Here is a 68740-nt window from a genome sequence, read left to right on the forward strand (position 1 = left end):
GACCCACGCTCAGCTAGAGGGGCACCCAAGTCCACCCAGGGGGGGAACACGGCGTCCACCCTCCCAGGAAGGCGAGAGAGCGCTGTCCGGCTCTGTGCCCAGCTTGGGGTGTGCAGGACCCCAATGGGGCTGGGGGGGGGTTAATCACCACGGCACGGCTGCCAGGCAGAGGTGGGGGCCCGTCTGGCCCTTGGGCTTCCCTCCCAAGCCTGTGGGAGGGCTGGCTGGCTGGGTGGGGGAGAAGCTGTAATCGTTGGTCCCCACGTGGCGCCCTGAGACCCTCACTCACGCCAGGGGGCGGGCCGACCCCAGCCGCTCGGCGCAGCCCTGCAGGGTCTCCTGCGCCACCCCCTCCACGGCTGCCAGGCCCCATCCGGCCGGCCGGGCCCCTGTGCAGCCGCCACCGCGCTGGGACTACGGCAGCCCTGCCCTGGGCGGAGCGGGCAGACTGGGACGCCAGACCGGCGCGGTGGGGGTGTCGACGACACTAGGAGTGGCCCGCGGCCCTGAACCCTCCGTGCGCCCAGGTGGGCGCAGACCCGGCTGCAGCCTGCGGCGCCGCTCAGGACACGGGCCGCACGAACGGCCCCGCCCCAAACGGTGCCAGCCGCGCCCTGGCCGCCGGCCCGGGGCACCCCTAGAAAGCGACCAAAGCCCCCGAGGGACGCAGCCCCCGAGAGCGCCCGCCCCAGAGGGCGCGGCCTCGCGCGAGCCGGGACCCCCGCGGCCTCCCCGCGTTCCGCGGCCCCCGCCCGGGCGGCACTGCGGCAGGCGCGGGCTGCGCGCGGAGGCGGGGCGGGCGGGGCCCAGGGGGCGGCGCGGGGCGCGTTGCCATGGCGGCCGGGCGCGCGTAGCGGGAGCGGCAGGCGCGCGGAGCGGACCCGGCGCCGAGCAGACCCCGCCGGCCCGAGGCGCAGGGCGAGACCCGGCGCGGAACGCGGGCGACGGAGCGCCCCCCGCCCCGCGCGCGGAGGCCCGGGGGGGGGCCGAGCCGCGGCGCCGCCGGCGCGTTGGCAGGATGCAGGCCATGGACCCGGCCTCGGCGAATTTTTATCAGGAGGACGGCAAGGACCTGGACTTCTACGACTTTGAGCCGCTGCCCACCTTGGCGGAGGACGAGGTGAGCCCCGGCCCCGTTGGGGGACCGCGCCGTCTCCGCAGAGTGTCGGGCGCCGGGCGGGCCTTGGCGGCAGGGGGCCCTCGGCCGTTCTCAGCAGCCCTCCCCATGCCCGTAACATTTTCTCCTGGAGGGGACAGGGCCCCGGAGAGCCGCGTGGGACAGCCGTGGGGTGGGCGGCCACGGCAGGAGGTGGCCCCTGCGGGGTGGGCTCCTGGCGATAAATGCCGGGCGGGCATCGCCAGGGGGAGGGGCTGAGCACGGCTTTCTTCCCTGGGGGTCGGGGGTGGTGGGGTGGCCTCGGCGGGAGGCGCCTCTAGCCCAGCCCAGGCGGCCAGACTGGGCAGGGGCTGGGAGTGGGCAGAAGCCCCCAGGACCGAGGCTGCTTCCCGCCCACCGAGGGCAGCAGGGGCTTTCGCCGGGCCAGAGGGCTCCTCACGGGGGCCTCGGGTCAGTGACTGGGCCGGTTTGCCTGAGGCTCTGGCAGAGGGTCCCGTCCTCACCGACGGGGTTCATCTCTGTAGCTCTGGCTGCCCCACCGGGCCCCACAGGCTGTGCCTAGAGGCCAAACGAGCAGGCCCGGGCCTCCACGGGAGAGGCGGCCTCCAGAGGGTGCGGCTGCCCCCTCCAAGACCCAAGGCCACAGGGCCTGGCGGAGGGCCTTCCAAGCCTCCACCAGGCTGGCCAGGTCTCGGGGCTCCTGAGCTGTGCTGAGCGCCGGCAGTGAGCTGCTGTCAGGGGGATGAATGGGCTCTGAACAGCGTGGTGCTGACGAAGCCCCTCCACATGCCCATCTGGCCACAGTCAGAGTGGCCAGAGCCCGTCTGGAGTGGAGAAGGGGGTCAGGAGGACTGAGGGTGCAGCGCCCGGGGCCCTCTGCCCACCCCACTGCCCACCCCGCACGCTTTCCGGGAGAGCTGGCCTAGAGCTCATGGTGCACAGGCGTGGTCCTTCCAGGCCGCAGAGTCTGTGTCTGGAAGCCCGCTCCGGCCGGTCTGGGGGCCACGGAGGCAGTGCACCCCCGCCCCCACCCCCACAGTGGCCTGGTTTGGGGAGAGAGAAGGCTGCAGAGATGAGAGACAAGGGGGCAAACAGCCCTTGGCACAGCTCCACGGCTTTGATGCCAGAAGAAAGCCCAGGCTTCAAAGTCCTCCCCAGAGGACGAGCTTCAGTGTCCGTTAGGAGACTCACCTTGTAAACTGCCGTCCAAGCAGACGCAGTGTGTGGTTCTCCATACAGGCCCTCTTTGGACCAGCTGCCCCACACTTAGAGGGCCTCCTCTGTGCCCAGTGCCCGGGACAGTGGCTGGTGCCAAGTAACAGAACAGGCAGAGCCAGGATCTGGACCCCTCCTGTGTGATCTCGGTGGGGGCGTTCCTCGTGCCCATATGGGTTGGAGCAGCCCCCAGCTCTGCAAAGTGCCTGCAGTCAGGGGTCTCCCTCATCCTGTGCCCCCAAGTGAGGTGAAATGCCACTGCCTTAGCGTCATCCAGCAGGAAAGTTCAGGTGGGCTTTTCAAGCCTCACACCCCCTCTGGAGATAGAGGTGCTGTTGCTGGGCACGCTCCCATGAGACAGCAGGTCCCTCCAGGCTGCAGCCTGGAGCCAGCCTAATGTCCAGTGCCTGAGAACATAGGGTCCAGACGTCGTGTGTCCTGCACGCACTGGCCTGGTTGGTGCTGGAGCTTCTACATCTCCGTCAGGGACGCGGGACTCTGTCTGCTACAGGGTTACGGACTCAGGTTGTGTCTGCAGAGCCATCCTGAGCAGGTTGGGGGAGGTGGGGGTAAGTCTACAGCATCATCTCAGGTGGGCCGTGCTGAAGGAGCCCCTGGAGAGAACCAGGATGGGGAGGACACCGGACAGCTGTGCAGAGGACAGTGGGTGCCAGACGAGGACATGTACAGACCGCACAAGACGTGGGGATTCATGTTATACAGCAAATAATAACAGTGACAGAACTGAGAGGCCCAGAATTGGAGCCCCTGCAATGTGCCTGCCCAGGGCGACCCCAGAGAAAACACAAGAAGCTGGTGGACATATGAAAAATGGAAAGATGTTTGAGTTCATTGCAATCCAGGAGCACAAAGCATGCCCACCATGAATACCTTCCCACGAGCACTGGGTCACTGAGAACCAAAAAGCTGGATGGGGCACAAGTTGGTGGGGACCAGCACAGTGGCAGCCCCCGGGTGGAGAACGGCTCCGCATCTGACAGTGACGTGGACGATGGCCGCACTGTGTGGGTGCAGGCCCCGGAGGCACATGCCCTGGTACGTGAGGCACATGCCTGAGCTCTCTGAGCCAGAGACTCTCAGGCTCCCCAGTGAGTGGATCTGCACAGCCCCGCAGGGCCCGGAGGTCACAGCTGGGCCAGTCCTGGCCACCTACAGGCAGAGGACAGGCCCGGTTGAGCCAGCAGCTGCAGGAGGCAGATGCCAGGCCATGGAGAGGCAGACAGTGCCTCTGGCCTTCAGGGCCTTCCAGGGCAACCACAAGGGCAGACTTAGAGACGAGGTGGTGCACAGGTTTGGCATCAGGGCAGGGTGTCTCCTGGTCCCCAGGCTCCCCAGAGGGCTAGGGAACGTTCCTATCCCTCCTGAGTGCAGGGCGCACCTCCCAGCATCTTGGGTCCGGCCCTGGGCTGGGCTTCGGGCCTGAACGTGGATGGACACCCTGTCGCCTAGAGGAGCAGGAGGCTGGGCGGTGCCCTGTGATGAATTCGGATGCCCACTGTGCCCTCCCAGGGGAGGGGCGCATGACGTCTGTGCCCAAGTGGCTCCCAGCCACAGGCAGTTGGAGAGCTTCGCATAGCGGGATGGCTCTGGGCCGCGTTGGGGGCACTTCGGGCAAGCAGGCACCCCCGCTGGGCATGTGCAGAGCTGCCTGGGCCTGGGGTCTGGCAGCCTGGAAGAACCTGCCAGTGGGACTGTCAGCAGATGTTCTCAGCAGTGATCACGTTGTGTGTCGACAGCTGCTTTGAGAGTGTGCCGAGGTTAAAAAATTAAATGACAAGAGCACATTTGAAATGTGAAGCGATCCGGGGGTCCTGTGGGCCCCCATGTAACCCTGGCTCATGGTCTGTCCCTGAGCGGGAGGCGTCCTGCAGACACAGAAGCTCCTGAGCAGGCACTTTGCAGTCACCACACAAGATTTCCCAGGTGGGAGGCTGGTCCTGCCTTCTGGGACCCACGGGCTGGCTAAAGACGGGCTCCCCTGGGGAGCTGCCCGCTCGGAGGGGCACATCTGCCTGCTTCCCAGACTCCCTCTCCCAGCCAGGATGGGGAATGGAGTTTGTCTGAGCAACGCCTTCCCACCCTGTGAGGAACATGACTTCAGCGTCCCCTTCCTCAGACCAACTCCACAGCCCCCCAGGCAGCTCCGTGCTGGGGAGCTGCAAGGGACAGGGTGTGAGGCCCCATGGGCCGGGCTGGATCTTGAAGAGCCTTCTGGGCCTGCCCGAAGGGCTAGCTCTGTGGTCGGGAGATGGACACACCAGAGGCTGGTCGGCGATGACGGGGCCTCTTGGGAGCCTCGGCAGCTTTACTGTCCACAGCACGCCACTCCCTCTGGCTGTCTGCCACAGCCTCCTGTGATCCAGCCTTGGACACCCTGCAGCCTGCTGAGGCGTCTCTTGGCCGTGGAACAGTAGCTGGCAGTGAGGCTCAGAGCCCATGGGGTCCCCAGGCAGCCCCTTCTGGAAACGGGCATGGACGTGCAGGACTTCTGGCATGCCTCCCACCCACTAGGGTGGCCGTGGGGGCATCACTGGAGTTCTAGTGGGGGCCGGGGACTGAGAGGGCTGGAGCGGCTGGCACATGCCACCAGATGTCTCCCCGCCATCCCTGGCCCATTAACCAAGGCTCATCCAAGGTGCCCACCTGCCCTGCTTGGGCTGTGGGTTCAGGCAAGGGAGGGTGGTTCTTCCCCTGGACCAGAGCAGCATACCCAAGGGGCTGGTGCCCAGGGTCCAGGCTCTGTGGGCACTCAGCAGGACCCCCTCCCCTTGGTGTGCCAGGAGAACCAGCAGCATCCCCCAGCTCTGTCTGGAATGGTGCATCACTGAATCCCGCCTTCCTGTGGCAACAGCGGGTGTCAGAGGGGCTGAGATCACCCTGTCCGTGAGTGGGCCCTCAGCCACACGCAGTAAGCAACGACTCAGGACCGTGGAATGCACCCCACAAAGTCACAAAGCGTGCCCCCATCTGGGTGCTCCCACCCCACGCTGGGGGCGTCCCCGCTTACGGGCCTCTCCCCGCTGGGCAGGGGCTCAGGGAGGGGCCTGGACCTGAGCAGGAGGTCATGCTGGGCCGTGAGATGCCCTGCGGGCATGCCTGACCTGAGCTCCCTCCTCCTGGCAGCTCACCCAGTCAACAGGTGCACGATCCGGCAGGCTCGCTGTGAATGTGGGCTGCAGCCAGCAGGTGCCAGCAAGGCCCCACAGCGGGACTGGCTCAGGCCCACGTCGTAGGCAGCTCCGTTCTCCTGAATAACATGAACCACGGGGTCTCTGGGCTATCTGTTAGTGTGTGCCCACACACATGTGTGCACTGTAGGTGTGTGGTAGTGTGTGTGCACTCTGTGCATGTGCATGTGCTCACAGGGCACATCTTTACCCAGGCCCTGCAGGCACCGCTGCTCCCCTGAGCCTTGGGGAGTCCTGGGGTAGTGCAGAGAGGCCCCCAGGTTGAGCCAAATCAGGACCTTTGGGGGTGATCCTCTGGAAACAACAGGGAGACCTGGAAGCTGCAGCATCGGGGTCCCTGCCACCCACCACCCACCACCCACCACCCGCCTGATGTGTGCTCTGCCTGGCGCTCTGGGAGCTCCTTTGAAGACTGTCCACCTTCCTGCAAGGGATGCACACATTTCCGGGCTCTGGCCAGGAGCACTCTTCTGGGAGCTGCGTTTGAACCGGCGTCCTGTGAGCTGCCCTCCCCTCATCCGACTACCTGCCCCCCTGCAAAAAGAGCCGGAAGGGCCTGGGAGCGCTTGGCCTGGTTGGAGCTCCTTTGCTGAGCTCAGAGGAGGAAGCCCGCAGTGGGATGTGCCCGGTCTCCTGGAGCAGGGCAGACCAGGCCCCGGCCCCTTGTGTGCCCCCACCTTGCTGAACCCTGGAGGCCTGGCCAAGGTGGACACGGGAGAGCCCTGACTCTCTCCCCATTGTAGTTTCAGCCCTTCACACCTTTGCCAGTGGCTGTGGGAATGCCTTGCAGTGCAGGAGGGGGATTCTGGGGCAGGAGTTGGGAAGGGCTTCGTGGGACCCTGCAGCTCGGCTGTGCCTTAAGCACAGCCCTATGTGCTGGTGGGAGACAGAAGCTGGACCAGGGGCTCATTCTATCTGCACCAACTCCCAGTTGTCCCCCCATGCCCTCCAAGTCCCCATGCCCAGGTCCTTTCCCGAACCCACATGCATGCCTCTCCCAGGCCCAGCCTGGCTCCCTTGGCACCTCTCGCCCCTCTGTAGGCCAGTATGCATGAGCGCACAAACACACAGATGACCAGGGCATCGAGCAGTGGGCCAGAGAAGGACCCTGAGGTCTAAGGTGTCTGTGTGTGTGAGTGGGTGTGTGTAGTGTGCTGCGTGTATGTGGGTGAGTGTGCATGGTGGGTTTGTGATTGCACAAGTGTCATTCAGGTGGAAGTATGGATATGTGTGCAAGTGCACGTGCATGAGACTAGTATGTGTGTGGGTATGCGAGGGTGTGTGCCCTCTGCGTGGCTGCATGTATGCTCTGTGTGAAAATGTGGGCACATGGATGTGATGTGTGTGTGCTTCATGTTAGTAAATGTGGGAGCTGTGCACGTGTGTGTCCCTGCAGGCATGTAGAGGGGGTGTGTGTGTGTGTGACTACATCAGGGCGCTGTGTGGGTGTCGGCGCACACTTGTGTGCCCGTGTGAGTGAGTGTCAAAGACAATCCCAGCAGGTCCCCCGTGTGAACTGCCTGGAGCTGCATCCAGGCGGCTGTGCAGCCACCGTGTCACAGGTGTGTTAGTGTGTCCCGTCCCTGGCTCTGCTCACTACCACGGGCTCCCGCAGCCACTCACGACCTGAAAGTGTGACAGCCCGCCGCGTGCCCGCAAGCTCATGTGGCCAGCCTGTGGGGCCAGGGGGTCAGAGCCACAGCGGGTCCCAGGGAGGCGCAGCTTCCAGAACAAGAACTTGCCCCCAGCTGTGTGGTCCGCCCACCGGGGGCTCAGTGGCTTCCGACATCCAGGGAACAGTGGGACTTTCTGCGGGTTTTTTAAAGACTGTGCCTCTAAGCCCATTCCTGATGTCACTGAAACACTGCACATGGCATCTGCGTCCCCAGACTGCCCTCCGTGGTGCCAGGCACTCCTGGGGTTGTGGAGGGGGCCTGACCCCACACCTGTCTCAGCCGGGCCTGTCTTGGCAGGAGAATGTGTCCCTGGCCGACATCCTCTCCCTGCGGGACAGTGGCCTCAGCGAGCAGGAGGCCTGGGCCGTGTGCCTGGAGTGCAGCCTGTCCCTGAGGAGCGTCGCCCACGCGGCCATCTTTCTGACGCTGTGCATCACCCCCGACACCCTGGCCTTCAACACCAGCGGGAACGTGTGCTTCATGGAGCAGCTCAGCGGTGAGGCGCGGCGGGCGGGGCAAACAGGGTCATGGACGGGCCCCGGGGACCCAGCTATCGGACGGAGCACGGGCTTCTGGGAGGTCCTGATGGGGTCTCCAGTGGGCTGATGAGGGGCAGAACCTCAGAGCTGGAGCTGCTGGTGGGGCCGTCACACCGCCCCACCGCCCCCAGAGAGGCCAGGGACCGCCAGCCCCGATGGCTCAGCGAGGATCCTGGCGCCGTGGCCTGCTCCCCGGGCCGGGTCCTGCTGGCCCTGCGGTGAGGGACAGGGCCCGAGCAGGAGACCACCTTCCTGCCCACTGCGGGTTCCCGCAGCCCCCCTGTGCCAGGGACAGCATGTGTGTCCTTCCTAACCTGCCACTCGCTCTGCTTCTCTGGATGCAGACAAATCCCTCTCTCTCCTTTGGGGACCCACTTTCCCATGTTTCCCTTTTTTGACCTGCTGTTTCCTCAGGGGCTTGGGCACCAGTGGGCGGGCTGGGAGGACCGAGCCGGGCCGTGGGCTGCGTGTCCGCAGGGCCCTGGTGGCCGCCTCCTCGTTTGTGGGTTGTCTCTTCGTGTGGGGTGTGTGATCAGACGCCTTCTCTGTTCCCTCCCAGACGACCCCGAGGGTGCCTTTGTCCCTCCGGAGTTCGACGTGACCGGGAACACCTTTGAGGTAAGTGGCAGCAGGTGACCCAACCTTGACCAGGTGGGTGGTGAACATGTGGGATTCCTGCAAGAAAGGGTGCTGCAGTGAGGGCCTCCCAATGCAGGTCATGGGCTGGGGGCAGAGCAGCCACTGCCCAGCACAAGGTGCCCCCACAGGGGCTGCCTGTAGGGCACAGTCCCCTGTGGCCAACTCGGGGTCCCCGTGGGGTGGCTCGAGCTCCAGCTTGGAGTTCAGAGGCGCCTGTCATTACAGTTGTAGAACATGTTTTCCAGAGTGTGAATTTACTATATTTAACACATTAAATGTGCTTGAAGTTACCAGTGTTGGCTGGCAGGGAACTGTGGTCTCTCCAAGGGGATCAGCAGATGGGTGGCTGCTGTGCTCCAGAGAGAATCATTCACCAGCACGCACGGCCGCACGCCAGCTCTCCCCAGACACCACACAGCCTCCGAGAGGCCCCTGCTCAGCCCCAGGGCTCCCTGAGCACCTGCCAGTGGGAGCGGGGCTGAGGCCATGCCCCAGTGCAGACCCCGTGTCCATCTGCCTCGGGTGGGTCCACACTTTCTTTAAGGCCGTGGTTCTCGAACTTTCTGATTCTTGGGACCCCTCTACACACCTAGAAGTGACTGAGTGCTGAGGTTCTGTCCACATAGGTCACATCTACAGTGTCTGCTGTTCATAGATTGAAAACAAGACGTGTGTAAGATATTTGCCCGTCAGTTCGTCTAAAACAATAAATCCAGTGCATGTTAGCACACATAACATTTTCATGAAATACAGTATTTTCCCCAAAAAGCAGCGGTAATGGCAGTGTGCCACATATTTGTGAGTCTAACAGGTGGCTCCGCGGGGATGCCAGGCTTCCTGGGCAGCTTTTGTTCGGCTGTCACATGAGGCTGCTGGGGTCTGCCCCGTGTGCCTGCCAGAGTGCTGTGCCAGGAGGGACACCCCACAGCCCCCGAGAGGATCGTGCCCGCCCTGGGACACACCGCGAGAAAAGCTGCGCGAGGCCGTCCTCTGATGAGACCGTCTTCTGGGGCTAACACGGCCCAGGGTGCAGAGCTGGCCTTCCCCTTAGCGATTCTGTGCCTTACGAGACCCCCTTCGGCACATTCGCTGAACCTTCTACCGCGACTTGGAAGGCTTTGTTCTTCACATTTCATCTGGGAAGCTGATCTTTCCTATAGTGTGAGGTGAGGATCCAATCTCACCTTTTCCACACCGATAGCCACTTTTTCCAGCTCAGTTACCAGCTAGTCAGGTGCACAGACCCTGTGCCATGTGCCACGGCTGCAGACAGGCCTGCTCCCTGGCACACCCGGTGCCCGGGAGGTCCGCCCACCCCTGCGCTGAGCCGCATGGGGCACAGGCCCCCCCTTCTCGTCAGGGAGAGCGCCGGCTCCGCTCCTTTTCAGAAGAGTTCTGACTGCTCTCAGCCCTTTATTCTTCCACATCAATTTCAGAATTAGTTCATCAATTCCACGGGATGCTCAGTTGGCATTTCGACTGGAATGGCACCAAATCTATAGATCGATTTGGGAGAATTCACATCTTTGTAATATATGGTCTTCTCTATAAATTCTTTATACTCTTCATTTACCTGGGTCTTATTTGATGTCTGATTCTTGGGACCCCTCTACACGCCTAGAAGTGACTGAGTCCTGAGGTTCTGTCCACATAGGTCACATCTACAGTGTCTGCTGTTCATAGATTGATTCACACTTGAATTTCTGCCGCAGGACTCTGGGATGTCCTTCGTTAGCTCGTCCTCCAGAATTCTGTGTTTTCTGCATCTCCTCTGACTCGATGGTCCTGGTGATGACTGCGTTTCCCTGCCCGTCGCCAGCTGACAGAAGTGCCACGCACTTTACTGTCTCGATCTTATATCCAGCCATCTCCCTAAATTCTTTCATTATTTCTAGTAGCTTATAGGTTCTTTCAGTCTTTCTGTTTAACTGATCACATCACCAGCGAAGGGCAGCAGTGCCCTCCGTCAGCTTGCTGAGTGTCAGCCAGGGGCAGTGAGACGCCCGCTGGAGTGGCATGTGGGCCGGCCTGTCTCCAGGGGACACGGTGGCTCCCCCGACCTGAAGGGGACGTTCTCTGCCCTTTGCCCTCCGGGACGTCGTTGGCTATAGCTGCATGATGTCCCCTCTGTGCCAGTGAGCCTTCCATCGTGAATGCACATTGTTTTTTATGAAATGCTCCTGCATTCTTTGGAATGATCATTAAAATGTTAATCCTTACATACATTTTTTCTAATATTTAATCATCCTTTCTTACTAAGAAAAACCTAAGCTGGCCAAGTGTCTTGCACTCTTCATACACCACCGTGTCCGCACTTCCATGTATTTCCCACAAAAGCCTGGTGGATTCCAGCAGCCTTGTTCTTTCGGGTGCCCACCATGGGGCTTGTCCCAATCCTGTGTCGGCGCCTCCCCTCTGTGCCCTGCTCTGCTCATGTGAGCACAGGCAGCGCTGTTCCTTGATGGCCTGGCCAGACTCACTTAGGAAGCCATCTGTTTCCTTTGAGGGAACAATTGTAATTGCAGCTCAATTTTTAGTAGCTAAAGGATTAATCTGTTTTGTATTTCTCCTTGAGCCAGCTTTTTTGGTAAACTGTATATTTCTAAATTGTATCCATTTTTATCCATGTTTCTGACATCATAGACATACAGCTACAGGCTCTCCTGGCCTGAGGGGCGCCCCTTGGGGGGCCAGCTCCCTGGGCAGGCCAGGATCTATGCCACGCGGTACCCTGAACATTCATCCTGCACAATGTTTGTCCATTTCCAAATACACAAAACTTTCAATTTTAACTTTTAACTGAATCAAGCTGTGGTCAAAGAATGTCATGGTGGATGGACAGATGGACAGATGGATGGAAAGATGGATGAACGGACATATGGATGGTGGGTGGGTGGAGGGATGGACAGATGGATGATTGGATAGATGGATGCCAGTGTGTCTGAAGGGAAGCAGGGAGTGGAGAGAAGACACCCTGCCTTGCTGGTGTGGCACCCCACCAGGTTTTATTCTCACAGCCATGATTTTCTGGGGACCTCATTACAGCACTCACGCCTCAGAGCCTTAGTGGGTCCTGCAGGTGTGGTCTCACAGCTTTCCTTTCCTTCCATCCCAAGCATCAGCACCCAGCAGGGCCCCCAAAACAAGGTGTCTGCCCTGAGTCTGTGCAGCAGTTTGACTTAAGTGTCTGTCCTAAGTGTTTAACTTAAGGAAGCTCTGGATGTAGGCTGTGTGGGGATGCAGGAAGGGCACCTGGGGTGGTCAGTGTGTGAGGGGGAGCAGGCTGCCCTCTGCATGGGGACCAGGGCTGGGGGCTGCAGTGTCTTCTGTGAAAGGTGGGACAGCAGCAGAGGCTGCAGATTCAGGGGCCGTCAGTGTGGGTGCACCGTGTCCCCGGGGGCTGGAGCAGGCAGGAGGGCGCCGTGGGGCAGTGTGAGCAGCAGGCACGGGGTGGCATTGTCTGTGGATGACGAGTCTGTGGGCCTGAACTCTAGAGGCTTCAGTGGAAATGACAGAATAAGAAACTTCAGAGGCCAGCAGAAAACAAATACATCTCCCAAAATAAATTGGTTTCCTTTGTGTTAGTAACTGCCAGCTGGAGATGAAATGGAAAATGTTCTATTTATAATAGCACAACAGTTACAGAAATTCTAGGAGTAAATACAGCAGGAGGGATTGGAAACACAGTGAACCATTTTTCTAAAGATGAGAAAACAAGACATGAGAAAATTAGGGACAGACCCTGTCCCTACACCTAAGTATATTTTTCCAGCTTTTTAAGACATATACTGTTGTGTAAGTTTAAGGCATACAATCAAATGATTTGATAAACTTATACCTTGCAAAATGATTTCTACTACAAGTAGGGTTAGTCAACACCTCCTTCACATAATTACCGTTTCTTTTTGGTTGCGAGAACATTTAAGATCTACTCCCAGAGCAGCTTTCAAGTACATAATACAATATTGTTAACTGCAGTCACCGTGGTGTGTATCAGATGTCAAGAACTTACTCATCTTGTAACCAAAAGCCCTTTGACTAACGTTTCCCCATTTCCTCGCCCCAGCCCCTGGTAACCTCCATTCTACTCTGTGATTCTGTGAGTTCAGCTTTTTTAGAGTCCACATATAAGTGAGATCACAGTATTTGTCTTTCTCTGGCTCATGCCAATCAGCATAATGCCTTCAGCACCATCCTTCTTTCATGTGGCTGAATAGTGTTCCGATGTACCTCTCTTCCACGTTTCATATCCATTCATCCATCAACAGCACCTGGTTGTTTCCACATCTTGACATCTGTGAATCAGGCTGCAGTGAGGTGCAGGTGTCTCTCTGAGATCCTGATTTCGCCTCCTTCAGATTCATACCCAGACGTGGGATTCCTGATCACATGGTAGTCAACATTTTTAATTTTCTGAGGAACCCCCACACTGCACTCCACAGTGGCTGTACCAGTTTACACCCCCACCAACAGTGCATGAGGTTCCCTTTCTCCACATCTTTGCCAGCACTTGTTGTCCCTTGTCTTTTTTAGAACAGCTGTTTTGACAGGTGTGAGGTGTATGGCATTATGGTTTTGATGTGCATCTCCCAATGGTGTTGAACATCTTTTCATGTACTATTTATTGTCTGTATGTATGTCTTCTTTGAAAAAATGTCTGTTCAGTTTCTCTGCCCATTTTTTAATCAGATTAGTTTTTTTGCTATTGAGTTCCTTATATATTTTGGATATTAACCCCTTATGAGATAGTTTGCAAATAATTTCTCCCATTCTGTAGGTTGTCTTTTCATTTTTTAAACTGTTTCACTGAGCAGAAGCTTTTTAGGTTTATGTAGTTCCACTTACTTGTTTTTTCTTTTGCGTATGCTTTTGGTGTCATAGCCAATCATCATCGCCTAGATCAATGTCAAAGGGCAATTTTCCCTTTTGTTTTCATCTAGGATTTTTATGGTTTGGGGTTTATGCTTAAGTTGTTACTCCATTTCAAGTTAATTTTTGTGAATGGTGTAAGATAGGGGTCCAGTTTCTTTCTTCTGCATGTGACTGTCCAGTTTTCCCAGCACTGTTTATTAAGGAAACTGTCCTTTTCCCATTGAGTATTATTGGCTCCCTCATCAAATATTAGTACATGCAGGGGTTTGTTTCTGGGTTCTAGCCTTTCCATGGACTCATGTGTCTGTTTCTGTGCCAGTACCATATTATTTTGATTATTGTAGCTTTGTAGTATAGTTTGAAATCAGGACATATGATGCCTCCAGCTTTATTCTTCTTTCTCAAGATTACTTTGACTATTTGGGGTGTTTGGTGGTTACATATGAATTTTAGGGTTGTTTTTTCCCACTTCTGTGCCTAATGCCTCAGTAATTTTGATAGAAATTGTATTTAGTCTACAGAAGGCTTTGGGTAATATGGACTTTTAACAATATTAATTATTCTGAACTATGAACATGGGATATCATTCCATTTATTTGTGTCTTCAATTTCTTTCATCAAAATCTTGTACTTTTCAGTGTATAGGTCATTCAGCTCCTTTCTTGGTTAAATTTATTCCTAATTATTTTATTGTTTTTTATGTTATGGTGAATGGGATTGTTTTCATTTCTTTTTCAGCTACTTCATTGTTAATGTATAGAAATGCAACTGATTCCTGTATGCTGATTTTTGTATCCTGAAATTTTACTGAATTCAATGATTAGTTCTAACAGATTTTTTGGTGGATCTAGTATTTTCTATAAATAAGATTATATCATCTGCAAATAGAAACTATTTTACTTCTTCCCTTCCAGTTTGGATGCCTTTTATTTCTTTTTCTTGCCTAATTGCTGTGGCTGACTTCTGGTACTGTGTTGAGTAGGAGCAGTGACAATGGGCAGTCTTGTCTTGTTCCTGACCTTAGAAGAAGAGCTTTGAACCTTTCACCACTGAGTACAGTGTTAGCCATGGGCTTGTCATATACAGCCTTTATTATGTTGAGGTATGTTCCTTTCATACCCAATTTGTTGAGTTTTTATCATGAAAAGATGTATTTTATCAAGTGCTTTTTCTGTGTCTATTGAGATGATCATGTAATTTTTATCTTTCATTGTATTAATGTGGTGGCTCACATTTATTGATGTGTTAAACCATCCTTGCATCCTAGGGATAAATCGCATTTGACCATAGTGTATGGTCCTTTTAATGTACTCTTGAATTTGGTTTGTTAATATTTTGTTGAGATTTTTATATCTTTATTCATCAAGAATACTACTCTATGATTTTCTTTTCTTATAGTATCCTTACCTGGCTTTGGTATCGGGGTAATGTTGGCCTTGTAAAATTCGTTTGGAGTTGTTCCCTTCTCTTCAGTTTTTTGGAAGAATTTGAGAAAGATTGGTATTAATTCTTAAATATTTGGTAGAATTCACCAGGTAAACCACCTAGTCCTCAGTTTTTATTTTTTGGAAGCTTTATTATTACTGATTCAATCTCCTTACTGCTAAAAGTATGTTCAGATTATCTATTTCTTCATGATTCAGTGTTGGTAGGTTGTATATTTCTAGGAATTTATCCATTTTTTTCTAGATTATCCAATTTGTTGGCATATAATTGCACATAGTAGTCTCTTATGATCCTTTGTATTTCTGTGATATCAGTTGTAATATCCCTGCTTTTATTTCTGATTTCATTCATTCGAGTCCTCTCTTTTTTCCTAGTTAGTTCAGCTAGAGGATCCACAGCCAGGCCTGAGGTCTGTCTGCCCACTACCTGACACACAGAGGGGGGAGACTTCTGCAAAGCCCCCTATTGCAAGGTGCTGGATCTTACAGCTCCTGCTTTCGTCCATGGATGGATGCCAAACTGTTGAGGGAGGATAGAATCTAGGTCCTCTTATGCAGCCATCTTGTTGACATCCTAAGTATTTTATTTTGTAAGACATGGGTCCTTCCCAAATTCTGCAATAAAATCCTAACCACTTTTTGGCTTGTTTTTTGAATGGGAATGGGGGAACTTATGTTTGCTTTTTAAAACCTAAGAAATGTGAAAGTAATCAGACTTTTTGAAAAAAAATGAAGAGCAACTTGTTCTTGGGAGAGAAAATACATGCTGAAGCTACTGTAACTAAAATGGCATCTTCCAGGCAGACGGTAAGACACACAGAGCAGTGCAAGGGGAGAAGGGGCGGCCAGCACCTGGACCCCAGGGAGGGCACGGCAGTACAGGTGCAGTTCAGCCAGCAGAGGGTGGCACCTTCTTCGGTGCTGCCGGCATCCGCCTTCCTCAGAAGGAGACAAGCCCGGATGGCTACAGTGGGTCAGCACACAGGCAGATTTCAGCCGGGTCAGAGCTATACATTTAAAAATTACAAAGGTATTGGACAAAGAAGAAGGCTGTTTTTATCCGTCTTCGGGGAGGGAGGGCCTCCAAAGAAGCTGCTAAAGAAAAAAATGATCCAGTTTCATAAATTAAAATCATACTCTTTGAATGTCAAAAGACACATGAACAGAGTTAACAGAGTAAGTGACAGACGGAGAGGACATGTGTGTGACACACAGGTCAGGGTCAACCCCCTGATGCGCCAAGAGTGAACCCCAAACAGGTGACAGCTCAGTGGAGAAATTAGCTAAGTCCATGAATGGGCATAAAGAGGAAAAATTAAAACAGCGGATGAAGATGAACAGATTCTCCATCTCATTCATAATTACAGAAATGCAAATTACCAGGAGACACATTTCCCCTAAGAGACTGGTAAAGCTGCAGAGGCGGCAGGCGTGGGGGTGGGGGCAACACGGACTCACACGCACAGCCAGGCAGGCCTAAGTCCTCCAGTCACGGAGGAGGGAAGTCTGTCAGCAGCTGTCAAAACTGTAAGTGGGTGCAACCCGGAAACCCCACTTGCTGGGACTGGGCCTCATGAGCGTTACACAGATGCATAATGGCCTCCGCTCAAGGATGTCCACTGAAGCATCTGTTACAAAACATGGGAAACGCCCTGAGTGGTGAGGGTAAGCACAGAGGGGACAGACCGCTGCGTGTCCAGCACCTGAGACCCTGGCAGGTTGGGAGCAGGGCATTTCAGCCGGGTGACCGACAACTCCTGCCCACCTTGGGCAGCAAGGGTCTGGAGCAGGGGACTCGCCCGGGAAGGTGCTCGGGGCCAGGAGCTGTGTGACCTGCCTCTTGGGGGTCTCCTCCCAGCCTGGCTGGGTGGCCCTGGGCAGGGTCCTGAGCCTCTCTGGGTTCAGCTCCCCGTCAGTAAAGTGGAGATGATAAGGTCCCAGCAACACTGTTGTGAGATGAGGCAGAAGGCAGTGAGGTCAGCCGACGCCCAGCCACGGGGAGCAACAGTGGCCCTTGCCAGCCCCCAGGCCAGGGCCACGGCCTCGGATATGGCCCGCCCCGGCATGCACGATGTGAGGAGCCCACGTTCCCAACGTGTGTGGATTGGAAAACCCGCCTTTCCTCCTGCTCAAATCCAGTTTCAGAAGAGCACACCACAGAAGAAAAGGCCCTGCCCTTGGAGGCGCGGCGGCCTTTGGGAGAGGGGCTCCAGGTGTCCGCATGCCCAGATGCAGGGCTGAGTGAGCGGCAAGGGCCAGCACAGACACAGACAGGAGTGGGGCAGCTGCATTGGTGCCGGGAGACTCTCTGTGGTGGGGAAGGTGCCACCTTCATGTTCTTGTGTGGTGTGGTCCCCAACAATGCAGGTTCCTGGCCAGAGGAGCAGTGACTGTGGGGATGGGTGCATCCCATCCGAAGCCGTGCTCTGTGGCACTAATGGGCTCTTTGGTGCTGCAGGCTCACATCTACTCCCTGGGGGCCACGCTGAAGGCGGCCCTCGAGTATGTGGCTGAGCCAGAGCAGGAGCCCAGGCTGAGCCGAGACCTGGAGGTGCTGCTGGGCCAGATGCAGGCAGAGGACCCTGGGGACCGTCCCGACCTCGAGGTACACTCACCCCTCGCCTCAGCTAATGCTTGTGTGCACACGCACACACCCAGCACACACGCAGGGCCCTCCTGCCCCACCACCACCATCTCCATCACACTGCCACTCATCTATGATTTGGTGACATTGCATTTTGTTTAAGTAAAAAATTGACTTTTTTATTATATGTTTTTGTTATGAAGACGTTTAGCTTGTAACTCATGGGGCAAACAGAATCTCCTGGTTTTCTGTAACCCCAGGATGCACCACTTTTTACACCAGAAAATAGACACAGTGGGAGAGTGGGGGGCTCTCGCAGGGCAGGGCTGCCTCCACGGACAGCTCCCATGTCTGAGCTGCACATACGTGCGTCTGCAGAGCATCATCGCACTGTGCGAAGAGAAGACACGGCTCACATCCTGCCATCTGTGCCGGAGCCTCTCAGCCGTCGGGAGGCGGGTGCTCTCCATCGAGTCCTTCGGAGCGCTTCAGGGTAAGCATGTGCACACGTATGTGCAGGCCTGCACATACAGGCATACACATATGGACTGCACATGCACACATAAGTGTGCACAGTGTTAACGCAGATCACACACGCTCATGGCAGTGTACTCACACTGCATGCACATGCACAGAGATGTGATCACATGTGTGCCCCACATGTACACACATCCTCCTTCACACACACATGAACATGCATGTGTGAACTCATACACACCTACTTCGACTACACACGTGCACACTCACATAAAAACACAGATGCACACACACCATGGACACGCTGTCCCACATGCATGCAAACACATATGCAGACGTGCACACAAACTGACAGTGTGAGTCTGGCAGATGCTTGCGCAGTTGGAGGTGACACTCAAGGTCACGCTGGGAAGTGGCTGATGGGGACAGTCATTGCTTAGTCTCTGAGCCCTTCACAGGCTTGTCTGCACTTCATTTTCATTTGCCATCACCTCGCAGCGTCTGGTAGGCCCGCCATGCCCACCGTTGGGGACAGTCTGGGGTTTTCATGCTCACGTGGGACTCTGGCAACTGCTCTGCGCTGTGCCGGCAACAAGGCCCCCAGAGGAGGCAGCAGAGAAGCCCTCCCACCCAGCATGCCCCCACCTCCCACAAGTCAATGTTTGTGAAGCCACAGCCCCAGGCGACCACCACGGCCCTAACAGCTAACAGGCGGGTGCTAAAGCGGAGGGCCACCGCAGGAGGGGCCCTGGGTCTCCAGAGCCGCTCACATAGGGACACGTGTGTGGAAGACTGTGCCGGGACGGGGTGGACTGCAGCCAGATTCCATCTGCTCTGGAGAACGGCACGCATCGCTGTGCTAGACGTCGCGGTGGGGGCCGTGTGGAGAGCATTCGCTGGGCTTAGGAAGCCCCCGTGGGGAGCTGAGGCTGGCTGCAGCGTGCCACTGAGGAGGCAGTGGGGGGTTTCTGGGCCGGTCCCGAGGGCTGGGCTCCTGGGAGGCCCTGTGCTCGGGGTCTTTGCTGGTGGGTGGAGGGCCGGGGCTCTGCAGGAGTGGGGTTCAGGGGTGGCACGGGCAGGACAGCCCCTGCCTGGGCTCGCAGCCCTCAGTAACCATGCCTTCTTCTACCCAGAGGTCAGCGAGAACACATGGAGGGGGAGCCTTGCTCCAAGAAGCGGGGGCCCCAAGAGGCAGCCCGGTGCCCGCGCCATTGGCCCAGAGTTCCCGCCCACCCTGGAGCACCCCCCAGCCCCAGCCCCCAGGGCTCTTCTGTCAGCCCCCATGGAAAATAGAGAAAGCACCCTGGACGCACAGCGCCCCCCAGGCGACCCGGACAGAGGCTTCCTGGAGGGGGGCCGCCTGAGGAAAGTGCAGACCTTCCCCAGGCTCCCGCCTGAGGACCCCGAGACCAGAGCGCTCTGCCTCAAGCTGGCCAGCACGAAAAGCCAGCAGCCTGCACCCAAACCCACCCCTCCAGACCCCAGGAAGGAACTTCCGGAGGGGACAGAATGCCTCTGCAGCTTCAAGGCACAGCCCAAGGCCGGACCGAGGCTGGAGCTGCAGCCTAAGCCTCAGCAGGCCGGGGCCAGAGGCACGAGCCACAGCGAAGACCGGGGAGCGGGGGCGTCAGGCCAGGGCCCTGCCAAGGAAAGCCCCCCGCTCCCTTCTGAGGCCCCTCAAAACGCAGACCCCAGGATCCCCAGGGCTGACAAGGGGATCCCAGAGGGAGCTGGGGAGCTGGAGAACACAGCCACAGAGCAGGTGAGTGCCCGTGAGTTGGGGGAGGGGGGCGGGCCTGCACCCACACACGGGCCTGAAGGCTCAAATTCTTGTTTAACGCTGGTCATTTACTACAAGGAAGGCAGCCTCAGCCTTCACACCTGCTTAATGATTTGCAAGTTTTAAGCAAGCTGCCCTGTTTGCAAGGAAGTTGTGAATAGTTTGTGGGGGCAGAGCTTGCTGTCACCCCAGGCGTGACCCCCAGGTTAGAGCCCCTCCCCTCAGCCTCCTTGGAAGTGGACCATTGTCCCAAAGAGCACCCCAACCCCAGCCCCCACCCAACCCAGGCCCCACCACCACCCTGCCCCCCATACCCACTGAACGAGGCACATGGTGCCTTGGGGTCAGTGGCTCCAGCAGGCCAGTTCTGGGCTCTGCCTCCCCAGTGCTGGTGCAGGGCAGCTGCAGCGGAGTCCTCTTCTGATTGTTCTAAAAGACAGAAGCTAATGCTGGGCTGAAGTGGTTCACCTGTCAACCTTCAGATGAGAAAGCCCCAGGAAAGGTCCTCATCAATGCTGGGATTTTGTGCAGCTGCCAGGACAGGGTGTCCTGGACTTGGTGCAGTGCCCCCATCAGCTGTAAGGGACAGAGGACTCTGTTAGGACCGGTGCTCTGGGAGGTCTGGGGTGTGTTCCGCATGACCACCAGCGCTGAGCAGATGGCAGCTGTCGGTCCTGGGCCAAGACTGGTGAGCCTGCTGTCCCACTTGGCTCCCAGCAAGTCACTCCCTGAACTCTGTCCCTGTGAGCTCCTCAGGGCAAAGCCATCAGGGGGCCGGTGGCCCACCTATGTGGGCTTGTCCACGCTTCAGCCGGCGTCAGAGTGGCAGTGTGTGGGCGGGCCACCTCGTGTTTGTCCAGGGCCCACCAATGGACACTGGGGTCGTCCCCACGCAAGCCTTTTGGATAATGCTGTTGCAAGCGTGGGTGTGCAGATACCAACTTGAGCCCCTGCTTTTAGTGTTTTGGATGCACAACCAGAGTGGAATCGCTGTCTTGCATGGTAATTCTGTTAAACTCTTTGAGGAGCCTCCCTGCCACTCCCGCAGCTGCACCGCATCACATCCGAGTGGCTATGCACTGGGTCCCCAAGCCTCACAGGCCCCACACCTGCTGCTGGACATGCAATGCTGCCCAGCCACTTGGCCGGGAATGTGCTAGTGCCTACAGGGGTCCTCACCATCGCCATCGCTGTAAATCCCTCCTGAGACGTGCGTGGAGCCCGCCTGCCCCTGTGACTGACCCACGGCTCCTTCCCCAGGGCATCTCCCTGCAGGACCTCCTGTCCAAGCTGGGTCGGCCCTTCAAGGAGTACGAGCTGTGGGCTCTGTCCCATGCCTGCCTCAGCTCTCTGCGCAAGCACAGCCAGCACCCAGGTGACCCTTCCGAGCCGGCGCCGAGGGGCCACGTGGCCTCCACCGGCTGTGCTGGGGCTGGGTGGAAGTGTCCGTGCTGAGCTGGGGCCCTGGGAGTGCTGAGCTTCGGTCCCAGGGACTTGAGGCCTGGGGAGCAGCAGGGGGCAGGTGCTTGAAATGTAGGCTTTAGAGCAGGCGGCCCTGCTGTAAGGAGGGCAGGGGCTGCGTGGCTGGCCCACAGTCCTCAACAGGGCCGCACTGTCCCGAGGAGGTGGCAATTGGCTGAGGGACCTGGGACATTACTCTGTCGTGGACCCCAAACCCCAACGTTGCCCGATGGTTAGACGGGTCTATAGCCCCTCTAGCAGTAGGGTGCCATGGGGAGGGTGCCAGGAGGAAGGCGCCACAGAGGGCCAATGAGGAGGAGTGCCGCCTGGCTGCCCGGAGCCTGTGGTCACGGCCCCCAGCCCCCTCCAGGACCCCTCCCCAGGGCAGTGCTGGGCGGTGGGCTGGTGCTCCCCACCCTCTCCTTCCCTCACCTACAGTCCCTCTCCAGCTGTAGTGGCAGCCCTAGGGGGTGGGAGGCTGGCTCAGGGCTGCTCCCCGTGCCTGTCCACCTGGCAGCCTGCCTGGGCCTCTGGGGAGGGGTGGAGACTGAGCCAGTGGGCTGTGCCCAGTGGGCCTGCTGTCTGGGCAGCCCCTGGTGGCCCGGGGCCACAGGGTGGCCCGCCCTAGAGCAACGTCCACGCAGCGAGTGTGGTGCCCTGGCCCCCCTTCCGCTGCAGCCTACCTTTGTCTGGACTCAGTGCTGGTGGCCGAGGACGGAGCTGTGATCTTCGGGCCACCTCCAGCCAATGGTGCGTATGCGGGGTCACCCGGGCCAGCCTCCAGCGCCCACAGTGAGGCAGGAAGGAGCTCAGCCAGGTTCTTCTCTCTTAGGAGTCTGCAACTCCTTCTTCCTGGCTCCTGAGGCGGCAGAGCAAAGGCTGGTCACTGAAAAGGTGACTGGGGCCCCCGACCCTTCCCAGACCCTTCCTCACCCCTTCCCCAGCCCCCTGCCCCCACCCTCAGTGCTGCCCACCCCCTTCTGTCCAGAGCACCGGAGGGGTGGGGGAGAGGCATGAGCAGACGTCATGATTCAGGGGGAGTCAGGAAGGCCCCGAAGGCAGCGTCCGTGCCCAGGGCCCCAGATCAGCTGGCCTGGGCTGCACCCACCTGGCAGGCGCACCCCTCACGGGTGATGAGGTCGGCTCTGGTGATGTCATCCAAAGAGGACTTCGGCGTAGACAGCTCCAGGAAGCACGTCCTGGCTCAGGAGAGCCCATGGCTAAATTTCCAGGAATAGTTACAAGGCACTTACTAAAAATTAAAATGTACACACTTACAATTAAGTAAATTCTATTCAAAACCAAGGTAGAAGTGCTTCTGAGAAGGTGGGGGAAATGCAACTTCTCTGCTCCTCTAAGGACATCTAGAAACCCCTCACACCATTCCCAAGACAGGCGTGGGGTGACTTCTGTGCAGAGGGCAGAGGGCAGCCTGACCGGGGGCCTTGGCCCAGGGAACACACTTTCTTTCTGCCCCATACATGGAGACTGAAGAAGCTGCAACTGGGAAATGCCGGTCGACACAGACAGAAGCCGAAGCCTGCGCTCCCGAGCCAGCTTGAAAGAAGGCCTGCAAAGACCCCACATGTGGTGTCAGAGAAGGCTGAGCGTCCCCATCAGCCCACAGCAAGGACCCTTTCCATGAGGTCAGCAAGCGCACGTGGGAAGCCTGGACACCACCCCACCCACCAATAACAAATGCCCCTCCCAGGTGGGGCAGTGTCAGAGGCAGCCTCCTGGACAACTGGGGCTCCCACCATCCCCCAGCAGCAGGAAGGCTCCCCACCCTGCCCCCACCATGGTGTCAGAGGAGGCAGGCAGGGGGCAGTGAGGAGCACTCTTACGCCCCTCCACCCCCACCACCAGCGAGAGGCTGTCAGTAGAGGTCCAGCAAGAAGCTGAAACTCCCACACCTGCCCAGCAATGAGTTGGAGCCCCCTCCTTGGTGTCCACTGGGGCCAGTGGGGAACCTGGACTTTGGGCCCCACCGGCAATAATGACATGGTTCCTTCTTGCCAGCATGGTGCAAGAGAAAGCTGGAGGAAACAGAAGGTCTTATAACATGAAAGTGTCCAGGTTTCAGTCAAAAAAATCACTTGCCATACCAAGACCCAGGAAGATCTCAAACCAAATGAAAAAAGAGAATCAGTAGATGCCAGCATTGACACTGTGGGACACAGCCAATGCGAGGCCAAGAGGAAAATTCATAGCACTGAATGTGTATGTTAGAAAAGAGGTAACATATCAAGTCAATATCTAAGTTCTACCTCAAGAATCTAAAAAAAGAAGGGCAAAAAAAATCCAAAGCAGAAGGAAGGAAATAGTGAAGATGAGAGCAGAAGTCAATGAAAATAGAAATAATAGAGAAAACCAATTAAATGAAGAGCCGGTTCTTGGTCTTGGAAAAGACCAATAAAATTAACAAACTTCTAGCAAAACTGATAAAGCAAAAAAGAGAAGACACAAATTACCAATATCAGGCATGATGCAGGATACCCCTACAGACTCTGCAGACATCAAAGGAATAATGGAATTCTACAAACAATCTACACACACAAACTCAACAACTTTGATGAAATGGACCAATTCTTCAAAAAAACAAACTACCATAACTCACCCAATATGAAATAGGTATTTGAATACCTTCAAAACACACATCTGATAAAGGGCTTGTATCTCAAGTATAGAAAGAACTCTTAAAAGTCAACAGTAAGGTAAGAAAGCAATCAACCCAGGTAACAGTGGGCAGAAGATCCTAACAGACACCCCCACAGGACGTGTCATATGGGCTTGTGAGCTACGGAAGATGATCGACATCCTGTGGTATTTGGGAAATGCAAATTAAAGCCAGGAGACCCCACTGCACACTCATTAGAGTGGCTAAAATGCAGAACACTGGCACCAAGTGCTGGTGAGGATGCAGGACACCAGGGGCTCGGCTCACTGCCGGTGGGAGGGCGGAGTGACTCGGCCCTTTGTTATGCAGTTTGGTGGCTTCTTATAAAACTACCATACAACCAGACACTGCAGTCCCAATACTTATCCTAGAGAAATGAAACTCAGAATCCTGCACGTGAACGTTTATAGCAGCTTCATTCACCACAGCCCCAAGCCGGAAACAAACCGGGTGTCCTTCAGCAGCCAGACAAGCTGGGGTCACCCATACCGCAGGTGCTCAGCAGGAAGAGGAACAGGGCGCTGATAAGGCAACACCCTGGATGGACCTGCAGACGGTCAGGCTGAGGGAAAAAGCCAATCAATTCCCTGGACAGGAAACCACAAAATTGCAGAAGTGAAGAACAGATTAGAGTTGCCAGGGGTTGCAGTGGAAGGGTTACAAGGGAACAGGAGGCTTGCTGGGGCCAGAACCTGCATCTCCGCCACGTCAGCATGCGCGTCCTGGCTGTGGCGCTGGCCCAGCCTTGTAGGATTTCCTGCTGTGGGAAGCTGGGCAGGAACATGAGGCCTCTGTGTGTCTAAGGGCTGCGTGTGAAAGTACAGTTGTCTCCCCGCTCTCCTCCCCGTCCCTGTCCGCTGCACCTCCTTGCAGCCTGACGTCGGCCATGTGGCAGCGTTCACACCGCAGAGACAGCAAATGCTAAACCCAGGGCTTGGTTTATGTTGGCCCATTGTCTGCACCTAATGGAGGAAACGTCAGAAACGCAGTTGACCCACCAGTGTGCGCGGCCGTGGCTGCGGGCCACTGTGTCCTGCCGCTGTGATCTGGTTCAGCAGAGCCGCACCGGAGCGAGCGAAGCCCCAGTGCACATCTCCCCTTTCACTTCCGTCCTGCTTACTGACATGAACAAAAATACCAGACAGAAACAGGCACATCAGAGCCACAGGTCTGGGCCAGTGAGAGCGTCCAGTGAGAATCAGTTGACTGTATGAAACTTTAATAAAGAGCACCATCCCGTCCTTCCTCCTAAACTGTGCTGTGCATCCTTGACCTCCGTGAGACTCGCAGCGAACCGCGTGTGCACAGGCACGCTTTCTTGCGCAGAGAGCCTGTCGTTACCGCTCAGCAGCACAGCACACTTGGCCTCAGACCTACCTCCGCCCTGAGCTGCAGCTGCCACATTCCTGAGGAGTTTGCAAGGTGGGACGGTCCAGCTGCTCCCTCTGGAGTGTTCGAGCCCCGCAGACACTTGTAGACATGCAGACCCCCTGGCCATGCCCCTGGGGACGCGGCATGTAGGGTCTGCAGTGGGGCCTCCGGGCTCTGAGGAAGTGCCTGGCGGGGTTCCCACAGCAGTGGTTCTGTGGGCATGCGCCCCAGGTGCCCTTGGGGGTGCCTGGAGCGGGGGCAGCTCTGAGTATGCCAGCATCTCCTCCTCCACCCAGGCCTCCGTGTACTGTGTGGCTGCGGTCCTGTGGATGGCAGCCAAGTTCACCATCCCCCAAGGTCGCAAGCTGGCCCTGCCTCGCAGGCTCAAGGCCCTCCTGCTGGACATGGCGAGATGCAGCGCCCAGGAGCGGCCGTCTGCAGCTGAGGTCATCAAGGTAACCGTGTGGCAAGTGGGCAACCAGGCAGGGCCATGCTGGGCAGGGAGGGCAGGGGCTTCAGGTCTGCTCTCCCGGCCACCCCCACGTCTCCAGCACACCCACCCATCTGGAGGAAAGGTGTCCTGGGGCCAGCCCGGACCCGTGCCTCAGGCCCTGCCAGAAGGGAGCAGAGCGTCCCCCACGCCCCATATCCCCACACCTCCTGTGGGGTCCACCCAGCTCCCGTCCCCATCTGCTCCCTCCAGGCTGGGCAGGAGAGGGCGGGAGGCCAGCAGGCTGCATCCTGGTCCCCTCCCAGGGGGACCTGCCCTGTGGCTTGCTGCTGCTTCAGTGGTCAGGAGGCCATGGGACCTTCTAGCAGGGAGGACAAGTGCAGACAGGTGCAGGGACAGCTTTGGGGCAGGGACCTGGGGTGGCCTGGGCAAGCGCTGCATCTCTGGGCCTCTGGCCTGCTCTGCCGAGCGAGGTGCCCCAGGCCGGGACCAGGTGGATGGGAGCTGCAATGGTGAGACCCCGCCCAGGCCCTGCTGCACAGGACAGGGCTCCGTCCATCCCAGATGCCCTCAGGTGACAGGCAGGCTAGAGGAGGGCCCGGTGAGTGGAGGCCTTTGAGGGCCAGTCAATGTAGGCGCACTGCTGACCAGTGCCCTGGGCATGGGACACTGCGCCCATCCCTCCTGATGGCCACACCTCAGAGGGACAGGACAGGCCCCTGGACAATTCCTGGGCTGTGGGAGACACACACGTACATCTCAAAGGGGCAGAGGGACATGCAGGCCTGAGCCCTTAGTACACCCCTAAGACAGGGAGGTCAGCACACCTGCCAGGTGTTGGCTGGAATGCGCAGTAAATTCTGCTGGTGATGGCCCAAGGGACTCCCCATCCTGGGACTTTGGCCACCAGCAGCCGTGCTAGGCCGGTCAGGCTGGGGAGGCACCATTCTCTTCCAGGGGCTCAGCCATGGCTTTTGCCAGCTGTGGGCCTGTGCAGATGGTGTAGGTATCTAAGGCCCCTTACTTGGTGTCTTTAAAAGAAGAACCTTTGTCCTCTGTTCAATACTGACCAAAAGCCTAGATGAAAAATAGAACATTGTCATCAGTGACATTTTTGTCCCCAAATATCAGGCTGAGCTTGCAGAGCATCAGTGCCTGGGAGGCTGCGTTTCGGGCCACTGAGCGCCAGTCTTGATGAGGGTGCCAGCATGTCCCCTGCAGGGGCACAGGGGGGGCAGGCATCTGGCTGAAGGCCCTGGCACACAGCAGAGCCACAGCCGACCTGACCCTGCAGGCAGCCACCGCCTGGTTGTCAGGCCATAAAGGGCTCCAGCCAGCCAGGGACAAATCATGTTAACTGTAATCACTTACAGAAGTTTTCTCATTTTCTAGGGTGCAGCCTTGGGGTCCATGCTGTGTGTGTATGTGACTGATTCTGACCCTAATTCTGCTGCTGTTCAATAACACACCTCTCTTGTAGTTTTTAAGGGACAGGCTGGAAAGGTCACGTGGCCCAGCACCGTGCAGGTGCCTGTCGGCGAGGCAGGGGCCTGGGGAGAGGCTGCGGCCATTCTCTTTAGTTTCTATTCCCAGCTGAGGACGGCTGCTAGAAGCACGGAACGCCAAGGCAGCAGCTGTGCCCAAGAAGGGGCGCCCTCGGACAAGTCCCTCCTCCCTGCCGCCGCGCACTGACGGGCCCTGTCCAGCGTGGCACTCCTCTGCAGCGCTGGAGAGGTGCCCGAGCTGCCACGTGCCTCTGTGTCAGGACGTGTGGCCTATGTCCCTGCTTTCAGATATGCAACACTTACCTCCTCCAGCGAGGCATGGACAGCAGAGAGATTCTAGCTCACCTGAGGTCATCCACCTGCAAGGTGAGCCCGCGGCTTCCGAACAGGAGCCTGGGGACGAGGACCTTGTTTCACTGTGGATGTAGTTTGGGGAGCAGGTAGACAGAGCTTTCGACATGACCTTCTTCTTAGCTTTGCCTCCCGCAGCCCCCTGGGTCTCTGTGAACTGCCAGGTGGGTGTAGGTGCTTCTCACACGGTGCTTCTCACACAGTACAGGGGGAGGGGCATTCCTGGGATCCCACAGAGTGACCCTCAGGTAGCCAGCATTGCTTATAAACATGCCTGTCAGCTTCCCGGTCATGCTGACCAGGCCTGGCCGCATCAGGGCCAGTGGTCGTATGCAGACACATCCCCCCAGCAACGCTTAGGAGTCGGGTTCTGGCTACTGGGGTCTCAGCAGTGCCATAATCTTCCCATGCCCTGGAAACCTGCCGAAACCTGTTGAGCTGGGAGGCAGAGGGCCCCCGAAGGCCCCTGTTCCAGAGCCTGTGAGCCAGCATGTGGCCCCAGCTGCTGGGGCACGGGGGCCGCTGACAGCACCTGCCCCTCACCTCTGGGGTTCCACTGGGGCCACCATGTCCTCCTGCCACAGATTCTCCAGGAGGAGGAGACCATCCATCTGCAAAGTGCTTTCTCTGCAGACCTGAGCCCCAGCGTGGCACCCGATAGCTGGCCTGGCACAGGTGGGCCGCAGGGACCGGCCAGCCCTGCCCATGGGCCCCTGAGCTACACCTGACTGGCCTGATGTTCAGCTCCTGCCCCTGTCTGGACCCTCCACTCTGATCCTCTCTGCCATCTGACCCCAGTCTCCGACCACACAGCCCTCCACGCACTATGTTCTCCCACCCCGCACCCTCCAGAGCCCCCACGTCAAGTTGCGGGCACCCACCTAGCCTGCAGGGCCACTAAGACCCTCCTCCATGGGCCGGCAGCCTCTGGCCTCTGCCATCTCTCCAGCTGCCCCAGCACCCGCCACCCACCCTCCCAGCTCGGCCCCCAGGCCTCCGGTGAAGTCCCCTTGGAGACACGGAGGAGGGCCTGCACCCTGTGTTGGGTTGGGGGTCCACCGCAGTCTTACGGGGCAGTCTCTCTGGAGAGTGTGTGTGCCGGCCCCCAACCCGCACTCCCCCACATTTGTCCCCAGGCGTTGTGCGGGTCAGCAACACCAGGCTCCTCGCCCTCCGGGGACCCACCTCCTGCCACAACGGGGCCGCGCTGCTGCCTGCAGCACTCGCCTCCCAGGCCTCACACTTTAAGCCCACTGTCCTCACGCCGGATGCAGGTGTCCCCAGGTGAGGACCTGCCACCCTGGGAGCTGGTGGGGACCAGTGCCCCTCCTGAGGGTCCCTCCTTCTCTCCCACTGGCAGGGACATGCTGGCCCTATCCTCAGGTCTCCAGGAGAGGAGAGGCCAGCTGCTCGGGGAGGGCAGCAGGAAGCAGCCCCTTGAGGCCCACGGAGGGGCCAGCAGCCTGAGGACACCCGAGCAGCTGGCGCCCAGCCCAGAACCCTTCAGAGAGTCAGGGCCCAGAGACTCGGTCCAGGGGCGCCCCTCCCCGCCACCCCTTGCCCCAGCCAGCCCTCCAGAGGTGCCAGCCCCGGAGCAAGCCTCAGACCAGCTGGTCGCGCCTGGAGGCTCTGCAGGAGGCCCCGGAACCCGCCCTCCAGGGCCCGGCGCAGCCCACCACGGCCTGAGTCGCCCGGCCGAGCCACCCAGGAGCACAGCCCCCGAGGGCCAGGGCCAAGGGCCTGAGGGCGCCCTGTCAGCCCCTCGAGGGTCCTCCCTGGCCTCTGCTGGTCCAGACAGCCCCAGGGCTGCCCCTGTCCGGGGGCAGGATGACCAGGCCCCCAACAGTCACCCTGAGCAGCCCCAGCCAGTGGACGGCAAGCTCTGCCCCTCCAGTGCAGACACCTTGCCCCCGTCGACAAGGTCGGCCTGCCCGTCGCTGCAGGAGGCCACGCGGCTCATCCAGGAGGAGTTTGCCTTTGATGGTTACCTGGACAACGGGCTGGAGGCTCTGATCATGGGTACCGTGGGGGCCCCAGGGAGCACCAGGATCAGGGGAGGTGGGCAGTCAGCGTGAAGGAGACATGGGGCCTCCACAAGGAGGGGCAGGGCAGAGCGGGGTCAGCGGGCAGTGAGGCCTCGGGTTCAGGGGCCCACCCTCCCCACACCCCAGCTCCTGAGACCAGCCCCCCCACCCCCAATAAGCATGAGGGAACCCGATGAATACCTGCACGTGTGGGACTTGCTCCTGTTGTTTTGCAAAACTAGGGGAATATATTTATGCCTTGCGAGATCTAACCTATGCCACCTTCTGTGGGGCCATATCAGAGAAGTTCTGTGACCTCTACTGGGGGGAGAAGCTGCTGCAGAATCTTTTCCAAGTGGTGAACGGCAAGGTGTCACCCTCTGAGAGGTGAGCGTCCCCCAGCCCTGCCCCCCGGCCGGCCCTCAATGGCCATGTCCCACCCAGAGGCCCGCTGTGTTCCCCTGGCCACGGGCGTCCCCTGGGGCCCCTGTTGGGCCTGAAGCCCACCCTCCTTCCAGAGCTCTCCTCCGGCACCGGCTCCTCCTGGCAGGAAGTGCGGGCTCTGGGGTCGTGGGGGCAGGGGCACCGCTCCCTGCTCAGGGCCCAGCTCAAGGAGGCACGGTGACCAGGAGCCCAGGGGGAGGATGCCCGCAGGGAACAGCGCCTGCCCCCACGCCCGCCACGAGGACAGGAGCTGGGAGACAGCTCCCCTTCTGGTGTCAGAAGGCGGGTGCCAGGGGGCGGCTGAGTGTTTTCTGCAGGAGCGGTGAGGGCACCTCGTGATGTTCACTGCCCCACATGGTTCTCTGCTCGCGTCTCAGGCCCCACACACCCGGGGCTCCAGACACACACAGACACAGTGAGGTGCACACCTCCTATCTCGTGGCATCGAGAGGGGTGTCTGGGGGCCTCAGGAATGAACCGGAAAGCTCTGCCAAGGGCCCTTAATTACCCCAAGGAGGACTGTCCCGCAGCAGGGAGCGAGGGCAGGTGGCAGTCCGCCCAGTGGTGTCCCAGGAGGGCCGCCGGGCTCCTGTCCACTTCCCAATGCTTTGGGCCTGAGGTCCGAGCTGGAAAGCAGCGTGGGAAGACGCTGTGGCCCAGGGGTGGGGCCAAGGGCGCCGGGCGCCTGCAGATCCCCCTGTTCTGGCAGCAGTGCTCTGGAAGAGGCCGGGCCACAGCCCACGGGCCAAGAGACCTGTGCTCCAAGTGACTGCTCACCAGGAGGCAAAAGGCCCTCGCTGCGCAGAGCAGGTGAGAGGCGTGGGCTCAGGTTCACCTCAACGCTCTGGGTGCAGCTGGACAATTACAGAAAGACCCTCTATCCGGGGGGGGTCTGCTTGGGGGGTGCAGCAAGCAGGCACCCCAGCAGAGGGGCTGGGGCTGCTGGGGGCACCTCCTGCCTCCTGGATGGCCAGCCAGCATCTTGGTGACCGGGGGTGTCAGGTGAGAGGTTGGGGGAATGAGGGGGGCCCTTGCATCTTTCCTGGGAAGGTGCCACTTAAACACAGAGGCCTATTCTAGACTCTTAGCCAGGGACACCAGGTAACTGACATCTTTGTAATTCCCCAAAATCTGGTCTCAGTGGGACAGAACCGCAGGGAACAGGCTTGGCGACTATGCTCACATGTGTGATGGCCGTCAGAGCAGGTGGCCAGGAAGGTGCCCAGCCCACCCTCCCAACCACTGCAGGCAGCACCTCGGGCACTTGTCCATCTATCCTCAGAGTCCAAAGGTCTCCGCAGTGGACTCCACCCCAAAGAGCAGCCAAATTGGGAGAGATCCAAGGGGCCTGGGGGCCTGGGGGCCTGGGCAGCAGGATGGCAGCCCCAGACCCTGACAACCCTTTGGGACGCCTCTAGAGATGAGGGGGCCCCTGGCTGCCCCCAGGGGCCTCAAGCCCTGACCCAGCATGAGCGCTGGGCGAAAGCTTCACCAGCCTCTTGCCCAAGCCTGTAAGCCTCCTGCCCACTCCAGGGAAGGAGAAGCCGGCCGCAGCCCGCACCAGCCGAGGCCCCTGCCCACCCCCATCACTGCCCCAGGTGGACTCAGACGAGCTCTCACGGGGTAACTTCGAGGTGGGATTTCGGCCTCAGAAGTCAGTAAGAGCAGAGAGGAGGCAGCAGCCCGAGTCAGGACAGGCCCTGCAACAGAGTGGGGGCCCGGAGCCAGTCGGTGGGGCCTCAGACTCGGGGGCAGGGGCCCAGCTGGCCAGGCCTGAGGAAGGCGGCCCGGCCGTGAGCCCAAGCCCGGCTGAGTTCCAGAGCTGCAGGCCTGGCTGGCCCAGCGCCTTCTACGAGGCCGACTGCTTCGGCACTGACGTCCACAGCTACGTGGAGGAGCTGGCCCAGCAGAAAGCCAGTGGGGCCCCTCATGCCGACGCCCACAGCCTGGTGAGTCCCAGGCTTCTGCCCAGGGCTGGTGTGGGAGGCAGCTGTGGCCTGCGTGGCCTGTGTGCAAGACGGAGCTCCTGCGTACTCGGGTGATGAGGACAAGCGCAGGTGCCCTCCCTGGGCCCAGGGACCCTGTGCTGGGCTGGGCACCCTCCCCATTCATCCCTCCACACATCCACCACACCCTGCACACCGAGGGGAACAGGTGGCTTTTCTCTGTTAGCTGGGCACGTGGTCTCAGGTGAAGCTGGCGGAGGTCACCAGGTCCCGGCGACCACAGTCGGGCAGGGCCAGGCAGGTGCAGCCCTGCTGCCATCAGCCCTCCCATCCCGTCTCTTAGCAGCATCACTCTGAGATGCAGGGAACCCAGCAGCACCTCACCCATGGTCCTGCGCTCAGGCCAGAGCCCAGGGTCAGTGCTGCCCGAGCTCTGCACAAATGCCCAGAGTTGGGGCTCCCTGCTCCTCCCTGGCCAGTGGGGTGAGAGGAGGCCACAGACTTGAGAGTGACCAGGCCTGGCTGCCACTGTGCAGAGCAACCCCAGAGCTCTGGACCCGTGGCTGTCACCCTCAGTGACCAGGACCTGGGAACTGGGCTACAGCCCCCCATGACCCAGAGGGTCCCGCACAAGGCCTGGGACCCCCAGGGCACAGACAGGAGGGAGCCCATTGGTGGTCAGGTGTTCTGCTCTGGCGCCTCTACCTGCCCACATTTGACTCACTATCTCTGGCCTCTAAGCCATGAGCACCAGGGAAGCTGCATCTCCCCAGCCATTTCAGCACCCATCCAAACCTTCCACAAAAAGGTGGCAACTTAATTGCCACTGGCTCAGCTGACTTGGTGGTTCATCCCAAGCTAGGAGCGGCTCCTGCCATCTCGGTGACCTGACCGCAGGCCTCATCATGCACCAGGGGCTGCATGCAGAGCTGGCAAGGCGTATGGCCCACACCTCAGACACCCGGGGCCCACATTAGGGCATCAGGCCCCGTGGAAGCTCTGTGTCACTGCACTCAAATCTGGAGCACTGGCCAGAGAGAGGGAGGCTCCCAGAACCGGACTCAGACCCTGAAACCTCCCCGGCTTCTGTCCTTCCTTTGGGGGCCTGGGGGCCTTACCCCACTTCCTTAGCATGCATTCACGCACAGTGGTGCCTGCTCCAATGGCTAAATGTCTCATCCCAGCGGCGCCCAGTGCCCAGGAGGAGAAAGCCAACCACGTCCAAAAGGCAGGGAGCGCACCTCATCCCCCAGTGACAGGAACCTGAGGCTCAGTAAGGGAAGGCAGGGCTGGGCAGTGGTTACGGGGCTACCGGTCATGACAGCCCCACTTCCTGGATGAGCGCAGGCCCCCCAGCCTCCCCACATGGGCTGCCCTGAGGCCGCAAGGCCCTAGGAGGCTGGGGCGCTGGGAGAAGACTGCAGTTCGCCCACAGACGCGCCGGAGTCCAGCTGTCAGCTGAGTGGCCTGGGCGCAGTGACACGCCAGAGGCAAGCCCAGGGCCCGGGTCTGTTTCTAGTTAAGTTCTCCAGGGAAGGACCAGGGCTCCTGGAGACACTGCTGACCTGGGGCTGGGGCAAGAAAGGTACAGGATGAGCCAGAAAGTGAGGAAGTGAGCGAAGCGCAGCGATGGGGCGTGTCAAGGGTCCCAGGAGGCACTGGGAGGCTGAGCACAAAAGGAGCACAGAATGGGATCCTGACCAGAGCAGGACAGAAATACAGGCAGTCGAATTAAAAAGGGAGGAGGCCCCCTGATGTCTTTGCAGACACAGAAAACCCAGCCCACAGTCCGATTCCAAGGGACCCAACAGCCAAAACCACCGTGAAAAAGAAGAGCGACTGGGGAGGTCTTGCGCCCTCATCTCGGACCTGACCGCAAAGCCATCCCTGGGACAGGGTGGCGCTGGCACAGAGCCGGACAGAGACCGGCGGGGCAGCACAGGGCCCAGGCATGTACGTGGTGGAATGCTTCTTGGCAAGGGCACCAAGACCACCCGACGGGGAAGGACTGTGTGCAACACACTGGAAGTCCACGCCCAGAGGAGTGAGGCTGGGCCTGTATCTTATGCCATTCCCAAAAATTAACTAGAAAATCAAGAGCACCAAAGCCATACAGGCTTGGGAGAAAACATGGGGAAATCTCCCCAATGGGGATGTGGCCGTGATTTCCCGGGTAGGACCCCAGAAGCACAGGCAACAAAGGTAAAATGGACAGACTGGACTCAATTACAATGAAAACTGCTCCTCGCGGTGATGTGGAACCCCCCACTCCCGCCTTCCCCAAGGACAGAGTTTGGGGGAGACACGTAGAGAGTTGAATCTGCAGGGGGTTTATTTAGCAAAGCGAGAGGGAAGCAGCCACAGAGACGGAGGAGGGGCTGACCCCGAGGTGGGTACCGCCCACGTGGTTTCACGTGGCGTCTCTCACGGGGTCTGTGCGGGTCCCCCTCCTGCCTGGTCGCGCTCGCACCACCCTGAGGATCTGCCGTGGTTCCCCCCCTCCAGCCTCTCTGCGTGTTCGGGCATCATCTTCCCAAGAGCAGCTGAGACCTGTGCGGGGCCAAAACCCAGATGTGAGCGGGGTCACCACGGTGACGAGTCTCCTTAGGCACGCATGTTCCAGAACTGCAAGGGGGTTCAAAGGGGGCTGGTCCAAGGGCCCAGGGCGGCCTCTGGGTGGGGATTGGGGGGGCTGCCACCCTCCTTTCTCCCGTCCTGCTCGTGTCCGCCTGACTGCTGCTCTGACAGAACCTCTCTGCCCCAGAAAACAGTGTCCACAGAGTGCAGGGCACCCCCAGGACGTGGGCGAGTGTCTGCAGCTCATCTGCAAAGGGATTAGTAGCCAGAGGACATAAAGAACTCAGAATCCAGCCTCCACCCTACCAAGAATGGGCAACTGTAACAGATGTTTCTCCAAAGGGACACACTGGCCAGCAAGCACTTGGAGAGACACTCAAGGTCACGAGTCACAAGGGAAGAGCAAGTCCGGACCACAGGGCGGCGTCCCTTCACACCTACTGGAGGGCTACCGTGAAGATGAGACACAGAACAGCGTGCTGGCGCGGATGCGGAGAAATCAGAACCCTTGGCCACTGCTGGCAGGACCATAAAACAGGGTGGCTATGGAAAACAGTGAGGCAGCTCCTCGAAAGAGTAAACACAGAATACCGTGACCCAGCAGCGCCACGTCCAGGTGTGCACCAGAGAAGGGAAAGCAGGGACGCGGAGATCCGCACCCCAGGTTCACAGCAGCAGGACTCAGGACGGCCGAGAGGAGCAGCAGCCCAGCGTCCACCACGGAGGCCCGGGTAAAGGAAAGCAGAGTGTGCGTGCAGTGGAGTGACCCTCAGCCGTAACAAGGACGGGCGTGCTGCACAGGCCACACGGAGGGACCTGAGGACACGGTGCTCAGGGCAGCGAGCCAGACGCAGGACAGACGCTGTGTGACTTCACTCACTGGATGTCCCCGGAGCATCACGTTCGTGGGGACAGAGTAGAGCGAGGGGGCAGGGAGGCAGGCAGCATCCGTGGGACAGAGTTCGGTGCTGCAAGAGGAAGGGCTCTGGGGTGGGCGGCAGGGGCGACTGCTCAGTGGGAGTGTGCCTGGGGCCATGCAGCTGCAGGATAAAAAATCCTTCAAATGGTAAATTTTGTTATGTATACCTAGTCAAACAAAAATTTAGAAATAAGTTGAGAACGTAAAGGGGGACAGATGAGCGCTGCCTGGGGACCTGAGCCTCACGGAGCAGACGTCAGGGTGGCTGAGCCTACGTGGACAGGAGAGATGCTAAGGGCAGCGTCCTGGGGTCACCTCGCCCTCCCCGGCTGTCCACACCACCCCACCGGCATCCCTGTTGGGTGATGCTGACCTCAGCTGGACCATGAGATGCGGGCCCTGCTGACACGGGGCCAGTGCGGGGTGGAGCCCGTGGCCAGTACCCAGTAAAGAGGAAAGGGACCCAGAGGCATCTCACCACACCCTCATGGATTTTCCCAACCACTTCCTCCAAACAGTCATGGGGAAAGCACGTGTGCCAGTCCTGTGTGTCCTCCAATGTCACAGGCCACCCTCTGATGTCATAGATCACACCCTCTGGTGTCACAGGCCACCCTCTGATGTCATAGCTCATGCCCTCTGATGCCACAGGCCACACTCTGATGTCATAGATCATGCCCCCTGATGCCACAGGCCACCCTCTGGTGTTACAGGTCACGTCCTTGATATCACTAGTCATGTCCTCTGACATCATAGGTCACCTGATGTCACAGGTTGCTCTTGATGTCACAGGTCACATCCTCTGATGTCTTGGGTGGGCCGCGCTGACTGCAGCCACATCCTTGTGGGCAGGCAGCACCTCCATGGGGCAGCTTGCCGTGGCCCCTCGCCGGTCCCCTGTGCAGAGTTGGGTGTGGGCTCACAGGGCCCTCTCCTCTGCCCTGTGTCCTCCTCACGGTGGCAGCCTGTGCAGGGACCCACCACGAGGAGCCCCAGGTCACCTGTTCGCCACACTTAGATTGCCCTTGAAAGTGGGCTCAGACCAGCTCAGCCCGCAGCTGGAGGCCAGCGCCTGCCCCTGTTTGGACGTGACCCTATGGCTGGAACGAGGTTCCCTGGGCCTGAAAGGCCCTCCCTGGGTGCCTGGTCCGTGGTCACCATGGGGGCGTGGGCGGCAGTCGGAGGAAGGAGGCGTCGGGGGGGGGAGCCGTGGGGCGGGCGGCCAGCAATGACCTTGTCTTCCCTCTGCTTCTGCTCCCCCGCGGAAGGCGTCCCTCCTGGAACCGGAGTGCCGGCAGGTGAGTCCCCCGCGCCCTCTGCATCGGGTGGGCTGGGAGGCCCCTGTGGCCTCGGGTCCACATTTCTCTGAGAACCCACACGTCTGTTTCAAAATAGGAGCCTCAGGAAAACACAACAGGTATAAACCTAGTGAGCCCACTTTCACACTTGCTACCTAAAGGGAGGGCACGAGGGGCACAGGCCAGGCACTGGGCGTGTGTGTGAGCGGCACACGGCAAGGGAGGCAGTGGGCCACTCTGCCGGTGTCTGTGCCTCGCCTGCTGCTAAGCAGGCTTTGCCTTCGGTACCTCAGTGAAGGGCACTCTCTCACTCTGCCCACGTCTCTGGCGTGCCCTCCAGGGTTGGCCGGCCTTCAGGCACATGGACTCCCACTGCGAGCGGTGCTCGGGGCATTCCTACTTAGTTCTCCACAAGCTGGGGCTCCTGCCATCCCACAGAAACACCCTGCCCAGTCAGGCCAGGGGCACGCTGGAGCTCATGGCCCAGGTGCCCTCCTCAGCCCCGCTGTCTGGCCGGCCTGTGCCCGAGCCCTGTGCTCACCTCCTGCCCATCATCCCACGTGTTGTGTGAATTCAAGTTCACATACATTTACTTTTAAAACCCTCAGAACAGTCTTTGTCAGGAACTGGTCTGAAGTTCAGTATAAAGTTTGTACCTAACTTTATAAACTGAGGTTGCTCAGACCCCCAGAGCGCACCTGGGCACGCGGTGTCCAGGGGCCAGGACACGTGGACGGGGGACGCTGGATGGCCCTCCAAGGGTGTCTTCACATCTGTCCTGAGCTGCACGGGAAGCCCTAGGAAGCCCGCCGGGGTCACTGCCCCATCCCCAGAAAGCCAGGATCCCGGGGGAGTGTGGGTGGGGCTGCAGAGACCTCAGCCCTCTCTCCAGCTGCGTGTCCAGCCAGGGGCCAAGCCCCACTGTGAACACAGCCCTGCAGGGCCACCTGCCTTGACGGCTGTGTCTCACCACCCACACCATCCAACAGGCCATCCCAGCGCTGAATGTTCCAGATCGGCTCAGCCCACAGGGTAACCACGAAAGGGACTGACATGTCCTTTCATTCAGTACTAGAGATGCCACACGTGGCGGTGGCTCCTGCACATCCTGCCCTGGGTGCATGCTCTGCCCCACAGCCCAGGGGTCATCCCCCACTCCTGCAGCTAGTCCTGGGGGCCCTGCAGATGTGGGGGGCAGGTTTGGACCACTCTGTGAAGGCAGGGCCCACACCCTCCTCCGGAAGCATCTGCCACATGGAAACCTCGGGGTGGTCTCAGGCGACTTTACCCACCCTCGCTTCCACGGAGACAACTGCCCACCATTCCCAGCGTGACATCCTCCCCCTGCAGCCTGTACATGACCGAGTTAGAAGGGAATCCAGAGGTCTTGGGGGACCTGGTTTGGCAACTGAGATTTGGCAGAGGGACATGGTTTTGTGCTCGGTCTGCTCCCTTCCTCCTCCACCCGGCCACCCCCTGCCCCCCGGGCTGCCCTGGGCCTGGACCTTCCGGCATCGGCTGGGGCTATCTGCCACGTGTGGCTAAAACACCAGCACATGGACAAAGACAGACACATAAGCCACGTTTTCAGTAAAACCACCAGATAGACAGGACTCAAATATTTAAATAAAAATACCACCTGCATTATTTTACAAAAATGTTCAGAAACAAATGTATCACAAAGCAAGGCATGTTGCTGTGGGATATCAGCTGACTCACTTCCCAAACGGCCACTGTGAGCTTGGCCTTCAGACCAACGCCTCTGCCGGCATGGTGATCAGGGCCTGGGGCTGCCCTCCTGGGGGTGCTTCGGGCTGCTGGCCAGGGAGGGGCTCCCGTCCTGTGACAGCGCCCCCTTAGCAGGAACTGTTCTCCTGATCTGAGCGACCCTGGGCCTCTGCCCACCTCCCCAGGCCCACCTGTCCCTCCCTCTGGCCCCCCACCTAGAGCCCAACACCTTGCTGGGGCCCACCCCACCCACTGCAGGGAGCCCAAAGCTCCCAGACCCCTCACTGCCCAGGACCATGCCCACCTCAGCCTGGCTAGCAGCCGGGCAGCTGGGCGAGGCTGTCCCTGTGCTCACCTGCTGAGGGAGGCCCACGTCTGCACCCAGCCCTTCTGACATCCACTGTCCTGGGGCCTTCTGCCCTCCCCTCACACACCCCGTGCAGGCAAATGGGGACCATGTCCAAGGATGGGGTCTGGGGGCTGCCCCTGCCAGAATGCTCATGGCAACTTCTTCCTGAAGGAGCATGTGGCTGGATGTTCTGCTGGGCAGGGGCTCGGCTCCCTGCAGCCTGGGGGTCATGGGTCCTGCATGTGTCAGCCTGAATAGAAGCCCCACAGCAGAGATTGAGGGGCTGGGGCAAACCCCATGCACAGTGGCCTCCAGGGTGTGAAGAGGGGGTGCGTCCTTGGACCCAAGGGCCAGCCACCCACAGGGCCTGGGGTGTCGTCTTGTCCCACAGGGCCAAGGAGCAGGGATGCAGCCCTAGGCGGGGGTACCATGGGAAGCTGGGGGCCGTGGGGTGGTCTCACCACCTCATGTGCCTGGGCAGGGGAAGTGCCGCTTGCTGAGTGGACCCCCACCCTGCCCCACAGGCCCCTGCCTGTGGCTGATCCAAGGACCAGTCAGGCGTGGGCCCGGGTCCCCAGGACAGGACACAGCAACGGTCACTGTACCCCCTCCTCTGCCTGCTCGTCCGCAGGGGACGGCAAGGGCCTGGCTTCCTGGGGGAACAGTTGATGAGGGTGATTTTCCACCAGTTGCCTCGCTTTGGCCTCATCTTTTTAAAGCATCTGATGGGATCTGCTTTCCAAATGCCGCCTTCCTAGGACGGTCACATCTGCACCTCGTTCCTCGTCACCCCTCGGCTCAGCCACAGCAGGGCTTCTGACCCCCTGCGGGCACACCCCTGCCCCCATGTGCGGGTCCCTCCCATGTCCCTGCATCTCCCTTTGTGTGGGCCCTGCTGGCCGGGGGCTCCCAGACAAGGGACAAGGGGTGCCTGCGGGCTCACAGGCTCTGTCCCCACCAGGAGCTGGAGCAGCAGCTCATGATGGAGCAGAGAAACTACCGGAAGACTGTGAAGTTCCACCAGAAGCTCCTACAGAAGGAGAAACGGAATAAAGGTAGTGGCGGGCGGGTGGGTGGGCAGGCCAGGTGTCTCTCGGCCACTCTGCACTGACTCTCCCTGCCCCAGGCTCCGAGGTGAAGACCATGCTGTCCAAGCTGAAAGGGCAGCTGGACGAGATGAAATCCAGGGTCCAGTTCCTCAGCCTGGTCAAGAAGTACCTGCAGGTGAGTCTCTGGGCTGGCATCACCCCAGGGCCCCACGGGTTCCTGGGTTACAACCTCAGACATCCATCCGTGCTAAGTTGTATGTGCCCTGATTTCTGAGGGGCCACAAGCTGTCCACCCCTGGGGTCAGCAGCCACCCAGACAGTGACACCCCCCACCCACCAGGTCATGTATGCTGAGCGGTGGGGCCTGGAGCCTTGCGCCCTGCCCGTGATTGTGAACCTCTCGGCGGCACCCTGCAACACGCTGGACTTCAGCCCCCTGGACGAGTCCTCGTCCCTCATTTTCTACAATGTCAGCAAACACCCTCGCGGCGGCCGGCAGAGGAAGGCCCGCGTCCTGCAGGCGGGCACGCCCCTGGGGCTCATGGCATACCTCTACTCCAGGTGCACCTCCAGTGCCGTGTGGGGAAGCGGAAGGGATGCGGGCTCCCCGGTCCCCTTGGGCCTTTTGAGAGCAAAAGCCAGAAGGAGAGAGAAAGGGGGCAGAAGAGGTGGAAAAGTGTCTGCTTTCCCTCGTCTGAAATGTTTGCACTCTTGATGAAGGCTTTTCCATCAGCCTCAAGGTGCCCTGTGTCAGCACCTCCCTGTGTTAGCACCTCCCTGTGTTAGCACCTCCCTGCATCAGCACCTCCCTGTGTTACCACCTCCCCTTGTGCATCAGCATCTCCCTGTGTTAGCACCTCCCCGTGTGCATCAGCACCTCCCTGTGTTAGCACATCCCTGTGTGCATCAGCACCTCCCTGTGTTACCACCTCCCCTTGTGCATTAGCATCTCCCTGTTAGCACCTCCCTGTGTTACCACCTCCCCTTGTGCATCAACATCTCCGTTAGCACCTCCCCGTGTGCGTCAGCACCTCCCTGTGTTAACACCTCCCCATGTGCGTCAGCACCTCCCTGTGTTAGCACCTCCCCGTGTGCGTCAGCACCTCCCTGTGTTAGCACCTCCCTGCTCTAGCACCTCCCTGTGTCAGCCCCTCCTTTGCTGAGCCCCTGCATGTCTGGGTCTTAGGTGTGCCCTCAAGGCTTTGGAGGAGGCCATAGAACTCAGTGGGCCTAATTAACACCCTGGTATACTTTTCAAGGCCTGGAACCATAGGCATCACCAAATCAAAACATGCCATAGTTAGCCATCTGGCTCCCCAGGACCCAGCGTGGCTGAGCCTGGTGCCACCTCTCAGCATGGCACCGCAGCTCCGACTACTCCAGACCCCCAGGCCTGCCGACAAGGCCCCGTGTCCCGCGCGGACCTCAGCCTCTCCCCACTCCTTGGGGCAGGGACTCCTGGCAGGCTCCCTGGGCCGATGGCCTGGCCACCCCCAACCTGGGGCCCTGCAGGTCTGGGGGTACAGACTGTCTTCCCAGACAACAGTGGAGGCCTCACTCTTCTTGGCTTCTGGGGACTCCCGATGCCACTTCAGAGGCCTTGGGGTTTCTTTGGGCTGGAGGTTGTGGTGACCCCAGAACTGATGGCCAGGTGTCAGCATGGTCACCGAGGGAGGCTGTTAGGGTGCAAGCAGGGAGCAGGGAGGCCCTCCCAGGCAGCCCTCTCTTCCCTCTTCCCACTGGCCTGTCCTCCCGAGTGGGCCGTGCTGGTGGTGACAGGCCTCCCCTGGCAGGGACTCCGGGCCAACCTCAGCTGCCGCCTCCTCTGCAAGACGGGTGCATCACACCTACTGTGGCGTTACAGGAGATGCATGCATGAAGTGCAGAGCGTGTGCGTGTGGAGGGCATGAGAACTGTGTGTGTGTGTGCATGTGTTGGGGTGTCATGTGCTGTGTCCTGCATGGTGTGAGTGTGCACAGCATCTGTGAGGGGTTGGGAGCCGCTGCACAGCCAGAGGTGAGTCCTGGGCACCAGGCAGGCAGAGCTGTGCAGCCTGACATCTGATTGTCCCTCCCCAGCGACGCCTTCCTGGAGGGCTACGTGCAGCAGTTCCTGTACACCTTCCGATACTTCTGCACACCCCATGACTTCCTGCGGTTCCTCCTGGACCGCATCGACGGCACCCTGTCCAGGTACGCTGCCCCAGGCCCACACCCGGCCCCATGGGGCAGCCCAGCCCAGGCACAGCCCCGGTGCCTTGCTTATCAGCCATGAGGGGCAAGACGGACCCTCTGGAGGAGGAAGCAAGGGGACACCGGGCCCCAGAAGGCAGACGGCAGTGGCAGGAGGGGGTGGTGGCCCAGGAGAGGCCACTGATATTGGTGGTGGGGCAGGTGCAAAGGTGGGAAGATGGGAAGGTGGAGAACAACAGCGTCCCCCTGCATCAGCCCATGGACAGGGGTGGCTGTGCTGGACGCCTCAGGCCTGTCCTCCAGCTTGCCTGCCACCACCCGAGACCCCGGGGCTGGGGGCCCAGCAGGCCACACCCAGGCCCCCAGGCTAGGAGCCCAGCAGGCCACCAGCAACCTCACGCTCCACCTGGCTCCCACCCTGCTTCTTGGGGGGCCGGCGGGTCTCCAGATGGGGTACCAGGCGTGGGTGAGGACTGGTCAGGGGCTCTGCCCCAGATGCGGAGCCTGGGCCCAGGGAGGACAAGGTAGGACCGATGCAACCCCTGGAAGACGGAGCCTCGTTCAGACCCTGCACAGACCCACCTGCCTGGTGCCACGGTCCGCGTGGTGGCTGCTGGCAGGGCCCCGGGGCTCAGGCCTCCTCCGTCTGCTCCAGGGCCCACCAGGACCCCACCTCCACCTTCACCAAGATCTACAGGAGGAGCCTCTGCCTCCTGCAGGCCTGGGTGGAGGACTGCTATGCTGTGGACTTCACACTGGACGCTGGGCTCCTGGGGAGGCTGCAGGACTTCATCTCCTCCAAGGTGCTGGGCCAGTGGCAGCCACAGGTGGCACTTGGGGTGGGAGTAGCTGCCCCCGGAGGGGCCACATGACCGTTGTGTGCTCCTGCCCAGATTCTGCCCCTGGACGGCTCCGCGGAGCACCTTCTGGGCCTCCTGGAGGTAGGCACCAACTGCAGGTTTGAGGGTGCCCCACGCAGCTCAGACCCGGACGACCCCAAGGAGGCCGAGGAGGACGCCAGGCCCCTCAATGCCCTCTGTAAGAGGCTCTCAGAAGACAGCATCTCCCGGAAGGTGGGGACCTTTCTGGGAGAGGGCCTCCTGGGCAGGCGGGTTGCTTCCTGGACCCAGCCCGGGAGACACACATGCACACGCTCACACACAGGCATGCACACATTTGTAATGTGCTCACGTGTGCACATACACAAGTATTCGCCTGCACACACACCTATGCATGCCGCTGTGTGCACACATGCTCCCCCATGTTGTCAGTCCTGGGCACCAGCCATGTGGGTCAAGGACCACAGGGAGAACCCACCAGGCACTGAGACCACCCACCTCCCTGACCATGGGGTCAGGGGTCTGGCGGAAGAAGCCACTGTCAGGAAGCAGTGGGGATGGGGCTGAGGGGCCACTCCCTAATTTACCGCGACATCCTGACTTCAGTGGCTCTGAAATGCTGGGTCCAAGTGTCCCCGAGCCACCATGGCCCAGGCAGGATTTGCTCTTAGCTCCACCTGAGCCTATCTGAGGGGTCCTGGGCCGAGACGCCCACGGCCAGGCCTCCGCTGGCAGGATGTGCACCTTGCCCGCAGGGCTTCCCCTGGCGGCTATCCCGCGGCAGCGGGCCGGCCCTGCCCCACAAGGGGCACCAGTACACCATCGCATCAGCCCTGCCCAAGCCCTGCCTCTTCGAGGACTTCTACGGCCCCTACGCCAGGGCCAGCGAGAAGGGGCCCTACTTCCTGACCGAGTACAGCACCCACCAGCTCTTCAGCCAGCTGACGCTCCTGCAGCAGGTGGAGCCGCAGCCCCAGGACAGGGGGTCGGGGGGTGCACACGGCTCCCCTGCAGTGTCACAGGGAGGGGCCTGCTGCAGCTCCCTGATGTGCGCTGGTGGCGAGGCGAGGGGGTGGGGGGGCTTTGGGCCCACTCTGCACACAGGGCTGCCCCCACCCGCTCCCCCACCCTGACACCTCCGCCTCACACGCACCAGGGGGGCACCCTGCGTGGCTGTGGGGCACAGCCTCCTCTCTCCTGGAGCTCGGTACACCACCCAGAGCCCAGCCCCTAGCCCCCTGCTGGCCTGGGTCCCCATGTCCCTTGGCAGGTGAGTAGTGACACGACTGTCGTCCGGCTGAGCACGCCTGGAGAATCCCCAAGGGCCCAGCCCTGCAGCACAGGCGGCAGATGCTGACCCATGACCGCAGGGGGGCCCCGTTCACCCCGAGCCCAGCAATGCTGCTGTGGACACAAGGCCTTGGGGAAGGTGCTGAGCCTCTGTGTCCTTGTCTCTGGCAGGAATTGTTTCAAAAGTGCCATCCCGTCCACTTCCTAAATTCACGGGCCCTGGGCATCGTGGACAAGAGCGTGGCTGTCCCCAGGTGAGTGTGCACCCGCAGGGTGTTGCCTGGAGCTCAGGGAGGAGGGCGTGGGTGCCGCGTGCACACTCGGAGATGCTGGTGTGAACAGCCTTGGAGCCAGACCCTTCCCGCTGGGCAGAGCCCGCCCACCGCCACCTGGCTCTGCAGAGCCCTTTGTGCCCCAGAGACCGGGCGGTGGGCAGGTCCTGGCTGTGACATGCCCCTGTGCCCCTCCCAGAGCCAGCAGCTCCGAGCCTCTGTCAGCCAAAACCTGCAGCTTATTTCCACCCAGCTGCATGCAGGACAAGTACCTATTACAGCTTTTGAGGAGTGCGGATGACGTCAGCACCTGGGTGGCTGCCGAGATCGTGACCAGCCACACCCCCAAGGTCGGTGCCTCACAGCTCCAGCCAGTGCAGGCCTGGGGCCTGGGGGTGGGGGGGGCAACACCCCTGCGGCTGGCATGCACGGTACACGGAGCCCACGCCTAGCCACAGGGGGCAAGGCCGGAGCTCCTGCTGCCAGTGACATCTGGCTGTCCGCATGCCCACCTGTCACCTCAGCCCAGATGGCCCAGCACTCTACTGGGGACAGAGCAGGCCATGGAAAACCCATCATCTCATCCATGGAGCATTCACACACATGCACACAGACACACGTGCACCTGTCTCATACGTGTACATGCTCACTCCTTCTCACCCGGGGTCCCTCTAACACAGTGACACACCATGTCACACACACCGTGTGTCAGTCACATACACACCACCAGTCGCACGTCAGTGTCACAGTCACACACACTGTGTCATTCACACATTATACACAGCCATATCCACCACCTCACGTGTCACAGTACCACTGTCACACACACGTCACACACAGTCACATATACCGTGTCAGTCACACATGTGTCACACAGTATCAGTGTCACACAGTCACACACACACATCACACACCATGTCACCCTACATGTCCCATGCTTACACACCTGGAGCTTGGAACTGTGGCTGCCAGTTTCCCATTAACCTGAACTCCAAGGGTGTGAGCATCTCACTGTCCCCCTGCACAGCTGCCCTCAGCCAGTTTGTGGGGTAAACAGGTCAAGGTCAAACTCCTGCCATCCCGGGTCCAGGCCCAGCCTTCCAGGCCTGTGGACTGTGCATATCAGGCTGAGCTGACACGCCTGCTCCAGGCAGGGCGCTGGGCAGGCCAAGAGGGACCAGCACCCATCTCGAGACCAGTGCCCCCACCATGGGCTCCTGCCCCTCGGGAGGGCTCCAGCCCTGGGTCTGCACCTCTGCCCAGTGAACACCTGTCCTCACACCCTAGGCCAGTCCTGCTGGTTTGAGGTGACCCCACGGACGTGGAGGAACGAGGGCGGGGCCTGTGTGACGCATCCCGCAGGTGGACGCCCACCACCTCCTGGGCGTGACCCCTCTGCTGCGGCCCTGGAGCAGGCTGAGCGTGCCGAGGGGCTCAGGGTGCGGGGCGCTGCCCAGGAGATGCCCGGAGTCCTCAGAGGCCACCCCCCGACCCAAGGGCAAAGCCAGGCTGTGCCCACTCCCAGCACAAGCGGCCTCGTCCGGGCACCGCCTGCTCCAGGGGCAACTCCAGGCCCGCCAGCGATGCAGTTTTCTTCTCTTTCCCCCTTTGGAGAGAATGTTTGAGCTGTGGTGGCTTAATCGCCGCCTGACTGACCTATCCTCTTCTGCCATGACATGGGGCAAGGACCCTGGGCTTACCTGGTTTGTTCTAACCCACAACGTTATCAAGTGACCTCAAAATACGGGTCCTCGATTTGGGGTCTTCAGGCGGGCCTGTGTGACTGGGCATGACAAGGACCCTCTAAGGGGACGTGAGCAAGCACGTCAGCAGCCACTTCACGGGCCTCGACTGCCTGGGCGCAACCCTCAGCCCTGAGCCCCCAGGAGGGGGTGGGCTCCCCGTCCTGAGTCTGCACCCCCAGAGGCCAGCACGAGGGAGCCGACCTGCCGGCGCACACCCAGCCCCAGCCTCCCTAGGCCCAGGAGAGGCAGAGATACCCAGACAAGCGGTCGAGCCACCGGCGGGGAAGCCCCACCTCCGTCAGCGGGCTCCCCGGTTCTGAAATGCATGCTGCTCTTACTGTGACCTCGGACCGACCCGGAAGGCTGGCTTCCACGCTTGTGAACTGTGGTCACAGAAATTGTTGAAATTCACACTTTTAAGTGGAGATATTTGGGCGGCCAAAGAAGCACTCAGTGACAGCAGTACCTTCCCTGGGGGCAGGGCAGGGATGCAAGGTCGAGAGCGAGGCAGCATGAAGTTCCTCACCTTAAAGGAAATCTTGTCTTTTCTTAGATGAATAATGGTGGGTTTGAAAGCAAAACAGGGTCCCGGTTTCATCGGATAGGTTTAAAAGTGATGGGACACAGCAGCCAAAAGGAAGACACAGCCCAAGCCCACTGACGGGTGAATGGCTGGGTGTGGCGCATCACACGCTGGAATACGACTCACCCTCAAAAAGGAACAAAACCCTGGCATGGGCACACGGATGGACCTTGGGGGCGTGCCAAGTGAAGTAAGCCAGGCACAGAGACAAATACCAGGGCTCCCAACGACCTCTCAGGTGGCCGGATGAGAGCGGGAGGCGGGGTGGGGGCGCCAGGGCCAGGCAGCGGGAGGGGGTGGTTGTCTGATGTTCAGTTTTTTCAGACAAAACAAGCCTCTGGGTCTGTGACCCGACGGGGTGAGCACAGCTAACGCTACCAAACTGTATGAACATGATGAGGAAGGTAAACTTTGTATCATGCATTTTTTTACCACAAACATTTTGTAGAAAACAAAAATGTTAGGAAGTTTTATGTGAAAGTGCTGGAAATTACATAGTCTCCATCTATTCAAACACATGGAGGAAAAGTTGAATCGTCAGCATGAGCGTCCGAGCGGGCACCTGTTTCCCGAGCCCCCGCGCCAGCCCGCTGGGAGGCCGTGACCGCGCAGCCTTGGGGCCCGACCGGCGAGCTTCCAGCCCATCAGGATCACCACAGACGGCGCCAGGCCCTGTGGAAGGGCACCTGGCTGGGACCCACGGGCACTTCCCATCTGAAGGCGGCCTGGCCATCGTGACAGTCCAAGAGTAGGCGATTCTGAAATGAGGAGTCGGCTGAGTGCTCCAGAATCTTCTAGAAGTCTCTGGAATTGTGTGAAACGCAAGCACTACCTGTGGGTCCATGAGCTGGGCCCCTCGGGTCTGCTCTGAAGCCACGCAGCCCCTTTGGGAGTGAGAATCCCACTGGATACGGTCTGTGCTCCACCAACTGACCAGCGAACCACGGAGGACGCGCAGGACCCGGTGGGAGCAGACCCCCAGGCAGGCGCTGCCCCCTCACCCTGCAGCGGATACAGCGGCAGGCCCTGTGCCCGCCGGGCGCCCCACTGTCCCTGGCTGGCGAGCCCTTCTGGTCCTGAAGCTGCCCCCAGCCCCAGTGCGTCCTGCGCCTAGTGCAGAGGTCTGCCCGGGAGTGAGTTTGTTTTAGAGAAATGAGGGTGACTTCTTCGACACCTTTGTGCTCACGGAGCATCTGCCTGCTTGTTTCTTCAGGTAATGCCCGCCTGCCGCCCAGCGCCCCCCATGGCCATCCGAGACCCGCGCTCCCCTGCCGGCCTCCTGCCCCACAGAGGGAGGGGCGCCTCTACGCGCCCCGGTGCGGGGTCATTTAACAGGTCCTGGATGTTCCCCGCCCACCCGCCCTCTGCTCTCAGCTGCAGGTGGACCTGCTGTCCAAGTTTTTGCTGGTAGCGAAATCTTGCTATGAGCAGAGGAACTTTGCCACGGCCATGCAGATCCTGGGGGCCCTGGAGCACCTCGCCGTGAGGCAGGCCCCCGTGAGTCGCCGGGCTGGGCGGGAGGGCCGGGCAGGACCCAGGCCGGGGGTTTCACCAGCGCTTTCATTTCAGGCCTGGAGGATTTTACCCGCAAAGACAGCCGAGGTCATGGAGGAGCTGAAGGCCGTGGAGGTACGCCGCTCCGCGTGGGCTGCTGCTGCCCGCGTGCACCGGGGCTTCTCCCCGACGACAGACCCGCACACACTGCGTCTCAGTGCCCTCAGGGTCACACATGGAGCAGCCCGGCTAGCATGGCCTCACCCTCTCCCCAAGGGGCCTCTGCCAAGGGTGGCCACGAAGCTCTAAGAACCTCCCGCTGGGCCACTGGCCCGGGATCCAGGTGCCCAGGGGCCCAGCCTGAGCAGGGCTGACCCTCTGGTCTCCTCGCCATGGGCAGAGGCAGCCTCATGGGACTGTAAATGAGGGGGCGCCCCAAACAAGGCAGCCGGGGCAGGCAGCGGCAGACGCCCAAGCAGCCATCTGCGGGTGGGAGGGCAGTGCGTCCCCAGCCGACACCAGACACAGGAGCCCCTGCAGCTGGCTGGGGGTCTCATCCGGGCAGGTGGGCCACTCGGACCGGAGGTCAGGGATCTGCCGTGTCAGCAGCAGGAAGTCAGTGCTCTCTGGTGGGTGTCGGCGCGCATTCTGTGCCTGCGAGCTTAAAACTGCTGGCCTTCCAATCCCTAATCTAGCAATCCCAGGGGCATTTTGGATGGGATATAAGTCGGGGTGCTGTGCAGCCCCCGTGCAGTGGAATACAGGGGCCAGTGGGACTGGCTGGGCCGCGCACCGGGCCCTCAGCTCTCGGCTGTCTCTCCGGCCCGCGCCCCTGGCTGGGTCCCAGGTCTTCCTCAAGAGCGACAGCCTGTGCCTGATGGAAGGGCGGCGCCCCCGGGCCCAGCCCACTCTGCCCTCAGCCCGCCTCCTGGCCATGCACGTCCAACAGCTGGAGACGGGGGGCTTCACCATGACCAGTGGGGCCCACAGATGGAGCAAGCTCAGGTGAGAGGGCCCGGGGCAGGGCAAGCTCGGGGGTCTCCCTGGCCTCCCCACCCCTCGCTCAGCCCGCACCCTAGCCCAGGGCCTCCTGGGTGATTGCTTACCACCTCTTTCCAAAAACAGTGGGTTTCTCACACTGCACCCATGGTCCCAAAACACTGCTCCAAGGTCACCTGACCAGCCCATTAAGAGATCTGGGCCCACCCTGAGCCCCACTTCTGTGGGCATGTGGCCACCCTGCCTGACCCCCCGGGTGTCCCCTCCTCCCTCTCTCCTGGCCTCTGATGATCCCCTTGGGCCCCTGTCCCTACAGCTACCCCCGTAGGATCCCGTCAGTCTCAGCCTGCTTCCATCCCACTGTCCCCCGACCAGTACCCCCGGGGACCCACGCACCTGGGGACCCCTTGGGAAGCACAGACTGGGGGCTGCCTGCGAATCCACCACAACCCCAGCCAATCCCCAGCCAAAGAGGACAGGCGCAGGCAGGCCCTAAGGAGCCATGCCTCCAGCCCAGCCTCACCCTGGGGCTCCAGGCCCACCCTGGAGGCCTCGGGCTGTACCGCAGAGCAGGGCCAGCAGCCTGTCTCCAGGGGTCCCACCCCCAGACCTTCCACCCCACCCCATTCCCTTCTGCTCTTCCTCCCCATCATGCACACGGCAGTCAGGGAGCCTGGCCAGTCCACCGTCCAGCCACACGCGCCTCGGAGGCACAGGCAGACGACCTCACTGGGCAAACAGCCCAGGTAACTGGAGCCTGGTGGTTCCAACCTGCTCTGTAGAGGCCCCCGTTTAGTCACCAATGTAAGAGGCACCACACATACACTAATCCACATCAGCAAAATGGAAAAACTGCAGGGGCGCCCACGCGGCAGCCAGCCCCCCGACCGGCTCACGCGTGCACAGGCTCATCTTCACTCAGCAGGAACATGAGCACTTGCGCCCCAGCAGGAGGGGAATGTCTGCCAGCGTTAGCCGGTTACCAGGCTGCCAACACTCCCTCGGTGGCTCTCGAGCTGCCCCGGGACATCAGACGTGCAGCCAGCAACCACTCGTGTGCCCCGCGTGACCCCACACATGCTCATCTGCCTCTGCGCCCTCAGTGCTGCCCCTGCTCTGATTCATGCTGGAACCCTTAGTGCCGACCAGGGCCCAACACCGACATCCAGTGAATAGTGTGGGATGAGAAGTGGATGGACAGAGGGGCAGGAGGACAGACAGGCCTGAGTAATTAAATGAGCTTTGGCCTTGGGAATAAACACAGCAAACTCACCCCCAGCCTGTGCTTTGAAGGTTTGGTTTAGATGAGAACCTCGGGTGTGCTGGGGACCCCCAGAACGCCGCCCTTTGTGACTTGTGCAAACTTAGGTGTCATTTCTCCCCCCAACGCAGGAACATCGCCAAGGTGGTGAGCCAGGTCCATGCCTTCCAGGAGAACCCCTACACGCTCGCCCCCGACCCCAAGCTTCAATCCTACCTCAAGGAAAGGATCGCGCGTTTCAGCGGAGTGGACATTTCCATTCTAGCAGCAGACAACAGGGCCAACTCCCACCAGATTGCCAGCGACAAGCATTCGAGGAAGATTCAGGACAAGTTGCGGAGGATGAAGGCCACGTTCCAGTAGCACAGGACAGTGGGTCTGGGCATGGGATTCCAACCAAGGCAGGCCTGGGGTAGGAAGAGACCTGCTCCAGGCCCAGAGCCCCAGGACACTGCCACTCGGTGACCCACAGCCCCCGGGGGAGGAGGGGGCTCAGCCTGGCATCGGGCACATGCCAGCAGGGCACCAGAGACAGGCTCAGAGCAGCTCACCGAGGGGAAACACGGATAGAGGGGAGGCTGGGGGTTCCTGCACCGTTGTGGCTTAAATCTACAAACAGGAACAGAACTGAAGTAAGCCCCAGGGGCCTCACACCTCCCTACACCTCTCAGACCTCCCCGTGACCCAGCCCACCCCTGCCACACGCCCAGCCGCCCCGACTCACTGTGTGTGAACTCACCCACTGAGCAGGGTTTTCACAAGGCTGGCCTAGGTCTGTCCAGCAACCCGGACCTAGGCTGACCTCTGACCCCAATACCAACCACAGGTTCCTGGCGTTTCCAGAACCTTCCACTGAAGCCTGAGGCTTCCCACTGGGTCAAGCCCCAACTTGGGGTCACACTCCTACTTCCATTCCTACCCACAGCCCCAACTTCCCCTGACCACCTGGGGAAGCGGTTTCCAGAAAACCACTCCTGTGCCCCAGGCCAACACCTTCCTTGGCCAGGCTCCTGCGGCCCAGCTCGGCTCATGTCTTCCCCCCAGCAGGCCTGGTGTTGCCTCTGCCCTCGGTCAGTGTCCTGCCACTGGTAAATGCCTTGCAGCTCCTAACTGGCACCTTTGCAAGCCCCAGGGCCTCAGCGTGCCCAGTGTCCCGCCTCTGATAGCAGCTCCTGGTGAGGCAGGCGTGCCTGGGCCCAGGCTCTGTTTCCCAGGAGGGCACGCAGGACACCACAGCAGCCCTGAAACAGGGGCTCCCTCCGCCCCGTCTGGGGACTGCAGCTTCTCCGCTTCAACAGCTGCATGCGATGCACGCGCCACACTGGGCTCCCGAACCTGCCCTCACTGGCACTTTGCCAGAACTGAGGAAACGAAGTTTGCTCCTTTCCAGGGTTCTGCTTCCAAACAGTGAGTGCTGATCATTTGCTCAGCAGGTGGCAGATGCCCTCAGCCAGGGGCATGGGGACCAGGACAGTGAGGTCACATCCCACAACAGGGAGGACGTGCTTGCACTGCTAATCCCTGCAAAACCCAAGATTATTCTCTAGTTTGGGAATTATGATTCTTTATAGCAACCAGCTAGTGGTACTTCTAGGAAAACTGTTAGTTGTGATAAAAACACTGAATTTTTAATGTCAAGACATGCTTTCCCACATAAATTCATTTGAGACACCCTGGTTCTGCTTAAATGAATAAAAGGGGACTTGGTCCCCTTGGCCATGCAAATGTGTGCACTTTCTTCGGCTTTTTTATGAGAATTATGTTCTACCAATCCTCTCAACCATTTTCAGAGTTTGAATTTAATGAAGACAGTGTCACAAAGCCTGAATGGAAGCCAGCGTCCAGCACAAACACCCCGACGGTGAAGACCTGTGAACAAGGACCCACGGGACTTTCAACTTCAGCAGTGCCCACACGGCACCCAAACACCACATGCAGGTTTCTAAACAAAATAATTTCTGCCGACACAGCTTTTCATATGGCTCGTTTTGTCTGTCTCCAAAATGACGCCTGCCTTGGGGGTCGGGGGAACCCTTCATGGCCGGACAAGGACAGATTCAGGGGTGCTCCAGGAGGCGGCTTGCTCCTGGTGCAGGCCCTGCCTCACAGCTCCGGGGCCTGTGAGCCAGCACCAGCTCTGCCTGCCTCCAGAGGACGCCGCGGACCACCCGGGCCAGTTGCCACCAGGCCTCAGCGCCAGGACCTCAAGACTGCCCTGCCACAAACCCTGTGCATCCCCAGCCATTCCCACCGGCAAGCCCTGCACCGCACGCCCACCACCCAGCCTCCCCCAGAGCTGTGGGCACACAGTTGGCTGTCCCTCCCAGGCCATGGCGGGTGTTTCTGTGGGGCGTGGTCACCAGGGACGGTCCTGGGGGAAGGGTTTAGGACTGGGGGACACTGAAAAGGAGGGGTGGAAGGCCAGAGTTTCAGAGTTTTGGGGTGTACACCATTGATGTTTTCTGTGAGAGAGTCGGCAGGGAAGTCCTAAAACGAACAATAAAGTCCCCTGCCCCATAGGAAGGTAAAACTCTGTAAGCCTGTCACGTGTACAGGCGCTGTCGCAGGGGCTGTGGTGTCCAGGTCGCGGGTGGCCTGGGCCCTCACCCACCTTAAAATCGCTAAAGCCCAGGACGCCTTTCCTCCTGAGACATGAATGAAGCACTGTGAAGACTGGGGTCCCCTTTAGGGCACCAGGTCCAATCAAAGCAATGGGTTTTTCTTTCAGAGAACTGACAGCCCTGTTGAAGCACAGACCCCAGGCTCCCACCTTGTACCTTCCTCTCCTATGCTGAGCAGATTCTGGCCTAGTGAACTGACGCTCTGGGAGAGCCCCCACTGCAGCCGCGGTCTGACGGCCCGAGGCCATGCTGGGGGTGAGCCCAAGGTCACCCTGGGTGGGCTGCAGAGAGACAGAGACGTCAGCCCCGCCCAGCGGCCACCGGGGCATCAGCACACGCCCCTGCAGAGGGCCCGTGGGACCCCTGCCAGGCCACAGTCCGGAATCAGTGCCCAGGCCAGTGGGGCACAGGCCACCCAGCTGTCCCAGTCACAGGGAATGCCGTGGAGCCCGCCCTCGCCCTCATCCCGGCCCCAAACACAGAACCACTGCTTGAAGAGGCTGGTCCCGTCACTGAGACTTGGGCAGGACTCCACGGCCACCCCTGGGGTTCACCCTCGGGGACAGGGGGCTTTCGTGTTGTTTCCATTACTGTTGCTACACTGGAAGCCTGCTCGGAGGAAGCGGGAATCCTTGCTGGTGTACATGCCTTGCACGGCCCACCTTCCCACCGCCCCCAGCTCCCCAGCAGCCTCTCAGCAGCCTTGTTACCCTAAGTAACAAGGGGAAATGGTGTTTGGACGGGAAGTGACCGTGCTGACCGGGGGCAGGACCCTGGAACAATAGGTACCCAGAATGAGAGAGCCCCGCCTCCTGCTATCAGAGAGAACCTGCTGAAAAGCCAGGGGGTAGGCAAGAATGAACATGCCCTGCAGGTGCAAGGGGCCCAGGTACAGAAATACACCCAGGCGTGTGGGCATCTGGGTCAGTGCACACAGGTGACTGCCCACGCGCCCCTGTAGGGCCAGCACAGGGGTCCTAGGTCACAGCACTACACACATCCTGGGCGGAAGCTCTGTTGGGGACCTCTGGGACACTGTATGAGGTTCTGTGCCATCTAATCTCTACCCTCTAGATGCCAGCAGCACCCTTCCAAGTTATGACAACCAAAGACACCTTCAAATATCCCTGGGGGGGACAAAATCCCCCCGGGAACATTGGCTGGAAACTGTGACACCCCAGTAGCAGCAGGTGTACCATACCCAGACACCATTCTCCAGAAAGGACCACAGATCTCTGGAAAATCTGGCTGAGTGCTGGTCCTAGGGCTGGGTGGGGAAGTAGATGAGCCAGGAGCACCTTGTGGTGCCACAAAGCAAGAAGTGCTTGGAGTGGGATGGGTGGGGGTGCTGGGAAAGAGGGAGAGAGCTGTGAGGGGCCCTGGCAGCCAGGCTGGGCGATCTGAGCACCCGGACACAACAGTGTCGGACTGTGGCCCAGGAGTAACAAGCATCCGGAAGTCCACACCGAGAAGTGGGCAGCTGAGCAGGTGAACAAATGAAGAGAATCCAGGAGAATCCCAAACAGCATGTGTAGGTGCCCCCATGGTGCAGCAGGGTTACCCCCAAGGTGGGGTGGACTTGGGGACGGGTCCCCTCAGCAGGCACTGCCTTGACTGGTATCAGGGTGAGCACCACGCTGTGAGCCCTCCCAAAGTCACACACGTGCCCTCGGTGGTCTTATTCCAAAAACCCACAACCCCAGGATAATCAGAAGATGCCAGATAATCCCAAATCAAAGGACATGAAACGGCAACAGTGCAGAGAGGAGACTGAGGAGGCAGAACACAAAACAGAGCACAGCACCCTGCCTGGGATCCGGGCACAGAAAACGGGCTTTGGTGGAAAGCCTGGTAAAACCCCAGTACAGCCTGGGCTTGTTAGTCAATAGTGTCGTGGTCATATTAATTCCTCAGCTTTGACAGACATACCGTGGTTGGGCAAGATGTTTGCCCAGGGAAGCAAGAGGGCATGGTGCTGTCTTCAAAACCTGGCTGTAAATCTAAAATTATCCCAAACTAAAAAGTTTCATAAAACTCCTGTAGCTGGTACACAAAAAGACAATTGGGTTTTGTTTATTGCTCTATTTAATGGCCTTGCTAAATTCATTTATTAGTCCTAATGTGCTTATAGTTTATTTTACTTTCCTTGTATACAATTACATCATCCGCAAATCATTACTTCTTCCTTTTCAGTCTTTATGCATCTTATTCCTTTTTCTTGTCTTACTGCTCTGGCCAGCATTCCTAGAATAATGTTTAACAGAATCAGTGACCTTGGGCATCCTTGTCCCCTAATCTCAGGGAAGTAACGCTCAACACAACTCCATACTAACCATAATGTTAGCTGTAGGTACTCTTCGCGAGAATAAAGAAGCTTCTTTCTATTAAGCCTCTGAGTTATGATACTAATTCTGATGACCGGTCATAACTTTATCCGATCCCGCCCCGGGCCGTCGCGTGGCGATGACCTCCACCTCCCGTGCACACACTAAACCCACACCAGAGGCAGGGTCAGAGCCAGCATATAGTTATAGCTACAAACAACGCACTAGGTCGCAACAAAGGCAAAAAGCAGGGGCGCAAGGGGACCTTCCCGGGCTGGCCCGTCCGGGGGCCTGACCCGCGCGGTGGTGAAAGGGCACGGCTCCCGCGTAAGAACGAGCTGAACCCTTCGCCCCCAGCGCCCGTTCCCAGAATCGCCGGCGCTTAATCCGAAGAGTTCAGGAGGCCAAAGCCCACCCCCTCCGTCGCTCCGGCCCTCCCCGGCGGGCGGGGCCGCGCTGTGAGCGGCGAACTCCGGCGCCCGGAACACCGCCGCGTTGAACTTGGGCGGAGGGGGCGGGGCCGTGTAGACCCGGCTCGGCGCGGCGGAGGGCGGACGCGCAGGGTCCTCGGAGCGCGTGGGCGGCCTCTCCCGCCAGGGCCCCCGCCGAGCGCGCGCCGCCCCAGGATGCTGCTCCGGCCCCGCAGGCCGCCGCCGCCCTCCCCCCGCGAGCCGCCGCCGCCCGCCACCCCGGACTCGGAGCCGAGGCCGGCCGAGGGCGCGCCGGGCACCCCGCCCGAGCGGCCCCCGTCGCCCGGCGCGCTGGCGGCGCCCGCGTCCCCGTGGCCGCCCGCGGCACCCGGGTCGCCCGTGTCGCCCGTCTCCCCGGGCTCGGCGCAGCGCACGCCCTGGAGCGCCCGCGAGACGGAGCTGCTGCTGGGGACCCTGCTGCAGCCGCCCGTGTGGCGCGCGCTGCTGCTCGACCGCCGCCAGGCGCTGCCCACCTACCGCCGCGTGTCTGCCGCGCTGGCCCGCCAGCAGGTGCGGCGGACGCCCGCCCAGTGCCGCCGCCGCTACAAGTTTCTCAAGGACAAGCTCCGCGACGCCCACGGCCAGCCGCCCGGGCCGTTCGACGCGCAGATCCGCGAGCTCATGGGGCTGTTGGGCGACGACGGGCACCGGCGCCCCCAGCGCGGCCGCCGCTCCCCCGGACCCCGGCGCCCACAGCGCGGCCGCCGCGCGCCGTACGCGCCAGCCGAGCCAGGTAGGCGGAGTGGGGTGGGGAGGGGCGGCGGGGCCCGGGAACCCGACGCGACCACCCGCTCCGCCTTAGGCGCCCCGCCGCTGCCCGCCAGCCGAGACCTCGACGCGGACCCCGCCCGGACTCCCCGGTTCGGCAGGTCCTCTCCCAAGTCTGCCGACGATCCCCGCTCCCCGGCCTCCCCGACGGCGCTCTCCACCTTCGCCCCCACATCCGGCCGCCGGGAGGAGCACGCGCCCATTCGCGTCCCCAGCTCCCCTCCGGCGCCGACCCCCGACCCCTCCCACGAGGACCCGGACTCGGTGCCCGGCCGCCCTGAGGACCAGGCACCCTCGCAGTCCGCGCCCCCGTCGCTGAATGCCGCCCTGCTGCAGACCCTGGGCCACCTGGGTGACATCGTGGCCGTCCTGGGCCCACTGCGCGACCAGCTGCTGACCCTGAACCAGCACGTGGAGCAGCTTCGCGGCTCATTCGACCAGACCGTGTCCCTGGCTGTGGGCTTCATCCTGGGCAGTGCCGCTGCCGAGCGGGGCGTCCTGTCGGACCCGCGCCCGGCCCCTCTGTAGGGCCGTGCCCCCTTCGGCCTCGACCCCATCCTGTGGCCCTCCCTCATTCCAAACTTAGGTGTACGTTCAATAAAAAGGTTGCTTTTTCCGATTTAGTCCTGTGAATGTTTGCGGGTCGTGTGCTAGGTAGGACTGGCCCGGGTAGGTGGGGCCCGCAGAGGTCACGGCGAGGTTAAGCCGCCTCCTGAGACTGGGGAGGGGCGGGAAGGCCAGCTCTGCGGGGGCCCTGCGGTGGGCTGGGTGCCTCTTTCGTGGCCAGGACCTTCCCGGGAGGCAGTGGAGCCTGAGGTCAGGCCCAGAAACGCCGCACTGTCCTGAGGTGTCCCCATACCCTGCCCACTGGGAGTTGCCCCGGCACAGCACAGCCGTGCTGGGCCCTCCCCCACTTCCTGGGATACCTGCTGAGCTGGACAGGCGGAGGCTGGCCCTGGGGCAGTAAGCCCTTAGGGGCTGTGAGCAGTCTCTGGGCTATATAGGCGGGGCGTTCCCCAGGGTCCCACCCTTGCCCTGGCCAGGAACGAGCCTCTTGGCTGAACTGGGTCCAAGAGTCTGGACTCCTCAGAGGTTCCGGACCACAGGTGCAGAAGAGCCAGTGGCTCATTTGTCCCCGGAAGGTGACTGGTCTGGGCAGCCCAGGGCAGCGCAACCTGGGGGTCTGAAACCTTGGACCTTGGCTGGGGACCAGGGTCCCTGCAGCTCTGAGAGGACTTTATCAAAACTACCCTGGGAGCATTTTCCGAATAGTAACTGACGGCCCCACCCTAGACGGGCAGATCAGACAGGAGGGGTCTGGGTGGTCTGGAGGTGCTCCGCCCAGGTGGAGATAAGGAGGCAGCTGGAGGCGCCTGCAAGGTGGGACCCATTCAGAGGCTAAAGTGACTGCTGGGCCCCAAAGCTTAACGGGATTGGGTGTTCAGCGGTCCCAGAGAGCTCCCAGGCGGGAGGCGGGGATTGCAGCCCCTCCCTCAGCCCTTTTCCAGGGAGACCCTTGCCCTGCAGAGATCTCCAAGCCAGCCGTGGGTGGTCTCCCCGACCCCAGCTGACCCTGTTGTCAGCCACAAACTGCCAGTCCTGGGGGCGCGGAGACCAATCCTGGGGGACGGAGCAGAGCCTCACCCGTTTTAAGACACAGTGACCTCTGCAGCGTGATGCTGTTCGGGCCGTGGTCCCCGAGAATCTGCAAGCTGCCAAAAACCCTCAGGGCAGTCTGAGCTTGCAGACACACCCGCACACTCCCTCCCCCTGGAAGGTCAGAGCCACAGGCTGGGGGGCTCCGAGGCCGCATAGTAACCAACTCCCACCCCAACAAAGCCGCAGGCCGCCAAGGGTGGAGACCCTTTGCCTGGAGAAGGGCTGTTTCTGGGCTGAAAGCTGAGTCACGAGTTTGGATACTTGGGAGCACCAAGGAACACCGTCTACCTTGCTGGCCCCTGCTGCCTGTAGGGCGTCCCGCGGCTTCCTCTGGCGATGGATCTGAACACTCCCCGGGGCATCTGCAGGGCGCCCACCAGGCAAGGGAGGCGTAGTGGTTAACTGTTCCCGTGGCTCACTCGCGCCCTTGGCCAGTCTCTCATCTTCAGCCCTGCCAGCCCGAGGCTCTGGAGTTCCCCAAAACACTTCCTCTGCACCACTGGGGTGGAGTCTGTCCCTGTCCTCTGCGGGCATGTGGGGTGAACACCCCCTAGTGGGAACGGTGTCCCTGCCCTCGGCATGTGCAGCCACAGGCCTGGCCACAAGGGCAGGGTCATGTGTCTCCAGCTGACTCTCCTAGAAACACTCCTGGAATCATTACCCCTTTCGTCTCACTGGGGGGCCCCTTGACACACAGATTCACTCTTTTATTGTAAAATATACATAACAAAATTGGCCCACTTATGAGTACAGTTCAAGTGCATCACACAATGTGCAGCTGTCCCCTCCGCCCCTCATCCACCTCCCCCCTCCCAACCTGAAACTCGTCGACACAAAGCCTCCACCACTGCCCCCCACATCCCCCACATCCCGTCTCTGGCTGTAGCTCCTCTAGGGACCTCCTAGGAGCAGAACCACCCAGAAGTTGTCCTTCTGCCTGGCTTATTTCAGCATAATGTCCTCCATGACCACCTCATACCTGCTGTGTGACTTTGTTCCTTGTTAAGACTGGATAACAGTCCATTGTGTGGATGGACAGCCAGGCTACTTCCCACCTCTTGGCTGCTGTGAATCCTGCTGCTGTGAACAGCGGGGTGCAGATATCTACTCGAGACTCTGCTTACGATTCTAAGGGATGCACACCCAGAAGAATTGCTGGGCCCTATGGTAATTCAATTTCTAATGTTTTTAGGAACCACCACAGCGGCTGCACTTTCACATCCCGCCAGCCATGCACAGGACTCGGCTTTCTTCACCTCTGCTCCCGTATGTGTCATTTTCCAGTTTTGATAGCAGCCATCCTAGTGGGTGTGAGGTGCTTATAGCATCAGAGTTACAGCAGTGCTAGAAAGCTGACAATCATGTGCGTTGCCTGGTGGAACCACATAGCTAGTGTTTCTGCCAGGGGGCTGCTCTCTGGTGTTGAATACCTGGTGAGCCCAACCATTCTCCTCTGCTGTGTGCTCAGGGCCACGACGTGTGCACCTCGCCCGTGTCCCTGACCAGCATGAAGGACCTCCAACAGGGACCGTGGGCCTTCTGCTCCCAGCCGTGGGGGCAGCTCATCCACCCTTCCGCTGCTCCCTTCTGGGTTGGTGGGAATCCGTTTCCACACCCTGGGGCTCTGTCAGGGACCAGCCTGCCCCTTACTGAGGCAGTGGACATATCAGGCATGGGTCGCTGTGCTCATATCTACGAGGACACCTCCTGTTCTGACTCCTGCACTCGTGTGGCATGTCTCTATGTCTGTGGCAGTACCACCCAACAGAACTCTCTAGGATAAGGATGCTCTAGAGCTGTTCTGTCCAGCACCACAGCCACATTCACAGGTGGCCACCGAGCCTTCGGAACGCGGCCAGGGAGACGACGAACGTGGGCCTGCTAGGCTGTGTCAGCTCACATGGCCCTCACGCCTCAGGGTTCTGGCATCTCCACACGGAACCACTCAGAGCGCCATGCACCCTTGGCCTCAGACTCCTGGCTTCAGAATCTTGCCTTCACACGTGTGTTTGATGCATCAGGACGTCACCCCCCAGACCCTCACCAACCCCGTATCTTTGAGGTCCGGGGCCTGGCTGCCAGGTGACTTTCGGTCCCTTTCACCCGTAACTGGCCTATATGGGGCCCTGCATATATATGGGCAACGGCAGCAGGCAGTCACCCTGACAGCAGCACAGCCTCTGGGGGACACAAGCGTTAAAGTGCAGTCCACAGCACTGGTCAGCAGGGGCAGGTGCGTGGGCAGCGAGCGCAGGACAGGGTGTGTGCAGAGGGCCTGCCCCGGGGCCCCCCTGCAGCTCCCACCCGTCTGCTGTCAGCCTCACTCAGCAGGTGCCACGAGGAAGGTGGTGGGCAAGGCTGGGGCTAGGAGGTGCCTGGGGCCCCCAGGGACAAGTGTCCCCAGCCCCAGACACACTGCAGAGTGGCCACCGGAGCGGCCCATGTGTCCTGCAAGGGTCCTGGGCATGGCGGCATCAGCAGAGGGCCCTGTCCGGGCCCGAGGCCACTGCCCACCACCACCATACTGGCCTGGTCTCTGCCCTCCTTTCTGCCCAGCCTTTCGTCAAACCATACACTCCGGTATTCGGTCTCCAACCTGGCCTTTTGCGGACCACCAGCTTGGCCTTAATGAAGACGTGTGCTCACCGTCCTCACCCTGGTGCCCCTTGCCTCAGCAGACCAGGGTGCTCTCAGGTGACCAGGCAGCCACAGCTGGCCCAGGAGACCCACTCCTTAGCACCGAGGGCCAGGGCCTGACCAGCACACCTGGGGTGGGGGGCTGCCAACCAGACGCCCCAGGACGCCCTCCCTGCCCAAGCTTCCCGCTCGGGTCCTGGGCACGCCCCGTGGGGGCCTTTCGGGTGTGGCCTCCAGAGCCCAGCCTTCTCTGTGGGGGCAGGAGTGGGCAGGCGGGTCCCGGGCGCGAGTTCCCGGCTCTCTCCTCCGCCCGCACCCCGCAGCCCCGGCGCCTCCGGGTGGGGTGGGGGGGTTCCGACCAGGCCTGCGGCAGCCGAGGAAGGGGGAGCTGTTCCGACTGGGACACCCGGACTGACGGAAGAGAGCGGTTCTCGGGGGCAGCGCCCTCCCGGTAGGGGGGAAGGGGTGGCAGGCTCGGCCTCCCCGCGACCCCCGGGAAGCCGACTCCCCCGCCGCGCGCTCTCCTCTCCCGCCCGGCTGGGGGTGGGGCGGGCCGCCGGGGGAACCGGGGGGAGGGGGCGGCCCGGGCAGCCCAGTCCCGCTGGAAGCCGAGAGGCGACCAAGGCCCAGCCTGGTGGGACAGGGCGAGGGACCCAGGCCTCAGGGTGGCGGGGACCCCAGTGGCCGGGAGCCCTGGTGGGAGGCGGCAGGCCTGCGCCCGGGGCGGTGCCCTCGCGGGGGAGGGCTCAGGAGCGAAGGGCCATCCGGCCTGCCCGTGGGGCCGCCTTCCCGCCCGCGAGGGCGTCGGGCTGGGGCGGCCGTGGGCGCGGGAGCTGGGGACGCACCGGGAGCGCTGGGGAGGGCCGTCGGAGGGCTCCCCACTGCGGGGGAGTCGGCAGCAGGGCTGGGGACGCTGCTGAGGGGGTCAGGCGGGGGCTGGCGCTGAGCTGGGACGGGGCAGGCACGTTTGCAGCTGGCATCTCTTTTTTTTTTTTGGTATCATTAATCTACAATTACATGAGGAACATTATGTTTACTAGGCTCCCCCCTTCACCAAGTCCCCCCCACAAACCCCATTACAGTCACTGTCCAGCAGCGTAGTAAGATGCTGCAGAATCACTACTCGTCTTCTCTCTGTTGCACAGCCCTCCCCGTGCCCCCCATGTACTATACATGCTAATCGTAAGGCCCCCTTTCTTTTTCCCCGGCCTTATCCCTCCCTTCCCACCCATCCTCCCCAGTCCCTTTCCCTTTGGTACCTGTTAGTCCATTCTTGGGTTCTGTGATTCTGCTGATGTTTTGTTCCTTCAGTTTTCCTTTGTTCTTATATTCCACAAATGAAGGAAGTCATTTGGTACTTGTCTTTCTCCCCCTGGCTTATTTCACTGAGCATAATACCCTCTAGCTCCATCCACGTCGTTGCAAATGGTAGGATTTGTTTACTGATTATGGCTGCGTAATATTCCATTGTGTATATGTACCACCTCTTCTTTATCCATTCATCTACTGATGGACATTTAGGGTGCTTCCATGTCTTGGCTATTGTAAATAGTGCTGCAACAAACAGGGGTGCATCTGTCCTTTTTCTGCAGCTGGCATCTCTTAAGTCAGTGGTCTGGACACACACCTGTGCTGACTCCCCAGATCTGAAGAGGACTTCTGACACTCATGTGGGGGCGCTCCCTTCCCTGGGCCGGGTCCTTAGGCCCCTCACCCCACCCCGTTTGTCCTGAAGAAGCCCTGGACTGCCCGCCTCTGTCCCCAGGAGCTGGCGGTGGGGGCGCTGCTGCACCTGGTGCTGGAAGCCTGCCCCACAGCGTCCCTGAAGCAAGCCCTGGGCCGTGTGCAGTCTAAGGGACCTCACTGTCCACTGCCCAGACACCCCAGCATCACCCTGAGGGGTCCAGCGACCAGACTGGGCTGGCCCAGGGGCCATAAAAGACCTTGGTCAGTGGTGGTGTGGCCCATCCCCAAGCCTCCGCTGGTGCTGGAGTCAGCTCCAGAGGTTCCCCACTGCGCCCACCCGTGGAGGCCTGGCTCCTGCTTCGCTGCCCCCTCCCCTACCGGAGGGGCTTGGAGGGCAGGGTTGGGGAGTGTTGATCCTGGGTGAGGCTGGCAGGACCTTTGATCTCAGCCCAGCGGGGTGGGCTGCGGGTTGGCCATCGGTGTCCCGCCCTGGCTGGTGCCAACACCCCTGGAGTCGACACTGCTGACCAGTCCCGTCTGTTTGGAAGCCCCGCAGTGGGCTCAGGGCCTGAGCGGTACCCACGGTGGACACCAGCCACTAAGGTGCCCGAGCCTGCGAGGGAGTCTGCAGCACACCACCCCACCGTCCCTCCGGACGCTCATTCAGGCCAAGGCTTGGGGAGAGGTCGAGCCAGGTGAGCCGAGCCCCGGCCAGAGCTCGGCCACCACCTCCCACCAAGTACTGCCCCCCTCCCCAGCTCCCCAGGCCAGGGCAGCTCCTAGGACACAGCCACAGCCTGCTCAGGAGAGGCGGACACAGGGACAGGGTGACCGTCCCGAGGGCACCTCCCCAGGTTGGGGCTCCACCGTCCTCCAGCCACAACAGGGCAGCCCGAGAATCACAGACCTGCTGTGGAGGACTGTGCCCGTTCCCTGGCCCCACAGATCCCCTCCGTGTCTCCGGAATCTGGAAGCATCTCCCATGGCACCAGTGTGAAACCGGCAGAGGGGGGAGGGCGACTCCAATTCGAAGGAAGCCTGGACAGGAGCCAGACTCCCCGGACGGACACTCCCAGCAGACGCTGACTGCTGGGCCTGGCCCATCCTGGGAGCAGGGACTCCCCAGCTTCAAGCCACCCCTCCCTCAGGTGGGCACTCCTGTCACCTTTGGCCCTGCAGAGCCACGGGGCAGGGGGGACATGTAGCACCCTCCCGGACAAGCCTCCCACGGGTGCTGCGAAGGGAGAGGGCCAGACCGGGTGGAGGTGGGGGCAGATGAAAGGGTGTAGCGAGTCCCCAGCCACACAGCTCCCGGAACCGCAGGCCCAGCCCCACCCCTCCCCCAGACATCTCGGAGCGGGGGAGGTGTGAATGGCCTCCTTTGTGCCTTTGAATTGAAAGCAATTAGGTGCTACTTCTCTGGGGTGGGGGTTTGAGCCGTCCACACAAATCTGTCTCCCAACCCCTCCTCCTACAGGCCTCATAAATGCGTGCCAGGCTTGCTCAGTCTCCAGAGACCCTCGTTCGTGGCCCACCCCCCCACCCAGCCATGCTTCCCTCCCCCACCCTCCCCAGTGGCCGCAAGCCGCCCTCCAGCTTCAGCTCCATGGACTGGCCCTCCCAGAGCGGCCACGTGGGGCTGTCGCGCACCTCCGGACCCGCCGAAGTCTCCTGGGGGATCTCTCTCCCAGCCAGCGTGTCCAGCAGCGGGGAGCCCCTGCAGACCATGGGCCGAGAGAAGGGTGAGCGCTCAGAAGCGTCGGCACGGAGGCTGCCTTGCGGCCGGTAGGTCCGGGGTCGGGAGGGGGAGGGGGCAACTGTTGCCTCCCCAGAGTGGGAGGGTGCAGGGGGGAGTTGGGCTGGAGGGAGTGCACCTCGTGTGCCTGGGCAGCAGGTGGGTCCTTCTCACAAGGGCCAGTGAGCGCTTCCCCTTGGAAGCAGGAGCTGCCGCAGGGCTTCCCCCTTCGAGGCCCCCTGGGGCTCCTCTAACCCACCCTTCTGGGGGATTTGGCCCCCTGCCCTCTGGCCAGGCTGGCTACTCCTGTACCGCCCAGAGAGTCACCACTGTCCCTCCCCTGCAAGTCCTCACAGGGTCAGAACGGAAGCACCCTCGTGCACGTGCTTTTAAAGTTTGTAGGATGTCTCTGGGACCTATTTCTAGAAGAGTCAGAGTCGTGGGTAAGTGTATCTTAAAGTTACAGCACCTCTCCGGCTCAGAGGGTTCCCTGTGGCCCCCCCTGCAAAGCCAGACACCATAGTTTGCTGTCTAGACCCCGGCCTGCCCAGAGCCCCCCTAGAACCTGCAGGTTTGGCTCAGGGACCAGGGCTGTGCCCTGTAGCTCCCGGGAGGCCTCCGGCTTCCTAAACCTCATGCCTTTGTCGTTTGCTGACAAGACTCTCCTCGGTTTGCCTTTTATAGTCTTTGTGACATAATCCTTGCTTTTAGGTTTAAATTCCCACGTGGTTGAAAGTGGAGCTACTACATATAAGTTTTCATTTTTTAAAAAAGTTTAATACATACGGGATAATTTATACTTCAATGAGGAGAAATTTTAAGTGACCCATAAATAGTACCCACCCAAAAACGCCAGCCAGTGACCCCTGCATCAGACCTTTCCTGCTGACGATACACCCGTCACCTCTCCACCCACTCCACAGCTTTTGTGCCTCTTACCTACTGTATGCTCCCAGCTAAGTGTTAAAACTAATTTTGTAAAACCTGCTTCCCCCAAAGACAGATCATTGGCACCTTGACCAGACACCCAAGCGGTGACCACGCAGGCCGTCTTGCTCACACTGGCTTCCTTCACCTCCGGGCTCGGGGGTGCTTAGTCCCACCCCCATCTCCTAATTGGGAAATTAGAAAACAGGCTTACTAAATTTAGACACACAGCTGGGGGCAGAGCCTGGGTTGTGGTGCCAAGGGCGAGCCCTTAGCTTCCCGGCCCTCAGGCCTTTGCACAGAGTGGACTCCACAGGTCCTCACTGCTATCCATCCAGTCTGCCTAGTGAATTGGAGTTCCTTCCGTGCAAAGAACTGCTCTCTGGAAGGGACCCAGAGTGCTGGGGCGTGAGAAGGGGGAGCTGCTATCCATTGCACAGTCCCGTTGCTGCGATATCCATGTCCCCAAGAGTGTCCTGAGCCCAGTCTCCAGGCCTTTCCCACATTCACGGGGTCTGTCGCCTTGATCGACTGCGCGGGGCAGCAAGCAGTGGAGGGCCACTATAAAAAGGCCTCCACCATCCTTGTCACTGCCTGCCATCTGCAGCCACGGAGCTTGGGCCTTCCAGACACAGGGAGCACGCCCCATGTGTGGATTTTTAGCCAAATGCATACCGTGCCTTCCCTTTCTCAGGGCTGAGCAAGGACGCAGACCCCACGCAGGCTCCACGCTTCCGCACAGCCTTCACGGTGGAGCAGGTCAGCACCCTGGAGAGCTCCTTCCGGCGCCGGCACTACCTGGCCCCCTGGAGCGCAGGCCCGGGAGATGCGGCTCTCAGAGGTGCAGGTGAGGTGCTGGGCAGGAGCTTGGCTGGCGAGGAGCGGGAGGGAGGCAGTTGGGTGCAGAGCCTGTTATGGCCTCTGCTCTGTCTTATTTTTCCCACAGATAAAAACCTGGTTTCAGAATCGCCGGATGAAACACAAGCGCCAAGTGCAGGACTCCCAGCTGAGCATCCCCTTCTCTGGAGCTCTTTGCACACCCCTGGCTTTCTGCCCACCACCCTCTGCCCTGGGCAGCTGCCTGCAGCTCCTGTACCCCTGGGCATCCCTCCCTGGGCCCCTGGCTTTGGTACAGCCTCCTGGCTGCTCCTGGGATCCCTGCCAACTGAAACAAGCCTCCCTGGCTTCAGCATGGGCCTCGTGCAACAGCCTCCGACCTGCTGCCTCCCAGGCCCTGGGGACCAGGTGCACGTGCTGGGCCCAGCCTTGTCCAGGGGATCCTGGGGCCTGTGTGCACAGCCAGAGACTGGGGATGTCTTCTGAGGAAGCATGGCAGCCAGAAGCCTGCAGCTGGGGTGTCAGACACCATCCTTCCCTCAGTCTCCCTGGAGGGGCATTTGCCATCTGTGTTCTTGCCACAGTGACACCCTGGTGTGGGCCTTGTGCTGACCCACAGGTGGGGCCTGAAGCCCTGACCTGCCTGAAGGCTCTGCAGGGTTTAGTTGTTAGAAGACATTTTAAAGCTATTCCTTCACTGAAAACTGCTAATGGGTTAGTTTAGGAACTAAACAGCAGTCAGCAAACAGTCAGCAGCCAGAAGTGGGCTTGTTATGTGTGGGGCTTTCAGGGCAGTAAAAGCATAATTTATTCCATATAAGCTGTTGGAAGAACTGGTTTCCCAGTTGGAGAAGGTAAAGCTGGGTGCTTTCCTCTGCCGTGTGTGTGACCTCTGCATGTGCGGACGGACAGGTCAGCACGTGAAGCTGCTTGTCTTTGTCTCCTTGGGATCTGACTTCCACATTAGCAGCAGCCCCAGTGCTGGAAGTCAAAAAGAAACAGAGGTGGCTGCTTTGCCCACTGAAACACTGAAACCCGGTGGCAGCGGCACCTCTGCCATGCCTTCCCGGGCATGTGCCGGCCAGCACTGGGCTCCTCGCATTGGTGAGGAAGGCTGGGGAGCCAGCATCCAAGCCCTTCCTGATCTGGCTCCAGGGTGCAGCCCTGCTGCGTTCGTACCCCTGAGCCATCCCCCCAGCAGGAGGTGTGTCTGGCAAAAGCAGTAGGCTTCTTGGGCATAGTGCACCTGCCCAGGAGCAGGAAGGAACTGACCCCTCCCAAGTCAAAGCCGGCCCTGGCACACCTGGAGGGTCTTCTGGAGGGGTGCTGACATGCACCAGACTTGAAATGAATGCACCCTTGTGCATGACTCACTGAGCCTGTCTGCACTAGGTGGGTGTGTGCCCAAGTGCCAGGGTGGGGAGGTGAAGGCCCAGGGTGCCGCGGTGGAGAGCCAGCTCACAGAAAGGGGAGCCAGGAGTTTGGACGTGCAACGTGCCCTGGTGATGGGTGCTTGGGAGGAAAGAGAAGCTGCAGGACTGAGGACCCAGCCAGGTGTCTGGAAGCGTTTGTGACAGGCTGCCTCAGAACAGCTGGGAGAGCAGGGAGGGGGGTGCCCTGGGGCTGCTGGGAAGGGGAAGCCAGCAGGGCAGATGCCGCGGCCCCCATTCATGGTGGAGGGTGGGGGATGGGGACAGTGCAGCCACCGAGGGCCAGTTCGAGGCTTTTGGACTTGGGCCAAGTTCTCTACAACCTTCCCATGTGGACTGTCACCCGTGACCTTCACATTAGAGGTGTGGGACTTGAAGCTAAGATTTCTTGTGGGATCCGGATTTGCTTGAACACATGCTCTTGAGGTGTGTGTGTTTTCATTTGTTTTAACTTTTGTTTCAAAGTAACCTAAGTGATTCTTTCTACACCCCTAAAACACTGAACCAGTGTCTAGTTATCTTGACCACCCAAAGTGCCTGGTTTTTCCAGAGAAAGATGAGCAATTCAGTGTCATGTTGTATGTGTTGAGCGTGGTCTCCGGTGTGCCCGAGGGCTGTGTGGCCTGTGCTCCCGGGAACTGGCCCTCGGCAGCTCTAGGCATCAGGTGAGCCCTCCGTAACCCGTACATTGTGCCCGGCAGTGACCATAGGGCCCAGGGGTGTGGACTGACTGGTGGGACATGCTTCCCAAGCCATCCCCAGGGTGGCGTGGCCTCCCATCACACTGGGCACATTAGAGCTGGCTTCGCCCCAGGGTACAGATGGCCTGGACACAGAGTCACCTGTGAAAGTTATCAAAATACAAAATTCCAGTTTACAGGAAATGGGGACTTTGTGATGGTGAACACTGGCTGGAGCTCCTTAAGCAGCCAGTGCAGTCAGACAGGGATACCCCGCAGCCATGGTGGACCTGATCAGATCCCTAGGAGGGGATGCCTGTGAAGGCAGCCGTGGGCCAGCTGCCTAAGTGGGCCAGGGTGGTCTGCCTGCGCCCTGGTGAGGCGGCCAGGCTACAAGCAGATCAAAAGGTTCAAACTAACAGCAAAGCCAAGTGCGGTGCTGTCACTGCAGAACACAGGTGGCAGGCATGTGGGCATCGAGGAAACTAGTCAGCCTTTCCACCTGGGACACGGGGTCTGGTGCAGCTGGCTGGACAGTGGTGGGTGAGCCAACCCCAGACACGGCAGCCATCAGCCCCGCTCCCCTCC

At 60.1% G+C, this 68740-nt stretch overlaps 3 protein-coding genes across 6 annotated transcripts; all 3 read left to right on the forward strand.

Moving 5' to 3' along the window:
• Nucleotides 1-923: 923 nt before the first annotated feature.
• KNDC1 (kinase non-catalytic C-lobe domain containing 1) lies at nucleotides 924-52103 on the forward strand. Of its 4 annotated transcripts, none has more exons than XM_036929646.2 (31): nucleotides 924-1120; nucleotides 7515-7713; nucleotides 8316-8374; nucleotides 17171-17317; nucleotides 17675-17789; nucleotides 18907-19535; nucleotides 20814-20928; nucleotides 21693-21764; nucleotides 21847-21908; nucleotides 25359-25517; nucleotides 27307-27384; nucleotides 27954-28044; nucleotides 28506-28653; nucleotides 28730-29388; nucleotides 29636-29780; nucleotides 30550-30647; nucleotides 31371-31786; nucleotides 36548-36577; nucleotides 39616-39709; nucleotides 39781-39878; nucleotides 40044-40264; nucleotides 41782-41895; nucleotides 42551-42698; nucleotides 42789-42968; nucleotides 43490-43693; nucleotides 44196-44278; nucleotides 44496-44646; nucleotides 47999-48121; nucleotides 48194-48253; nucleotides 48966-49123; nucleotides 50510-52103. In XM_036929646.2, exons 1-31 carry the CDS (start codon nucleotides 1019-1021, stop codon nucleotides 50739-50741), a joined length of 5190 nt encoding a protein of 1729 aa, XP_036785541.2. In that variant the 5' UTR covers nucleotides 924-1018; the 3' UTR covers nucleotides 50742-52103. The 4 variants fall into 4 exon arrangements, with proteins under 4 accessions (XP_036785541.2, XP_057362512.1, XP_057362511.1 ...); XM_057506529.1 differs by having other exon boundaries at nucleotides 29264-29388; XM_057506528.1 differs by lacking the exon at nucleotides 36548-36577.
• Nucleotides 52104-55949: 3846 nt separating this feature from the next.
• UTF1 (undifferentiated embryonic cell transcription factor 1) lies at nucleotides 55950-57129 on the forward strand. The gene is made up of 2 exons (XM_036929684.2): nucleotides 55950-56526; nucleotides 56596-57129. The coding sequence occupies exons 1-2, from the start codon at nucleotides 55950-55952 to the stop codon at nucleotides 57087-57089; spliced, it is 1071 nt and encodes a 356-aa protein (XP_036785579.2). The 3' UTR covers nucleotides 57090-57129.
• A 7140-nt stretch (nucleotides 57130-64269) lies between these two features.
• On the forward strand, nucleotides 64270-66569 carry VENTX (VENT homeobox). Its single transcript, XM_036929632.2, is given in 5 exon segments — nucleotides 64270-64285; nucleotides 65900-66020; nucleotides 66022-66052; nucleotides 66152-66407; nucleotides 66410-66569. Coding segments are annotated over 5 exon segments (543 nt in total). The 3' UTR covers nucleotides 66529-66569.
• Nucleotides 66570-68740: the final 2171 nt, after the last annotated feature.

This window comes from Manis pentadactyla, chromosome 8 (assembly GCF_030020395.1).
Source record: "Manis pentadactyla isolate mManPen7 chromosome 8, mManPen7.hap1, whole genome shotgun sequence".
NCBI classification, from domain to species: Eukaryota; Metazoa; Chordata; class Mammalia; order Pholidota; family Manidae; genus Manis; species Manis pentadactyla.

Excerpts from the sequence above, each read along its gene's own strand:
- KNDC1 (XM_036929646.2), top strand. The coding sequence starts at position 1,019 with ATGCAGGCCATGGACCCGGCCTCGGCGAATTTTTATCAGGAGGACGGC. Across the intron at positions 25,518-27,306 it reads CTGCAGCTGAGGTCATCAAG|ATATGCAACACTTACCTCCT; the intron begins GTAACCGTGTGG and ends CCCTGCTTTCAG. Across the intron at positions 42,699-42,788 it reads AGGACTTCATCTCCTCCAAG|ATTCTGCCCCTGGACGGCTC; the intron begins GTGCTGGGCCAG and ends GCTCCTGCCCAG.
- UTF1 (XM_036929684.2), top strand. The coding sequence starts at position 55,950 with ATGCTGCTCCGGCCCCGCAGGCCGCCGCCGCCCTCCCCCCGCGAGCCG. Across the intron at positions 56,527-56,595 it reads GTACGCGCCAGCCGAGCCAG|GCGCCCCGCCGCTGCCCGCC; the intron begins GTAGGCGGAGTG and ends GCTCCGCCTTAG.